At 46.8% G+C, this 57,855-nt stretch overlaps 3 protein-coding genes and 1 pseudogene across 6 annotated transcripts; all 4 read left to right on the top strand.

Moving 5' to 3' along the window:
• Positions 1–19,180: 19,180 nt before the first annotated feature.
• On the top strand, positions 19,181–29,281 carry TREML2 (triggering receptor expressed on myeloid cells like 2). Of its 3 annotated transcripts, none has more exons than XM_088795742.1 (5): positions 19,181–20,040; positions 22,012–22,332; positions 25,837–26,041; positions 27,012–27,118; positions 27,419–29,281. In XM_088795742.1, exons 1-5 carry the CDS (start codon positions 19,839–19,841, stop codon positions 27,604–27,606), a joined length of 1,023 nt encoding a protein of 340 aa, XP_088651868.1. In that variant the 5' UTR covers positions 19,181–19,838; the 3' UTR covers positions 27,607–29,281. The 3 variants fall into 3 exon arrangements, with proteins under 3 accessions (XP_088651868.1, XP_088651867.1, XP_088651866.1); XM_088795741.1 differs by having other exon boundaries at positions 19,182–20,040; positions 25,810–26,041; XM_088795740.1 differs by having other exon boundaries at positions 19,184–20,040; positions 25,630–26,041.
• A 1,864-nt stretch (positions 29,282–31,145) lies between these two features.
• LOC148758828 (uncharacterized) lies at positions 31,146–38,038 on the top strand (annotated as a pseudogene).
• A 6,958-nt stretch (positions 38,039–44,996) lies between these two features.
• Positions 44,997–50,006, top strand: TREM2 (triggering receptor expressed on myeloid cells 2). The gene is made up of 5 exons (XM_088795745.1): positions 44,997–45,282; positions 46,816–47,166; positions 48,588–48,678; positions 49,392–49,585; positions 49,663–50,006. Exons 1-5 carry the CDS (start codon positions 45,210–45,212, stop codon positions 49,677–49,679), a joined length of 726 nt encoding a protein of 241 aa, XP_088651871.1. The 5' UTR covers positions 44,997–45,209; the 3' UTR covers positions 49,680–50,006.
• Positions 49,674–57,217, top strand: TREML1 (triggering receptor expressed on myeloid cells like 1). Of its 2 annotated transcripts, none has more exons than XM_088795743.1 (7): positions 49,674–49,802; positions 50,046–52,532; positions 52,724–53,056; positions 55,137–55,260; positions 55,555–55,733; positions 56,234–56,286; positions 56,641–57,217. In XM_088795743.1, exons 2-7 carry the CDS (start codon positions 52,490–52,492, stop codon positions 56,950–56,952), a joined length of 1,044 nt encoding a protein of 347 aa, XP_088651869.1. In that variant the 5' UTR covers positions 49,674–49,802; positions 50,046–52,489; the 3' UTR covers positions 56,953–57,217. The 2 variants fall into 2 exon arrangements, with proteins under 2 accessions (XP_088651869.1, XP_088651870.1); XM_088795744.1 differs by having other exon boundaries at positions 55,648–55,733.
• Positions 57,218–57,855: the final 638 nt, after the last annotated feature.

A 57,855-nucleotide genomic window follows, 5' to 3' on the forward strand; every position in this document is an offset into this window, starting at 1 on the left:
CCATGGCAGTCACATAGGGAAAATAGTTCCATTTTAGCACCCTGTAAGCCAAAGTTTTCAAAATCTCATAAAATCAGAAATGATTACTTTTGAGAGCAATGATTACTTTTTAGATAGGGGCTAGTCTTCAATGACCAGGCTTCTCTTTAGGACTCGAAGGGAAGCACTTGTTTCATTCTATCTCCTTTGCTTACCTGGTGGTCTAGACATGTCCCCATCTCAGGCGTGGACCACTTTACTGAGTTAATCTCTGTGAAAGTCAGATGTCCTTGCCCAGTTCCCAGAGCCTAAATCTTCTCATTTATGTTAGGAGGCAAACCTACTTACTGGATAGATGAGGTCAATTGCAAACAAAGAATGTGAATGTAAGTATTTTTGCTCTTGCTTTTTAAAAAAAATCGAAGATCTTCAAGTGCCCTAAACTGAGCTGACATACTCCTTATTCCATAGGACACAGGGAAGTATTCCATGGGAATACCTTGCCATTCATTTGGTTTAATGTGGCTTTTTTTCCCACCTATATCCGCTAGCTGCACTTCCTACCCTCCCCCACTCAAATATCCCCTTAATATATTTAATGTATATACTTGCAAGCTACTTTCCATGTGTGTACTTACATTTGTGTAGATCCTTGAAAATACATAGAATTCCTTTTTCTCCACAGCCTCTCCAACATTTGTTACTATTTGTCTTGTTAATGATCACCATTCTGACTGGGGTGAGGTGATATCTCATTGTGGTTTTGATTTGCATTTCTCTGATGATTAGTGATGTTGAGCATTTTTTCATATGTCTATTTGCCATTTGTATGTCCTCTTTGGAGAAATGTCTCTTCAAGTCCTCTGCCTATTTTTCAATTGGGTTGTTTGTTTGTTTGTTGTTGAGTTGCATGAGTTCCTTGTATATTCTGGATACTAGCCCCTTAGCAACAAAAGAACAAGACAAACAAATGAGAAACAGAAACTCATAGACACAGACAATGGTTTGGTGGTTGCCAGAGGGTAAGGGGAGTGGGGGGTGGGGGGTGGGAGATGAGGGTAAGGGGGATCAAATATATGGTGATGGAAGGAGAACTGACTCTGGGTGATGAACACACAATGGGATTTATAGATGATGTAATACAGAATTGTACACCTGAAATCTATGTAATTTTACTAATAATTGTCACCCCAATAAATTTAATAAAAAAAAAGAAAATACATAGAATTGATTCATGTGCTTTATTTTACACTAATTTCGTTCTATTATATAAAAATATGCACTTGCTTGGAAAATTGCATTGTTTCTAGCACATTCTTGTTTGTGTTCTCTGATTCTGATTGGATGAGAGCTGTTTTATATATAATTCTATACATTGTAAGTAATTCATAAACATGTAAATTCTGTTTTGTCTTCTTTCCTCTGCTGTGGGAGGGACACAAGCCCCCAAACTGGTTTAACTTCCTTTGTAATTCATTTCAACACTCATTTACTCCATATAAATTTATGCTTCTTGACTTCTTTTTCTAACCAGTTCTAACATCTACCTGGTTCACTCACTGAGTACAAGGTAAATAAAATAGTTAATGTGTTTATTTTATCTGTATGAGAATCATGATTTAATCTTTTTGGAAAAGTGTAAGTCAATTTATAAATTTTTACTCAATATTGTGCTTCTGAGACTGTCCTTACTATGTGTAAATCTAAATGGTTGATTTTTTTTTTTTTTTTTTTTTTTTTTTTTTTGCTATGTAGGATTCCACATAATGTAAGTGTTGGATTTTACTTTTCCATTTCCCTAGTGATGGATACCCAAGTTGCTTCAACAGCTTACCACAAAAACACAAACAAGCAAAACCCCAGAAAAACAAAAAACAGAACTTGAAAATAAACAGCCCCATTCATGTTCCTGGAGGACCCATAGAAGACATTTTCTAGAGTACATACCCAGTTGGCCTCCAGCCAGATAGACTAAGGGTTTAGAAACATACCCACACATGTACAATTGCCTGATTTCCACAAAGGTGCCTCTGTGATGGAGTGGGAATGGTTGATGATGACGATCAATTGTATAGCAACACAGAAAAAACAAAAGGCTTTACCCTTCTTTCACACCATACACAAAATTAATTCAAAATAGGCCATAGACCTAAATATGAAAGGTATAAGCAATATAGCTTCTAGAAGAAAACACAAAAAATATGACCTTGGCGTAGACAAGTATTTCCTAAACAGGACACAAAAAACAGTAATATATACGCACAACAGGGTGTGTATTGAAGGGTGGGACACAGAGTGTAGAATGGTCACATATTTATTCTACATAGACATTTCAGATTGTTCTCCAGAATGCTGGGTCATTCTTTCTGTCAGGGCTTGAGGATCCACTCTTTCTCACATTCTCACCAACGCTGCATCTTACCCAACTTTCTAGTTCCTGCCAATCTGATGAGTACAAAGTGACACCTCAGTGTTTTAAAATTGGTATTTCTCTGATAACTAATGAGGTCAATTATCTATAGATGAGCTTATTAGGTATTTGATTTTTACTGCTCTGTATCATCGTTTCTGACCATTTTTCTGTTGGATTTTCTTTCTTCTGCTTGCTGACTTTCAATAACCCCTTGGTTTGTATAGATATTAATCCATAGTCAGTTTTAGACATTGTATGTCTAAATGTCGGTCTTTCTTCTATTACTTGTCGAGCCCACACAGGCCAAGCCGCTTTTAGATTTAGACAGTTTATTTCTTTCATAGACAGCAAAAGGAAGATTAGCCAAAGCTACTAACTTCCTGTGGTTTGTTTCACACCCCAAAATAAAAAGGGCCAGATAACTGCAAGGTGAATTTTGTGACATCTCACTGCCGAGGAGTCCATTTGTGACTGCGCTCTGCATCTCTGTTCTGAGGGGATTGGACAGAAAGCCTCTCCCTTCATCAGAACGCAGAAGGTGATGAGAAACTGTCTTCCAGCGGAGATCAGGGGGTGAGTGGGAGATATTCGCACAGGCCTCCCAGCCTCTCATTCTCTGCCATGAGTCAGATGACCTGTCATTTCAGCCTTTGCTGTGTGGCTTCTGTGGAGGTATGCAAGGTGGCCCGAGTGTCACTGTGGAGGTGTTCCCCGACACTGCTTTTCTCCACAATACCCTTTGTTTGAATATACATTTTTATTTTGTGAACCGAAACCACCGATAACCACATTCTGTCTTGACCCTGAGACCTGAAACCACATCTTACTGTCTGTATCAGCATGGCATTTCTATCCCACTGTACTGGTTAGTATTTATTTTTCTGGGAGTTTTCTTGCTGAGGCGAGGCATATGGTTTGATTGTTCCTCATAATAACTTCCTGGAAGACCCATCAACTCTTCAGTGGAAAGCATCAAGAGATAGTTTGCACACTAAGATTCTTTAATCCCTGCTTTAAAAATCTTCATTTTGCTGTTTCTACCAATCCTGGATTAGTATCTTGCGATCCTTCTGTAATTCCAATCCAGCCACTCCTTGGAACACCTGCCTTAAACCAAACCTCTCAATAAATTCTGACTTTGCCTCCCTCTAAGACGCTCCTACAGCTCTTCCCAGGTGGGGTTCTCCCTGACCCCTAGAAACAATAAACTCAGCTTCTTCTTATCAGGTTGTGTTGGTGACATTTGGGAAGCCAGCATTGGACACTGTAATTAAATCCCTCCATTTTACCCTCATAACTTATGATTTGGGGTCTTATTTAAGATGTCCTTCCCAATCTGAAGCACAATCATAGTATGAATACTGTCTTTTAGACAATGTACAAAGATATTCTCACATATTATCTTCTATTAACTTTACAGTTTTGACGTTCACAAACACAACCCAATAAAGAAATCTGCCCCCTGTTCAAGTTTCTCTCAGCCATCTAGAGCTGTGTCATCTAATACTCTAGCCACTAACCACATGTGACTCTATACATTTAAAATTAAATGGAAAATGAAAATTCAATTCCTCTTTCACACCTGCTACACGATGCTCTACAACCACACATGGTTAGTGGCCAATGTGTTGGAAGGAAGGTATGGGACATTTCCATCACTGCAGGAAATTCTGTTCGACAGCAGTGATTTCTAGATTTTTGTTTCAACACAACTAGTCGGCTATCAAAGCTTTCAGTTCCTTGTTATAAATTTAACTTCTTAGAATACAGATGAAAACTTTCTATAAAAAGTTGTGTTAGTTTTGGTAAGTTGTATGTTTCAATTAATTTGTCCATTTTATCTAAGCTGTCAAATTAATAGGTATAAAGAGCTTCAACATCCTTGTAATATATACAGGGATCTATAGAAATGTCTTTTTATCATTTTTCTTTTCTTTTTTTCTTAATCAGTCTAGCTAAAGTTTAACAAATGTGTTTTTTTCAAAGACCTTTAGCTTTGTTAGCTTTCTCTGTTACTTGTCTTCTATTTCATTAATTTGGACTCATTTTTTAATTTCCTTTTTTACATACTTTCATTTGAAATTTGCTCTTCTTTTCAAGCTTCTTCATGTGGAAGCTTAGAGCCCTGATTGTAAACCTTTCTACTCTTATTTCCCCCCAGCTTTATTGAGATGTAATTAACATATAACATTGTGTAGGTTTAAGGTGTACAATGTGTTAATTTGATACATCTAAATATTTCAAAATGATTACTGCCATAGCATTTGCTAACACTTCCATCCCATCACATAATAACCATTTTTTTGTGTGGTGAGAACATGTAAGATTTACTCTCTTAGCAACTTTCAAGTATATAATACAGTATTATTAGCGATAAGCACCATACTGTACATTAGATCCTCAGAACTGTTAACCCTATAACTGGAAATTTGTACCCTTTGACCAGTATCTCCCCATTTTCCACACCCCACCCCACCCCCAGCCCCTGTTAACCATCATTCTCTGTTTCTCTGAGTGGCTTTTTGATATTCCACATATAAGTGATATCATATCGTTTTTGTCTCTCTCTGCCAGACCTATTAAACTTAGCATAATACCTTCAAGGAAACCTTTCTACTTTTCTAATATAAGCATTTAAACCTTATCTTTCTGTAGAAGGCCAGCTGTATCTAGATCCTGGAAATTGTTATAGTGTCTTTAAGTTCAAAATATATTTTAATTTTTCCCATGATTTCTTCTTTCACCCATGGGTTTATTTGGAAATAAATGTGTCAATTAATTCCCATTGATTTAAGTGTATTATAGATATTGTACTCCTTTTGATTTATAATTTAATTCCATTTTAGTCATAGAACATACCCTATATGACATCAATAGTTTAAAATTTGAGTTGTATGTACAGTATGACCCAGGATATATCATAAAATATGCACTTGCAAAGAATGTGTATTTTTCAGTTATTAGGTGCATAAATGTTAATTAGGTGAAACTGATTGATAGTTTTGTTTAAATATTTTATATCTTTACTGATTTTTCTTTGTCTACATGTTTTGCCCATTATCAATAAAGGAGTGTGAAACACTTCCAACTATGCTTATGGATTTGTTATTCTAGCAGGGAGACACTGTAAACCAAGAATTACCAGGGATGCCAAAAAACTGTACACATTTTAAGAGATGTTATCTATGTATTACTTTTCAAAGTTTAATTGAATTATGGTAGCAATGTGTAGTATGGTGTTTGCTCAAAAGATGGCGTTAATCAAATGAATGCTAGTGTCATTCATTGTAGTACAATTTTAACACAGTTTTTCTCCTTTCTTAAAATGTGTATACATTTTTTTGGTACCCTCTGTATATATCTAGCACAACTATCCCTAAAATGAAGGAAAAGTTAAAAGAGAGCTGAGGGAATTCTGAGCTAGCACACTCGCCCTATAAGAAATACTAAAGAGAGTCCATTGGGCTGAAATGAAAGGACAGTATACAATAATTCAAATCCACATGAAGAAATAAAGAATGTTAGAAAGGTACCCACATAAGTAAATATAAAAGGCAGTCTAATGCATTTCTGGTCAAGATCGTGGAGTAGGTAAATGCTGTACTTGCCTCCTCTCATGACCACATTGAAATTACAACTAAACTACAGAACAACCATCATTGAGAATCATTTGAAGTTTAGCTGAACAGAAGCCCTACCTCTAAGGACACTGAAGAAGCCATCTCAAGACTGGTAGGAGGGGCAGAGACGTGGAATGGGCTAGTCCCAAACCCGTGTATGGCATTTAAAAATCAGGAGGAATATCTCAGCTGCAGCGGTCCCCCCTGAGGAGTGAGGGGTCCCATCCCCATACCAAGCTCCCCAGCCCAGGGTTACAGTGCTGGGAAGAGAAGTCCAGATGGCCAGGTGGACCCAAGCAGGGCACAGGCTGCAGCTGAAGTTGGCCTGCCTGCAGCAGAATTACTGACTGTGAAAACCAGTGGAGATTGTGGCTGAATAGGACAGAGGGCTGCGGGAGTCCCAGGCCTGCTCATGGACTTACTCGGTGATGGACTCACTTGCTCTGAGCTCCAGCTCTGTGGCAGCAGCTCAAAACATACCAGGGACATATGGGGGGGGGGGGAGAACTAAATTGTCTGGTTTAAGGGAGAGGGTTGAAGGGGCAGCTTTCTCCCAGACAGACGTGCTGGTCGAACCTATTATTTCCTTGTTGAGCCCTCTCCCACTCCTGGAGGGCAGTCAGGCAGCTGACGTAGCTGAGTCTCCATCAACCTGGCTAACGTTCTTGGTCTCACCCTGGTGATTCTCTGAGGCCTTGCCTGACCCAACTTGCAGGCCCACCCAAGTCACTTCCAGGGGCTTTTCCATACAAACTGCTTGTCGTGGCTCATTCTACAGACTTTCCTAAAATCTCTCAAAGATTCACAAAACCCAAACAAGTAGCATATAGCCTCAACATGCCCTGTACCTTAGGCTGAGCAGCTCCAAGCCCAGCACCAATGGCAGCCAGCTTCAATCCATGGCTTGACCTCTCCCAGGCATCTCCAAGCCCAGTTCAAGTGGTTGCCCATCTGCGATTGCTTTGTGGCTCATGCCAGGTGGCCCTAGGCAGGATACAGGCTGTGGTTGAAATTGGCCTGCAATGGGGACCCTCCCAGGAGGCCCCAGGGCCAGCACACCTGGCGGCCAGCTTTGGACCTAGCGAGAGCACCACCCAGCTGCCTCCATGGGTGACACACCCAAAGGGCAGACTGGACAGGCACCAGAGCCCTGCTAAAGCTAATACTGCTCCATAGGGTCAGCCCCTGTACAAGAGCTCCTCCACTGTAGTCACCAGTAGTTCTCACAACCTATCAATCAGCCTAAGGGTCAATCCCTCCCATTGATGTGTAAACAGCAACCAAGGCTCAACTACAACAGGAGGGCACACACAAACCACGCAAGGGACACACTTAGAGCATTCAGCTCAGGTGACCAGGAATACTGCATCACTGTCCCCCACAGGAAACCTACTATATAAGGCCACTATACTAAGACTGAGAGACATAGCAGCTCTACCTAATACATAGAAACAAACACAGGGAGTCAGTCAAAATGGAGAGACAAGAAACATGTCCCAAATGAAAAAAACAGAACAAAGCTCCAAAAAAAGAGCTAAACAAAATAGGGACAAACAAGCTACATGACACAAAGTTTAAAACATTGGTTATAAAGATGCTCAGTGAACTTAGGGGAAGAATAAATGAACTCAGTGAGAACTTTAACAAAGAGATAGGAAACATAAAAATAGAAATAGAAAATATAAAAATAGAACCAGTCAGAAATGAAGAATGCAATCACTGAAATAAAGAATAAATTAGAGGGAAACAACAGTAGAGTAGATGAAGCAGAGGATTGAATCAGTGATTTAGAAGTTAAAGTAGCAGAAAACACCCACTCAGAACAGCATAAAGAAAAAGAATCCAAACAAGTGAGAACAGTTTAAGGGGCCTCTAGGACAGCATCAAGAGTACCAATATTTGCATCACTGGGGTACCAGAAGGAGAAGAGAGACAGCAAGGAATTGGAAACTTATTTGAAGAAATAATGACAAAAAACATCCTTAACCTGACAAGCCCAGGAAGCTAAGAGAGTCCCCAACAAGATGAACCCAAAGAGGCCCACACCAAGAAACATCATACTTGAAATGCCAAAGGTTAAAAACAAAGAGAGAATCTTAAAAGTAGCAAGAGAAAAGCAGTTAGTTACAAGGGATCTCCCATAAGATTGTCAACTGTCAACTGAAACTTTGCGGCCCAGAAGGGATTCGCAGGAAATAGTCAATGTGATGAAAAGCAATGACTTATAACCAAGATTACTCTACCCAGGAAAGCTATCACTTACCGTATCTTCCAGAAAAAAAGACCTAGCCGGACAATAAGCTCTAATGCATCTTTTGGAGCAAAAATTAATGTAAGACCCAGTCTTATTTTACTATAATATAAGACCTGGTCATATAATATAAAATATAATATAATATAATATAATATAATATAATATAATATAATATAATATAATATAATAATATAATACCAGTCTTATATTAATTTTTGCTCCAAAAGACGCATTAGAGCTGATTGTCCGGCTAGGTCTTATATTCGGGGAAACATAGTAGAATCAAAGGACAGATAAAGAGCTTCCCAGACAAGAAAAGGTAAAGGAGTTCATAATCACCAAACCAGCACAAGAAATGTTAGTGGTAATTCTTGAAGAAAAAGAAGAAGGAGAGGGAGGAGAAGGGGGAGGGGGACAGGGAAGTGGAGGAGAAAGAGGAGGAGGATCAAAATTATGAATAATGAAATGTCAATAACTACAAATCTATCAACAATTACTTAAAATGTAAATGGATTAAATGCTCCAATCAAAAGACAGTGTGATGTAATGGGGTGGCCGGTTAGCTCAGTTGGTTAGAGCGCAGTGGTCTTAACAACAAGGTTGCTGGTTCGATCCCCACATGGGCCACTGTGAGCTGCGCCCTCCACAACTAGATTGAAACAACTACTTGACTTGGAGCTGATGGGTCCTGGAAAAACACACTTAAATAAATAAAAAAGTTAAAAAAATATAATGTGATGAATGGATAAGAAAACAAGACCCTTACATATGCTGCCCATAAAAGATTCATTTCAGATAGAAAGATAAACACAGATTGAAAGTAAAGAAATGGAAAAAGATATTTCATGAAAACGGAAACAAACAAAAAAGTTGGGGTAGCATTATTTATACCAGCCAAAATAGATGTTAGAACAAGTGCTATAACAAGAGACAAAGAAGGACCCAGTAATACCACTTCTGGGTATTTATCTGAAAAAACTTAAAACAATACTTCAAAGGGACATATCCATCCATATGTTCATTGCAGCATTATTTACAATAGCCGAGATATTAAGGTAACCTGGATGTCTATCAGTAGGTAAATGGATAAGGAAGAGGTGGTACATATGTACAATGGAATATTACTCAACTATAAAAAAGTAATGAAATCTTGCCATCTGCAACAACATGGATGGACCTAGAAGGTATTGTGCTGAGTGCAGTAAGTCAGACAGAGAAAGAAAAATATCATACAATTTCACTTATATGTGGAATCTAAAGAACAAAACAGAAATAGGCTCATAGATACAGAGAACATTTTGATGGATGCCAGCTGGGAAAAGGGTTAAAGCGGGTGGGTGAAAACTGGGAATGTATTAAGAAGTACAAATTGGTAGTTACAAAATAGTCAGGGGGATGTAAAGTGTAGCATAAAGAATATAGTCAATAACATGGTAATAAGTATGTATGGTGTCAGATGGGTTCTAGATTTATCAGGTTGATCACTTCATAAGTTACATTAATGTCCAATCATTATGTTGTATACCTGAAACTAATATAATTTTGCATGTCAACTGTAATTGAAAAATAAAAGTTATTTAAAAAAGACAGTCTAAATGTATTGTTTCGTTTATAACTCCTCTCCTATGTGATTAAAAGACAACTGCATATAGCAATAACTATAAAACTGTTTGATGGGCTTATAATATTAAAATATATAATTTATATGGCAATAATGGCAAAAGGGAGGGGGGAAGGAAATGAAGCTATAGTGGAACAAAAATTCTTAAGATGTCAGATGAAATCTGTAGGACAACTATTAAAATTTGTATTATTATTATTATTATTATTGGGGAATATAGGAGAACAGTGTGCTTTTCCAAGATGTCAAGTCATTGTTTTTTTTCAATCTAGTTGTAGGGGGCGCAGCTCAGCTCCAAGCCAAGTCGGTGTTTACAATCTAGTTGTGGAGGGCACAGCTCACTGGCCCATGTGGGACTTGAACCGGCGACCTTGGTGTTCTGAGCACCTCGCTCCATCCACTGACCCAACCAGCCACCCAGCGACTCAGCTCCAAGCTCAAGCCCTTGCTTCTCACTGAACCATGTAGGAATCGAACTGGCGACCTTGGTGGTATGAGCATCGCGCTGTAACCACTAAGCATACCAGTAGCTCCACATTTTTTAATAATGGGAAAAAACAATAAGGGCATTAATATGGTACACAATAAGAATCTATTGAACACAATCGAAGACAGTAATGGAAGAATAGAGGAACAAAAATTACATAAGACACATAGAAAAGGAATAACTAAATGGAAGACATGGATTATAATTTATCAGTAATTACATCAAATATAAATGTATTAAATACTTCAATCAAAAAGTAGAGCTTGGAAGAATACAAAGAAACATGAACCAACTATATGCTATTTAGAAGAGACACATTTAGATTCAAAGACACAAATAGATTGCATATAAAAGGATGGGAAAATATACAATGCAAACAGTAACCAAGAGACAGCTCTCATGGCTACACCAATATCGGACAAAATAAATTCTAATATAAAAATTGTTATTAAAAATAGAAAAAATTTTTATAATGACAAGAGAGTCAATCCATCAGGAATATATATATATATATATATATATATATATATATATATATATATATATATATGAATTATAAACTGAGTCCCAAAATACATGAAGCAAAAATTGACAGAAATGAAGGGGGAAATAAATAATTAAACAGTATTAATTGGAGATTTCATATCCCGCTTTCAATGATTGATAGAACACCTAGGAAGAAGATCAACAATGAAATAGGAGATTTGAATAACACTATAAGCCACTAGACCTAACCAACATCTATATTACACTTCCCCACCAAAATAGCAGACTACAGACTATTTTCAATTGCATGTGGTACACGGCAGATCATATACTAGGCTATGGAATAAGCCTCAATAAGTTTAAAAGGTTTGAAATCATATAAAGTATGTTTTCTAACCATAGTGGAATTAAATTAGAAATCAATAACAATAGTAAAATTAGGAAATTTACAAATATGTGGAAATTAAACAACACATACTTAAATGACCAATGGGTCAAAAAAGAAATCACAAGAAATATTAGAAAATATTTTGAGATGGATTCAAACAAAAATACAATATAGTAAAACTTGTAGGATGCAGCTAATTCAGTACTTAGAAAGAAATTTATGGCTGAAAATGCCTATATTATGAGAAGAAGAAAGATTGCAAATCAATTATGTAAGCTTCCATTTTAAGCAACTAGAAGAAGGAAGTGAGAACTAAACTCAAATCAAGCAGAAGGAAGGAAATAATAGAGATTAGATAGGAAGTAAATGAAATAGAAAATTAAAAAAAAACACAAAAAAACAATTGAGAGCATCAATGAAACCAAAAGTTGGTTGTTTGAAAAGATCAACTACATTGACAAGCCTTTAGTTAGACTGGTCAAAAAAAGAGAGCAGACTCAAATTACTAAAATCAGGAATGAAGGAGAGGTGGGCATTACTGTTGACCTTAGAGAAATGAAAAGGATTATAAGGGCATACTATGCCAAGAAATTGTCTAACTTAGATGAAATGGACAACTTCATAGGAAGACACAAACTACTGAAATTGATTAAAGAAAAAACAGAAAATCTGAATATACCTATAACAATAAAGAGATTGAATTAGTAATAAAAAGAACTTCCCACAAAGAAAACCCCAGGTCTTGATGTCTTCACTGGTGAATTCTATAAAATATTAAAGAACAATTAATATGAATTCTTTACAAATTCTTTCAAAATAATAGAAAAGGAGAGAACACATTCCAATTCTTTCTATGAAGCCAATATTACCCTGATAACAAAATCAGACAAAGACATCACAGCAAAAAGAAAACTACAGACCAATATCTATTATTAATACACATGTAAAAAACCATCAACAAAATACTAGTAAACTAAATCTAGCAAAATATAAAAAAGGACTATCTGTCATGCTATTGGGATTTATCCCAGTAATGCAGGGTTAGTTCAACAGATGAAAATCATTGTAACACGCCATACAAACAGAATAAAAGAGAAAAACCACACGATCATCTCAATAGATGAAAAACTGCAATTGACAAATCCAACATCTTATCATGATAAACACGCACACACACACACTTAACAAGTAAGAAATAGAAACTTTTTTTTAAACCCAATAAAAGGCATCTATGAAAATCCTACAGCTAATATATTTAATAATGAAAGACTGAAAGCTTTATTCCTGAGATCAGGAATAAAAACATAATGTATACTCTTGCCCCTTCTATTCAACATAGTACTGCAGGTTCTTGCTAGGGTAATTAGGCAAGAAAAAGAAATAAAGTCATCTAGATTGGAAAAGAAGCAGTAAAACTATTTCTATTCGCAGATGAGATTATCTTCTATATAGAAAATCCTAAAGAATACATACACACACACACACACACACACACACAATTCAAACTAATAAATTCAGCAAGATTGCAAGATACAGGTCAATATACACAAATTGAACTATATTTCTATACATTAGCAATGAACAATCTGAAAATGAAATTAAGAAAGCAATTCGATTTACAATAGCATTAAAAGGAATAAAATAGGAATAAAATTCATGATAGACATGCAAGACTTGTACACTGAAAACTATAAAAGATTGTTAAAAGAAATTAAAGACCTAAATAAATCAATATCATGTTTATGGATTAGAACATTTAATATTGTTAACATGGCAATAGTTTCCAAATTGATCTACAGATTCAACACAATCCCTATCAAAATCCTAGGCGGCTCTTTTCAGAAACTGACAAGCTGATCCTAAAATTTATATAGAAATGCAAAGGACCCAGAATAGCCAAAACAAACTTGAAAAAGAACAACAAAGTTGGAGAACTCATACTTCCTGATTTCAAAGTTTATTACAAAACTACAGTAATCAAAACAGTGTGGTACTTGTTTTTGTCTGACTTATATCACTTAACATAATGTTCTCTAGGTCCATCCATATTCTTGCAAATGGTAATATTTCCTTTTCTTTATGGCTGCGTAATACTCCATTGCATAAATATACCACAGTTTCTTAATCCAGTCGTCTATCAATGGGCATTTCAGTTGTTTCCATGTCTTGGCTATTGTATATAGTGCTGCAAATACCATATGATCTCACTCATATGTGACATCTAAAGAAAAGAATAAATGAATGAACTAATCAGAAACAGTCTCAGAAACATAGAGAAAAAACTGAGGGTTGCTGGATGGGAGGGGGGTGGGGATAAGGGGGAAGGTGAGGGGATTAGAAAGCACAGTCGGTAACCACAAGATTACCACAAGGATATGAAAGTTAATTTGGGGAATGTAATCAATAATGTTGTAAAGATTTTGTAGAGTATTCGATGGACACTTGTCTCATTAGGGAGACCACCTCAGGGATGATGTAGATGCCTGATCACTACACTGTACACCTGAAGCTGAAGCTGAACAATAATGAATGTCAACTACAATTATATATGTATATATATATATATATATATATATATATATATATATATATATATATATATTTACAAGAAGCAGAGTACAAGAGTACAGCATTAGGAATAGAGACAGTGGAAATGTAATAGCTGTGTGTGATGTCAGAGGGATAGTGGATGGGGGCAGGGGGGTTGTCACTGTGTGAGGGATATAAATGATAAATGTCTAACTATTACATTGTTTTGTGCACCTGAAACTAAACAAACAAACAAACCAGTGTGGTACTGTCTTAAAGCTAGACATGCAGACCAAGGGAATAGAATTGAGAGTCTGGAAATAAACCCTAACCTTTATGGTCAATTGATTTTGACAGTGATGTGAAAATAATTCAATGGGGAAGAATTATCATTTCAACAAATGGTTTTAAAAGATTGAAATGACTGCATATCCACCACACAAAAGAATGAAGTTGGATTCATATCTCATCATACATAAAAATTAACTCAAAATGGATCATAGACTTAAATGTAATAGCTAAAACTATAAAAAATTTAGAAGAAAACATAAGAGTAAATCTTTGTGACCTTGGGTTAAACAATAGTTTTTAAAATATGACATTAAAAGTATTAAGTGACAAAAGAATACAACTAGATAAATTGGATTTCATCAAAATTTAAAACTTTTGTACTGAAAAATGATACCATCATGAAAGTGAAAAAGCAATCCACAGAATCAGAGAATATATTTGCAAATCATATGCCTCATATCTAGAATATATAACAAACCCTTATAATTCAATAATAAAAATAAACAATAGTTTCTGGTTCCAGAACAAGATGGGGTAGATTCACTTTTTTCTGCTCCTCTCTTCTAAATACAACTAAATATCCTGTAAATTACTCAATGAATAATGATAAAAGGATCCTAAAAGCTGGGTAGAGGAGGCAGCTGGCTAGAGACCTCAGGACTTGTGATACAACAACATGGTCACTTCCCTGAGTTTTCTTTTTATTCCTCCATTTCCCTGAACTGGGTGTTGGCGAGAACACTGTGTGGGCTGATCCACTAGCAGCAGTGCCAGTTGCAAGGCTCTGGGCCATCTCCACATCTACCCCACAAGTAGGGCACTGACAAACATTTCCAGGTACCGTTAGTGGCAGTAACAACAAAGCCCTTTGAAACCATAAAGAGTATGTTCTCCAACCATATGGTATTAAATTAGAAATCAATCATCGAAGGAAGTTTGGGGACTAAAAAAATAAATACAATAACCAAAATAAAAAGCTTACTGAACGGACTCCATCATAGAGTGAAAATGACAGGATAGAACTAGTAAACTTGAAGACGGATCAATAGAATTTATTCAATTTGAACAACAGAGAAAAAACAGACTGAAAACAACGAGCAGTGCCTCAGTGATCTGTGGGACAATAACAAAAGGACTGACAATTACATCATCGCAGAACCAGGAGGAGAGGAAAAAGAGTATGAACTGAAAAGGTATTTGAGGAAATAATGATAAAAAGAACCCCAATTTGGCAAAAGATATAAACCTACAGATCCAGAAAGCTGAGTAATCTCCAAAAAGGAATGAACTCAAAGAAACACACACCAAGACATATCATAAGTAAACTTCTGAAAACTAAAGACAAAGAAAAAAACCCTTAAAAACAGCCAGACAGAAATGATGCATTATCTATAAAGGAACACCAATTCGAATTACAGAAACTTTAATTTTGAAACCACGGAGGTCACAATAAAGTGACACATTTTTCAAGTGTTACAAAGGCAAATAACCCACCTGAAAATTAGGCAAAGAATTTGAATAGACATTTATCCAAGGAAGGTACACAAATCCCAAGTACATACATGAAAAGATGCTCAAAAAACCAGTCATTAGGTAAATACAAATCAAAACCACAGTGAGATAGTACTTCATACCCACTAGGATGGCTATCATAAAAAAAGACAGACAAGTAACAAGTATTATAGAGACTGTAAAGAAACTAGAACTCTCATACATTGCTGGTGAGTATGTAAAATGGTGCAGTCATGTTGGAAAACTATCTGTCAGTTATTCAAAATGGGTAAGTATAGAATTGCCATATGATCCAGCAATTCTACTCATGGTTATATATCCAAGAGAAATGAAAACATATGTCCACACAAAAACTTGTACACAAATGTTTATAGTAGCATTGTTCATAACAGGCAAACAATGGAAACAAACAAAATGCCCATCAACCAATGAATGGATAAACCAAACACATATGCGTACAATGGTATATACTACTTAGCTATTTGAAGGAATGAGGTACTGATATAATTTGTTGCAGCAAGTACTGTACAACATGGACAAACCTTGAAAACATGATACTAAATGAAAGAAGCCAGTTGCAAAGGACCATATAGTGCATGACTATGTTTTTTTGAAATGTCCAGAATGGACAAGTCTATAAAGATAGAAAGTAGATTAGTGGTGGCCTGGGGCAGCAGTAGGAGGAGAAGAGGTAGGAAAGGGGAGTGTGATAAATGGAAAAATGGCTTCCCCAAAAGATATCCATGTCCTAATCCTGGGACCTATGAATGTTACCTCATACGGGAAAAGTGGGTCTTTGCAGATGTGATTAAGTTAAGGGTTTTGAAATGGGGAGATTATTCTGGACTATTTGCCCAGGCAGGAAATGCAATTACATGTATCCTTATAAGAGGGAGGCGGAGGGAGATTTGAACACCCAAAGGAGAAGGTGATGTGACGATGGAACAGAGTCTGGAGATGTTGGCCTTAAAGGGCAGAGTGACAAAGTCACAAGCCAAGAAATGCTGGCAGTCACCTTAAGCTGGAAGAAGCAAGAGATGCTTCCTCCCTTGAGTTTCCTGCCGCCCTGCCGGTACCTTGATCTTGGTCCAGAGATACTATTTCCAACTTCTGGCTTCCAGAACTGTGAGAGAATAAATGTCTGTGTGTGAAGCCACCAAGTTTGAAGTAATAGGAAACTAATACAGGGTGTGACTACTAATGTGTATGGAGTTTCATTTTTGGGTGGTGAACATGTTGTAAAGTTGGATCGTGGTGATGGTTGTACAACTCAGTGAACATACTAAAAACTACTGAAGTATACACTTTAAATGAGCCCATTTTATATTATGTGAATTATATCTCAAAAAGGCTGTTAAGCAAATCTTTCTGACCTTGAATTAAGCAAAGATTTCTTAGATATGACACAAAAAGTACGATAAACAATGACATATTAAACTTCATCAAAATTAAAAACTTTTGCTCATGAAAGATACTAAGAAAATAAAAAAGCAAACCACAGATTGGGAAAAATATTTGCAAAACACCTATGTAATTAAAGAATACATCAGAATATATAAAGAGCTTTCAAACTTCAATATTAAGAAAACAAATAAAAAATGAGGAAAATATTTGAACAAATGTTACCTTAAAGAAATATATTGAGGATGAATAAGCATAATAAAAGGTACTCAATATCATTAGAGAAACGCAAAATAAAACCACAATGAACACACCTAGAAAGGGGGAAAGAACCAACACTGACAATATCAAAATGCTAGCAAGAATAGGGAACTACTGGAAAACTGCTGGTAAAATGCAAAATGGCACAGCCACATTGGAAAACAATTTGTCCAATTCCTTTGAAATTAAATATAATCTGACCATACAACCCAGCAACCCCACTCTAGGTATCTACCCAAGTGACATGTAAACCTATGTTCATACAAAAACCTGTGTACAAACATTTGTAGTAGTATTATCTGGAATAACCGAAAACTGGACGCCAACCTGACTGTCCCCCAACTGGGATAAGTAGGGTGGTTCGTCCATACAATGGGATCCTACTTTGCAATAAAAAGGAACAAACTACTGATACACCCAACACACATTATCGCTAATGCATTATACTAAGAAATAAGCTGTATTATATCATTCCTTTATATAACATTCTGGAAAGGGCAAAACTGTAGAGGGGAAATAAACCAGATTAGTGTTTGCTAGGAACTGAGAGTGGGGCTGACTGAGGGGAGACGACTAGCAGGGGACATGGGGAAACTTTAGGGGGTAATGGAATGCTTCTAACCATAATGATGGTGGTGGGTACAAATGCCTATGGGTTTGTTAAACTCCCAGAGCTTTCCACTGAAAATAATGAATTTTCCTCTGTGTAAATCAGACCTTACTTTTTAAATGGAAATAGAAAGACACAGAAAACTATAATGCTGTATTAAGTTACTTTGTACAAAACGCCTAATGTATACACATTTTTAGCGATTTTGACAAATTCTTCCAAATATCCCTCAAGAAACGTTGAATCCAGTTTATACCTCCTCTCTGAGAGGAACTGAGAATGTTTGGGTTCTTACACCCTCATCAGCTATCACAGTGATGGCACTTTTCACAATGCCTCACTCTGTGCAGGGGCACATAGCAGTGTGGATTGCACGTGAAGTCCCCCAAGGGGGACATTCCATCTCCTGAAGCCATTTACTGTGTTGACTGAGGAAAGGAAGGAAGGAAGATACCTTGTGTGTTGAGAGGTGAGATAGCCTCTGAACTCAGGGATCTGAGGGAGAAATTTGGAAAAGGAGAAGTGGATAAGGAAAGCATAGTAGGTCTTCTGGGAGTTGAGAGGTCTGGAGTGACAACTGAATGTCATTCTTGTACCTCCCAACACCTAACACCATGCATGGCACAGAAGATTGTAAGAAGGGACAAATGAACAAATGAATAAGTTAAGAGACTTTTGGGGTCAACAAAGATAAAACTTCCTTGGTTTGGGACTTGGGGGTTCCAACTCCATTTAAGATGGTGGCCATGCAACTTGAGAACTTTTTATTCTGAGTCCCATCAAAGGCGGAGAAAGTTGACATAGGTGAGTAGGGGGAGCACACATGGTCATGGGGCTCCAATTAGGTCCCCACACCCGAAAGGAGCAGATGACACAGCTCCTGGTTGTCAGCAGTGTATCCTGATTCTCGGCCCTGGGGACTAAGTGAAGGGTGGGGTCTAGGGCCAAATGCTGGGTCATTTCAGCTGGAGCCCGGCGGCTGTATAGGCGAGATAGGCTTGCAGGGGAGGAAGTGGAGTGGGCATGCCTATGAGCTGGCTGAGAGCCAGACCTAGAGGAAGAGGGGTTGGGGGTGTGGTTTCTGGAGAAGAGGTGGGGGAGGGGAACAACAGTGTTGCTTTAGGAAGCCTGCAAGAGGGAGCGGGAGTATCGAGAGAGCTGGTGGGTAAGTCGGCAGGACAGTAGGACAGGTAGCGAGAAGGATAAAGATAAGGAGACATGTTAGTATTGAAAAGGAGAAGCAGCGTGTGTGTGTGTGTGTGTGTGTGTGTGTGTGTGTGTGTGTGTGCCGCCACATGTGAGAGCACAGGGGCTCCTCCCTGAACCCAAACCTTATGCTCTGAGTTTTACAATTTGCATCATTTTTACCCCTGCCACTCAAACCATGACGAAAGTACGTTTGCATTTGAGCACGTGGGGCGGTTATTTGAACATGGGTGTGAGCATGAGTGACAGTTCTGACCTGCCCAGCCATAAGTCGACAGAGAGAGAGAGAGAGAGAGAGAGAGAGAGAGAGAGAGAGAGAGAGCCAAAGTGAATGCATTTGATGAGGGATAAATGAATGAATGTGAGTTTATAAGAAACTCCTTGTGAGCGTGTGTTTGTGAAAAATGTATTCAAGATGCCTCGCCCAGCCGTATAGACCCTACTCCTGGGCCTCTGAACCCACAGGATTCCAGGGAAGTCAGTACCTGAGGTTCTGGAAACTTCACACCAGTCCCTAGATGGATTCCCTCTCTCAGAATAGGAGGCACGCCCATTGTACTAGTTTCCAGGAGGCAATCCAGAGAGCGTCTGGCTCACAGAATCTTCTGACCCTGCGAGTCCTCCCTGGGCTGGGGGCCCAGACTAGGTGGAGCAGCCACACCTGCCTGAAGTTTCGAGGAAGAGGGCGGAAACTGCAAGCGGCACCGCCCTCTCCTAGGTTCAGTGGGCTCCTGCGGTCTGCTGGTTACAGTGGGTCCCGTGACTTCCTCACTTCCCTAAATGGGCAACTTCACTTTCAGAAGCCCAGGTCCTTCCCTGGCAGACGTAAGTAGCCAACCCTGCAGGGCCTGGGGCCCGAACCTTGGATCCCAGGGGTGTCTTGGCCCCCTACTGGCCTGTGACTGTCTCCAACTGGATGGAGCCATGGGTCCCACATTCCTACTGCTGCTGCTGTTGCTGTGGCTCAAAGGCTGCATCTCAGGTGAGAAGGGGGGTGGGCTGGCTAGGGGGGACCGAAAGACCTTTTCCTAGACCTTCCCTCCCCGCTTTTTCTTGCCCAATGATCTTGTTTAATATTTTATGGAGTTGGAGGGGAGGGAGAAGGAGGTTGGGCTAACCTAGGGTCCTTACCAGAGACCAATGAGAAGTTTCCATCCTAATACCTGGCCCCAGGCAAAGCTAACCCAGATCCTACAAACTAAGGTAAAGCTCTGGACCCTCTCTGCATGCAGCCTCTTATCTACCAGTCTTCCTCGGGACCTCTGTCCAGGGACGCTCAAGTTCCTCACACAAAAAGCCTTCTTCCCTTGACCTCTATTAAAAACCCTGCTTGGTTGTTACGGGAATCATTGTATCATGTGTGTGCCCTTTGCACTCACCTTTTCTCAGCATGCTGATGCCACTACCCCGGTCTTGAGGGGGAGCAATCCCTGAAGGCCTCTCCCACCTTACAGCTGCTGAAGTTCCTGGAGGGGGGCCTCACCCAATCCTGCCTTCCTTGCTACCATGGCAACCGAGTTACCACTTCCTGCTCAGTTCTGGCCATGGTGGGGGTTGGCCAAACCCACTCCTCATCACCTGTGAGAGGGGTGGAAGGTGGACGCAAGTGAACACAGTACCCTGGAGACTATTTCCAAGGTCACCTCACCCATGCCCCTCCCCCAGAGAGGGCAGAAGAGTGTCTCCTGTGCTGACCTGTCCTGGGGTCTCCCAGACCTCCCATCCACCAAATAATTGAGTTGGATCATTCTGTTTAGTGATGCTCAGAGAGGGTGTTATCTTACTCCAAGCCTTAACTGTAGTGAGCTGGGTTAGAAACTGAGGCAGATGCCGGGCCGTTGGTTATCACAGTTTTGAGCTGCAGTGGAAAAGTCTGGAGCAACGTGCATTTGGGAAAAGGAATCAAACAGTGAGCACCTGTAGTATTCAAGGCACTGTCCTGGGGCATGGTTCTCATAGCCAACCTGAGACGTATGAAGAAACATGTGTGTTAAGTGGTCTGCTCATGTGGTTAGTCAGTGATAGATCCAGAGTTTTAACCCATGTTTATTTAGACTCCAATCTGTGGGCTCACTATTCTGGCCTAATGGGGAGTAACTTGTGCGTATGTGTTTGTTTGCAGAAGGCTCTGGGGTCCCACCCCAGCTTTCTCCCTCTCCCTGTCCCCTGATTCACCACCTCTGACCTACTCCCTCCCCACCAGACCATGGATTATGCAGTGTACAGACCACATCTTATTCCTAGGCATAGAGTGCAATGTGTTGCAAATGAACAGTGACTAATTGTAGAATTCTTTGGCTTGCACTGGGTTGGGAGTTTATGTGCAATTTGGGGCATATTTAATCTATGCAACTAGGATATTTTAAAATTAAACACCACCTAGAATGAACTAAGACAACTTGCTGTTTAATAGATATCTATGTGAACCTATTTGTGAAATAGATAACTACTCTTATTTTTTTCAAAAACTAAGACTGGATTTTCCTATCCACCTAAGTGGTTTGTGCTCTGGAATTTCATAGCTTAATGACTTGGATTTGTGTCTGTGCATCTGTCTCACTACGAGCAAGTCCTGGGTCTTTCCCACAAGACTTTGAAGATGGGGCTTTTTTAGCACTTTCCCATCAGGCTAAAAAAATACTGTGAAGAAAGGGGCTGGTCTGATGAGCCTCCCTGACTGTCAGGCCTTTCCTCCATTAGACTGGAGGCTCCCTGAGGGCTATGCCTTTGTCTCCACCATCAGATTGGGAATGCCCTGAGGATGAGGTCTGTGCCTGCCCCCTCAGACTGGGGGAAGGTCCCTCCTAGTAGGGCTGTGTTTCTCCCTCAGACTGAGCCCCTTGACAGCAGGGCAATCTCCACCTTTTGTCCCTTCACCATGAGCTTCAAGCTGCAAGATGCCTTCTTCCTCCTCTTTTGCCACACCTTACTCAACAAGCTGTGTTCTCCCCAGGTGCCCCTGTCGAGAGTGTGTACTCCAAAGTGCAGCATTTTGAAGGGGAGACTCTGTCTGTGCAGTGCTCCTACAAGAGCCGTAAAAACCGCGTGGAGGGTAAGGTTTGGTGCAAAATCAGGAAGAAGAAGTGTGAGACGGGGTTTGCCCGGGTCTGGGCACAGGGGCCGCGCTACGTGCTGCAGGACGACACCCAGGCGAAGGTGGTGAACATCACCATGGCGGACCTCAGGCTCCAGGACTCGGGCCGGTACTGGTGCATGCGCAACAGCTCGGGGACCCTCTACCCTATGACGGGCTTCCAGCTGGAAGTGTCTCCAGGTGAGCAGGCCTGCTGGGGCCCCGGGATGGTGGTGTGTCTCCTCCCTGCCCTGCACTCCACTAACGTCAGATATAATAAGAATAATAATCCACCAGTGGGCATGTTGCACAGTAGAGTTTTCACCGTTCTTTTATAGACAGCTTCATGAACATCATTGCCACCATTTTATAAGTGGTATCTCGAAAGCCGTGCGTGCCTCTGACCTTGTCCAAGTTCACAGAGCTAGCAAGTGGCAGAGATGAGATTCAAACTCAGGACTCTCTGTGCCTTGTTTTATTCAGTCATCTATGCCATATATATTCACTGAGCCCAGATTATGTGCCGGCCACTATTCTAGGCTCTGAGGGCACAGTGCTGAGCAGAAACAGACAGTTTGGCCTTATGGGAGATGATAAGCAGTAGTACATCTTCAGACAGATAATTGCAGATACCAATAAATGCTCTTAAGAAAATAAAACAGTGTGGTAAACTAGAGAGTGATTAAGTGGTAGGAGGAACTGCCAAAGAACAGGGGTTCAGAGAAGACCTCCTTGAGCAAGTGACATTGAACAGAGCCCTGAATGATGAGAGTTTTCTAACCCTGTGGAAATGTGGGTGCTTCAGATGGCATTCTAGGTGGGGAGAGCTGCAGGTGCAAAGGCCCTGAGGTGAGGTGCTAGGCCTGTATCAGGCAGTCCTGTGTGGCTGGTCCATACTGAGTGTGGGGTACAAGGATGGGAGAAGGTTGGAGGGTCACACAGCAACCCTACAGTCCATGATATGGAGTTTGAATTTTATTCCTAGTGTAATAGGGAGCTAGTGGAGAGCCGACAGGGGTGTGTTGTGGCTTATCTTCAAGATAATAATGGCTGCTGTGTGGCTGGATTGTGGAAAGGTAAGAACATGGCAGAGAGACCACTGAGGGCGTCCTGGCTGGAAACGACAGTGTCTTGGGGTCGAGTGTGGGCCCTGGAGGTGGAAAGACATGGAGTGGCTCAAATCTATGACAGTCAGACTTCCTGCCCACCCTGTATGATTTTGAGGTAAGACAGGATTTGCTCATGTGGGAGGTGAGCAAAAGTGAGAAATCAAGGATGACTCCAAGGTGTCCTGTTTCATCAGCAAGGTGGATGGATGGTGGTTCTGTTTATTGGATAGGGGAGCTCCGACAGGAGCTAGTTTGAAGGAGAGAAATGAAGAAATCTATTGTGTCACGTTGAGTTTAAGATACTTTAGAACCTCAAGTGGAGAAATGAAGCAGGCAGTTGATGTATCAGCCTGGAGCTCAGGTGAGAGGTGAGAGCTAGGGATGTATTTGAAAGTATCTTCGTAAAGACAGTTTAAAGTTGAAGGGATTAGAGAAATCTATAGACAGAAAGTAGATTAGTGGGTGCCTAGGGCTGAAGGGAAGGAAAAGGTAATAGGGAGGTAATAGCTAAACGGTAAGTGGTTTCTTTTTGAGATGAAAATATTCTCTAAAATTGACTGTGATAATGGTTGATAAACTCTCATCATTCAGGGCTCTGCTCAATGCCACTTGCTCAAGGAGGTCTTCTCCGAGTATTCTAAAAACCATTGAATTTGACACTATAAATGGGTGTGTTATATGGGATGTAAATTAGATTATATCTCAATGTAGTTCTTAAAAAATCAAGGAGCTATGAAAGCTCTCCCTTGAGTGTAAAAAAAGAGGAGGGCCAAGGTCCTCCCACATTTATAGATAGGAAATGGTGAAGGGCCAGTGAAAGAGCCTGAAAAAAGTAGCCAATGATTATGAAATTCATTATCAACCTTTTCTTGTTCCCCTTATCCAATTGCATCCCCATCTTCTGCGGGGTCTGACCTAGGCAACTGCTGTGTCTAAGATGTGGAACCAAATCTCATTCCTCCACTCTGTTGTTCGGATTTAGACCAGGGAAATAGCTGTAACCAGTGTATTGACATCTTCATTTGTAGGACTACAAATATGAAATGGTTAGCATATCCCTCTATTCTATTATGTCAAATCTTACCTTCCATCTCTTAATGACAATATGGGGGAAATTTCAGCTTTGCAGACCTTTTCAGTTATAAGGAAATAAAAAATCCTCAGCCCAATTAAAAGCTCAAATCTTCTAGCAATATGTGCTCTCTTCTACTCCCCCTTGCGCCCCTTGAAGACCAGGTTTCATGGAACAAGGCACCTGAAGTGGAGAAGGGGGGTAGCCTGCTCCCTACCTCCCCTTCCTCCATCTCAGGAGGTGGGGAAGAGGAGTTGCCTCTCGGTCACCTTTTCCTCGTCCTCCCCCTTCCAACTTCTTGGTGTACTGTGCAGTCATGAAGAAGAAGGAAATGGTTGTGTGACTTCCCTGACCCTTGTAGGAGTTCTCTTTCTGTTGGATGCCACCCCTTTTCTGCCCAACCTTTTGAGATCCTCTATGAGGTGGGTGTCCAAACCCTGGCTCTCCCAAAGCACCTATTTGTGAGTTCTCTGAAGTGTCTCCCCACTGCTGAGTAGGAGATCAGGCTCCCGGTCAGCCTCTTCCCCTATGCCCACCCACACCAGTGCCGCTTGTTCTGGGTTCCCTTGCCCAGAAAAACAGGCACCTTCCATGGTGGCCACCTGGCCCTGAGGAAGGCGTCACTTCCATGCACAATCCCAGAATGCAGCAGCTTCCCCGCCAACCCTAATCACTCTCCAATTTTCTTGTTCCCTGCAGAGAAAGACCCAACACTGCCCCCCTTAGGTTGGACCTCACAACCACAACTCCCTTCTCCCTCACCATTCATACACCAGACTTTTTCTAGAAAATGAGATAGCAAAGGGCTCGTTTGATGGACAAGGGTAGCAGGACCAGTTTGGGTGCCTCTTAGAAACCCCCCAGGGAAGCTGTCTGACCAAGTTGCTTGTGGCGTTCTTTGGAATCTGGGCCTTTGCTCTCCTCCTCATCTCTGGACCCCAGTCACTAATTATGGAGCAACCGGAAAAGTCCCTGCTCAGCACCAGAGTGGAGAAATCTCTTTGACCCACAGGAACATGGAGGGTCTGGAATTGACAAGAGAGAGATGGGGATGGGGTGGGCATGTCCTCTGGGCCCAGGAGGCCTGGCAGGGGAGGCTGCAGAAATTGTGAAGGTTTTTTCCTTCTTTACTTCTCTCTGATATCACCCTCTGAACAAACGCACACCAGCAGAGCAGAATCCTGGGTCCAAGGTCAAGGAGGGGAGAGGAGCACAGGCCCCACCCCCGCAGCCAGACAGCCGATTCGGTTGCCAAGATCTGCTTCGGCATCGAGGCCCCCAACTCGGTCTAACATTCCTCCCTCTCTGGTCCCTCAGCCCCCACAACCAAAAGCAACACTCCTCTTACCCAGCTGACCAGCATCCTCAAGAGCGGAATGGTCGTCACCACGGGCCAAGCCCCTCCCTCAGGCTCTGATGCCCCTTTTACCACCGGTGTGACAGTGTTCACACCTGGGGTCCTCACCCTTGCCAGACTCTTGCCCTCCACTGCCTCAGGGACCATCAGCCTGGCCTCCTTGACAGGCTACAGCTTCACCAGCCCCTCCAGCCCAGAGCCCAGAAGGACCACAGGGCTCCAGACTGTGACTGCATCTCCCAGCAATGCCAGAGCCTCCTCTGCTGGCCCAGCATCTGTCTTCACCAAGGATGGGCACCTGCTCACCAGACCGCCCACCACGCGATTGTGCCGTACCAGCAGATCTCCCCTCGACAAATTACCCCCTATCAGGTACCTGTGGGACTTGGGGTTGAATGAGACCTTACCAGCCATGGCAACAATTCTTGGTGCCTGAACAGACGTCAAGGTGCAAATGTTACAGCAGACCTTCCCCGTTCACCCCCCAGGAAGTCAGTCTGGCCTGTTGCTGAATAAGAGGTGGGAGACTGGAAGCTGGGATGGAGACGTGACATAAAGGATGGCATGGAAATGAGGGCAGGGGTGGAGAGGAGAGGGTCGGGACAGGACTAGGTGGTGGCTTGCCCAGTAGAAAGTAGGAAACGGAGGACACTCTGATTTGGGTTCCCCCAGAAGCAGACTCTGAGATCAGGATTCATGTGGTACTGGGAACACTGGGGAGAGCAGGGCATGGAAGGCAGCTGACAGAGGACTTAACCAGGCTGTTGTGGCAGCAAGAGCTCAGTCCCACTGGGGAAACTGGGGTCCAGTGTCAAGCAGCCACTGGAGGGGTAAGGGAGCTGGCGTATTTATATTTCCACTCCTGGTGTCATCGGTAGAGGGTTGCCTGCCGTGTGTGGCGTGGAGGGCACCAGTGACAACAGAAAGTCCTTATGTACAAAAAATATTTAAATGAAGGTGCTGACAATGGGGGTACATGGGAGTGATACAAGCAAGAGATACAGGTAGGGCCCCTACAGCATGTGTTACAGATGAGGAAGGTAGGAAGACGCCTCCTCAGTCACTGTAAGAAGAATAAGAATCTTGGTCTCTCCCATCTCAAATGGGCGTCTCTTAGACTTCTTGTCCTCAATGATGAGCAGGTTTGGGGGAATAAAGAGGAGAGGTGCTCCCCTCCACGTGGGGACTTCCTCCCCTGAACTCTGAGCGCCTCACTTCCCTCCCCCACAGTTGGGTCCCCAAAGAAGAGAGGCCATCACTCCCTGCAGGGGCTGTCAGGGTTTGCAGAAAAACATGGGTGGGGGGGGACCTGGTGCTCAACTCCTACTCTGTCCCATCTCAGGCGCCAGGATTCTAATCCCATTGTGCTCGTGGGCGTACTGACCTTCCTCTCAGTGCCTGTGGTGCTGATCCTGGTCTATGGGTTCTGGAAGAAGAGACACATGAGAAGTGAGTAGAGCCCATCCTCCCGTATTCCCAAGGGCAGAGTACGGGGTCTTGACACACTTTCCAAAGTGTCTGACTGCAGTAGGTCCCCAGGCAGTGTGTCTTTGCCTGTGCCCAGTCCGGAGGACCATGAGGCCCCCAGGTGAGGGAGGAGGGTGGGCAGGCAGGGACAGGACAGCATAATCCTCTGGGGCTGACCTGGTAGGAAGTGGAGGGCAGAGCCAGAAGGGGTTGGCCTAGGCCGGAGCTTGGGGGATGGGGAGCAGGGGCCTTGTCCTTCATCTGTCTTTCTGGTCCTCACAGGCTACAGCGTGTGCAGGGATTCTGCTAGACCCTGGAAGGACCCACCTGGACGGTCGGAGTCCCCATGGAAACCTGCTTGGTTTAAGGCCACGTATGGAGTGGGGGAGCTTCTCCCAGAGGGGCCCCAGGAGGCCAGAGGAGGAGTGAAGTTGGGGACCTATCTGGATTGGAGCCAGGGTGGGGGGTGAGGACTTGTGCAGAGCTGAACTCCGGCGTTTCCAGAACCAGAGGCTGCACTTTACACACAGTCCCCCTGGGCTGCCAGGAACCTGGGGCGGGACCCAGAGTGGAGGACACCAGGCAGTGAGCCCTGGGGGAAGCCAACAAGAGATTCTGCTTAGAACCACAGGCCCCCAGCCCCCCACTGGATGACAGAGAAGCCGCGATGATGCTGTTTTCAGACAGAGAGCCTCAGCTCCCTTTGGCCTCAAACCCCTTACTACTACGATGACGGGAGCAGGGGTGGGGGTGGACCGCTGCCCTCTCTTCACCAGAACCCTGTGTCCTCAGCTTCCTTTTGCCTTCTCCAAGCTTCTCCATGCACTTGGAGAAGAAAGGGTCCCAGAGGCAGCCCATGTCCCAGTGGCCTGCCCTGGAGGAGAAGAAGGAACAGTAACTAAGAATTGGGGGTCCGCAGAGGCATCGGCAGCAGGGGACCCCAGAGCTGTCCGAGCCCTCACCCCTCTGGGCCATGCATCCTCTGACCAGCTGCTGGATGTCTGTCCCCTGCCCTTGGCACTTACTGGTCCCTCAAGTCCTGGGAGCCAGCAAGCCCACACTCTCAGTGCTGCCCCCTGCTGGCTGGCCGCTCCTGGGAAAGCTGTGACAGAGCCGCTGAGAGCCCCTCTCAGGGGCAGGACCACCTTTCCCCAGACTGGGGTGCAGAAGCTGAACTCAGGGCTCTCTCCCCCAGTTTCAACACCTGAGCTCCAGGTCTGAGCTCCTGGAGGGGACTGAGGGCCCTCAGAGTCCACTGAAGGGAGGACCAGGGCTCACAGAAAGTGGGGAATCACCATCCCCACCCCCACCTCCAGGGAAAAAGAGGAGCCACTTATGACACAGCAAAGACAACTCAGCTGACCACCACCTGGAGAACTGCCTGGTGGGGGCCGGATGGGGAAGATGGAGACAAGGAGCCTGGGGAGTCTGCCCCTGCCTCACAGGCTCATGGTTCAGACTGGGCCTCTATGCGGTAAAGGCTGGAGGATACGGGCTGGATTCCTCCCCTGGAAGGGAGCTCCACCAGCCTGGAGTCACTGGAATAAGCACCTGGGGACAGATGTGGCATTTCCACTCTCGGCCCTGAGTCAGGGACCTTCCAGGGGGGAGAGCAAACATCACAGTCAGGAGGGTGACACAGCTGGAGCCATGGTGGGGCCACTCCAGGATGCATATGGGGAGAGAGGAAGGGGAGGGGTAATCGCAGGGGACAGCAGGGAGGAGGCACCTCTTCCCTGTGTCCAGGAGAGGGCACTAGAGGGGAGATTCAGACAGAGGAACTAACTGGCCTGGTGCCAGGACACACACACGCGCACACACACACACACACACACACACACACACACACACCTGTCCTTATCAGGAGGGGGTGGCCACCAGCTGGTGTGTAACTAAGAGGGGGTCTTAACTCACCTGGGAGAAACAGCTCACTTCCATCCACCCTGACGGCACTGCCTCCTTGGAGAGCAAGTGTCTGGTGGGAGAGCGTGACAGAGGACTCAGGACTGAGACTTGGGTGCCATTGTCCCCGTGTGACCCTGTGCAACTCACTGACCCTACCGGGCCTCAGTTTTCCTCTTGTGAAAGGGGACACTAATTCCTACCTCAAGACTTGTCAGAATAAAACAAAAGAACATGAACCTTATACAACTGAGTAAGTGCCTTGTGATTGTTGGTCCTTTGCAAGTTCAAATATTGTTTGTCACGTTCTACTTTTAAGACCTTCAGACTCTTAGTTCTCTGTTTTGTCCTAGACTGTAAAGGGATAGGGTGGATGGAGGGGGATATGGTCCCTAGGTAGTGGGTGCTGGCCCCAGGCAGAGGCCTTGTCTGTGCCCCGGTGTCAGGCGGGTCGCTGACATCAGGGTGACCACCGTCCTTTTTGCCCAGGATGAGGGGCTCCTGAGCCCAGGCAGACCTCCATGTGCTGCCCATTCGTGGGGCCTGGTCCCACATGAACCATGGATGGTAAGGAACAACATGGCACTGAGGACGTGCTGCCCCCGCTGCCCCAGCATCTTGGGGCCTGGGTGGCCTCTTTGGGACTTCAGGCCTCTGGGACATTTGCCTCCAAACCCTGGCCTCTCACTTCCCCCGTCTTCTTCTTACCCTTGTCCCCAGAGCTCCAGGGGGAACCCAGATCCCAGCAGATCCAGGGCAGGGAGGTACAGGGCAGGCGAGGTTTCCAGACAGGCTGGGGCTGAGGCCGCCTTTTGTGGGTGAGACAAGCAAGCTCCCAGAACAACAGGCTGAGCAGAGTACACCTCTGAAGAGCTTCCTGTCTGACGGAGGAAAAGGACAAAGAAAACCAGACTCCCAGGAATGTTTTGGATGTTCTTCACTGCTCAGGCAGACCTGACCCCTCCTCCTGTGAGGCCAGCAAGCAAGGCTGAGGCTCAGGTCTCCCAGACGGCTGTAAAATGTGGTTTAAACTGAGTTGTGGACGCTCCGCCATGCCGCCCAGCCCCTCTGTCTGGGCTGATGGACTCCTCACCCGGTGCTGGGAGCAGTGAAGGTGGAAGGACTCTGAAGGGCAGACCCCCTGCCAGGGCAGCCCACCCCCCCTGACTGTGACACAGGGGACCTGGTATCCCCTGCCTCCTTGGTAAGTCCTGAAGGGCAGTCTGTCTTTAGAACACCTCAGACTGTGGCCTGAGCTTCCTGTTGGCCGAGGGTGGCCCGCCCTCTCCTGCCCTCCTGCGTTCTGCCCTTGTCTTTCCCCCCAGCCTGGTCCCCAAGCGCTTTAAACACTGTGCTAATCTCCATCTCAGAGTTTGCTCCCCACAGACCCAAACCCAGCCTGCCACATTGCGCGTTTACAGGCTTTTCTCTTCTCCATTGTTTGTCTATTAACTATAAACAGCCTGTGACAATTGTTTGTCTGTAGCTCATCTAATGACAAACCAGTTTTTAAATGTGTTTGATTAGTGTGGTCTTCCAACAAATGCCCATGGAGTGCTATTGGCAAGCTGGGAGCTGGGGACACAGGGGTGACCTTGGGGCAGAGACTCCCTTTCTTCTCCTCCCTGTGTCTCCCCTCATTCTGAACCTATCTCCTCCTCCCTCTCCCGTCTGGTGGTCGGCTTTGCTCTCTCCCACCCTTGCCGGGGAACTTCCCTGCACTTCCATTCCTGGCAATGACCCTCCATCTCCTTTTCCTGTTCCCCTCCAGTCCCCACAGAACTTCGCAATTCCCGGGCAGGCCTGGGCAGGAAGCCTCTGACCACCGGGGACCTCCAGAGGGTCCCCTAACTCTGTCACTCACCTGCAGCCCCTGCTTTTCTTGGGTAGGGAGGAGAAAGTTGAGGCTGGGAAGGAAGTAGTAGGACAGAGGTGAGAGAGAGGGAGGAGAAATCGGTTCTTATTTCATTTCACCACAGTTTCCTCCTGGGCTTTCACAGCTTTCCCCACCCCAGTGGGAGGGAAACAGCCTGATGGGGAAGGAACTGGGCACAAGAGGGCCCAGCAGTAGATACAGAGCACCCTGGAGCCTCCATCCAGGCCCAGATTCAGCACATGCAGGCAGAGGGTCCCGCCTACAGGCCAAGGCCTCGCCCTCCTCCCAGTTCCCCCATGTCCCACCTTTGCCCTCCTCATCTCTTCTTCCCAGACAGGCTGGGGGGCTGCACTGAATCCTGTCCAGCTCTGGCTCCCTCTTCTCAGGGGCTTCCTTGCTCCACCCAGCCCAGGGCCCGGGAGGCCGCACACCTGCTGCCACTTGTCCTGCTGGGGCTCCTGGCCTCAGGTGAGGGGCAGGGGAGGAGGGCAGAGGGAACAGGGCAAGAGGAGATGGGATGGCTAGGTGAGGTGGGCGTGAGCAGACTACACAGAGGACAGGGCAAGGGGCAGGGTGGTGCTATGGCCAGAGGCCATCGCTGGGGCACATTCTGAGTGTAGATATAGAGAAGGGACTTCCTGAGGAGGGAGTCCAATTTCACAGGTCTGCAGTGGCAACTGGGGGCTCCCTGCCTTGAGGGTTTATTCTCAGGCTCCTGGGAACAGCAGCTCGAGTTGCTGCATAAACTGGAAGGTGAAACAGTCTCCATGAGAGGCTGGTACCCGCTCTGGCAAGGTTTGAAGACAAAAGCCTAGTGCAGAAAAGCATCAGCTCGTCCTTGTACCACATTAGTCACCCACCCCAGGCTCCTGGCAGTGCCCAGGCAGCCTCCATACTGTGTCCACGATGACCTCAGATTGGGCTACTTCACCATCACCATGGCTGAGCTCAGGGTGAAGGACTCGGGTTCTATTGGTGTGGAACCTACGAATCTTCCAGGGTCTCTGTTCTCAGAACCATCCGTCTGGTGGGATCTCAGGGTGAGTTCTTTCCCTTCTTATGTTTGCTTCTCAGACTCCCTGAATCACAAGATGTTAGAACTGGAAAGGACCCTAAAAATCCTTTCCTTCAGCCCCCTCAAAGCTGACAGCTGGGGCCCCTTGCTGAAGGTCACCAGCTGGTCAAGGGCAGAACCAGTACCAGAACTCAGATCTGTTGGCTTCGGGTCGGTTCTTCCTTCCCCATCACATCCATCTCTCTGAACACTTTTGTTGCTGCTGACAGGACACTGTTGATTTGTAATGATCATCCAGCTTCCTCAAGTTTGAACAAGACGGGTTTATAGGTAATTTCCAGGGCATCCCTTCCCCTGACCTTAATCCCCGACCTTCTCTCAAAGGGCTGTGCTGGAGATGGGTCACAGGTAACTGGGGCTCAAAAAATGTAGACAGACAGGAGACAGCCAGTGAGGGAGGCAGACATGAGGCTTTGGGGGTGAGGCTGGGAGGTGTAGTGGCCGCGAGCTCAGAGGGGCTGCGTCCTCACCCTGGACTTGCCCCTACTACTTGAGAGACCTTAAACCTCAGAGTGGGGAGCTTGAGATTACGCCTAACCCTGAGGCCCCCGGTTATGCCTCCTGAAAACTTCAGCATTATAAAGCCCCCTGCATTTCTCTGTGATGGTCAGGCGTTGAATGACACCTTCCCAGGCCCTCGCCCTGCTGCCACGCCTGCCCAGCTTTTGCTCAGTCGGATGCCCGGTGAACCCAGATCAGCTGCTCCGTCATTCACAAGCCTTGCTTCATTGCTTGCTCCGTGTAGGGCTCGGGTCTGTGCTCTGGAAGGAGAATCCAAAACCTGAACCCCCATCTTTGCTGGAGGAGCCCACAGTCCAGCCAAGAAGACAGATGCATCAATAAAGGGTTATGATGCAAGGCGGTTGGAGACTCCTTGAAAGGAAGGACCAGGTTGCTGGAGAAGACCAGGGGTATGGATTCTCCTGGAGGGCTTCCCAGAGGAGGTGACACCACATGGGCCTGATTAGAAGAGCAGGAATTTATCGAGGGGAGACAATAAAGTTGGGAGTGGGGGGAGGGAGGCGTTCCAGGTTGAAAGAGCATGACATGTTCAAGAATAAGGAAACTAGAAAAGATTATAGAATATATCCAATATACAAGTGACCTAACCTAAAGCCGCTTGCCGTGTGGCACTTCACTGCGAAGGAAATCCAACACAATTCAGGGACGCACCTGCATTCATTGTAGGGCATGTGTTGCTTCTTAGAGTCTTCACCTGATTCAGGGCCAGGTGTGGGCTTCTCCTACCCAGGGTTGAGGGCTAAAAGTGGGGAGCCCTGGAGTGTGGGGCAAATACATGGGGGCTCACCTCACTGTCGTCTTTTGCAGCTTTAACCCTGCCCACCACCAGGAGTGCCAGGAGGACACAGCCTGGACCTCTGACACCAGCCCTGTCATTGACAGGTACTGTCTATCTCCCTCCCCTGTCCTCTTAGATCTCCATTTCCTCCCATCCACGGCCGACTGTGCCATATGCCTTCAACTGCCACATTCCCATGGACACCTGGCTCTCAGGGGATGAAATGGGAGTCCGACAGTTTGATTCAGGTCACTTCACCTCTTCGAGCCTTAGTTTTGTCATCTGCACAATGGGGCCAGTAACATTCCCACCTTACATTAGGGTTTCTTACCTTTGGCACTATTGACATTTTGAGCCAGATAATTCTGTGTCATGAGGGGCTGTCCTGAGCATGGTTAGATATTTAGCAGCATCCCTGGGTCACTAGATAGCAATATCACAAGCCTCCCGCAGACGCCCAGTTGTGGCAACCAAAAATATGTCTCCAGACAGTGCCACGTTTGCCTCGGGGGACACAAAGCGCCCAGGACCAGGCCCATGAGCAGGGCTGCTTCTTTGTCCTCTTCCCCACTCCCAGTGCCTCTCCATCTTTCAGGGGAGCTACCCCAGAGTCACAGGGGTCTAGAGAAAGGGCACACACTGTAGTCACTACAGCCCACGGCCTGATTTTTTCTCTACTCTGCCTGATGGTTTCCAGTCCCCAGCCCCTGGGACTGGCCTGATAGCTGTTTTCCTTCCTGCCTGTGTTCTCCCCTCCCTCTGTCACTGTGGATGGTGAACCCTGTTCTCCTGCAAACCACTATTCCTTCTTCACGGCATTCCGCCAGAAATCAGATGGTGCTGGGCAGCAAGCTGTGTGGTGGTGTCCCTATCGCCGTTGCCCTGCCCCCGTGACCTCTGACCTCCCAGACACCTTTCCCAGAAGGCTGCCATGTTGTAAGAAAGTCTACTTTTGTGTTCTTCCTTTGACTTACGACAGGACCTATTAAAACGTGTTTATTATGTGTAGAGTTGTTTGTCTGATGACACCAGTATTCTCTAATTGCTAACTGGATCTCACAGGGAAGGGCTAATGGTAGGGAGCTGAGACCAAGACTGGTTAAAGGAAGGATGCAGGAGAGGTGAGCACAGATCCCAAAACAGGGGCCCAGAAGACCAAGTAAGGGACAGCAGCCAGAAAGGGGAAAGGAGCAAAGTCTAAAGACCTGAAGCTGAAGCTGAAGAATAATGAACGTCAACTACAATTTTATATATATATATATATATATATATATATATATATATATATATATATATATTTACAAGAAGCGGAGTACAGCATTAGGAATAGAGACAGTGGAAATGTAATGGCTGTATGTGATGTCAGAGGGGTAGTGGATGGGGGAGGGGGTTGTCACTGTGTGAGGGATATACATGGTAAATGTCTGACTATTACATTGTTCTGTGCACTTGAAACTAATTTAAAAAGTTTAAAAAAATAAATAAAAAAAATAAAGACATCGTCAGCATTCCCACTTTACTGAGAGGGAGACAAGCCCAGAGATGGAATGACATGGCAAAACTGCACAGCCTATGGGGCAGAGCCCTTGACCCTGGGGCTGCTTCCTGGCCAGCTCAGCAGGAGGGGAGCATCTGTCCTGACAACAGGCCTGGGAGGGCGAGGGTGGGGGGATGGTTTCGTGGCAGAAGGTTGGCTCTGACTTTCCTTACCTGGCTGGTCCTTATTGCAAAGCCCCCAGGCCACTGGAAGAGCATCTCCAGCGTGACGGTGGCCCTTCTGCTGTGGATGCTCACCCTACTCGTGATCCCGTATCTCAGGAAAGCCGAGGAACAGCCAAGACAGGTAAACCCGTCCCTGGCTCTGAGCAGACCACCAAATGCTTAGCCACACTAAGGTGCCTTCCGGCCATGGGGACAGGCTTCTCATGCCCATTGTGCCAACAAATAAATGGCGGCCGAGAGAGGAAGCAGCCAGGATTCCCTGGGCTCTGGAGCCTCCCACTTTGCCAGAGCGGCAGGCAGGCTGGGTGGTGCGAGGACAGACCAGTTCTCTTCCGAGGCTCAAGGTCAGCTAAGCCAAGGCAATTCGACTCAGCTGCAATTTGCCTAAAACTGGGTATTCTCGTATCCATATGGGATCCTATATTTCATCATCTTTTTATAGTTTCAGATATTTTAAAACAAATTTATCTGAAGACCTTTCTGGTTACGGATATTGTTTTTTGATTGTTGCTGCCATGTTTAAATTTTGTCTTCCTATAAGCACTTGAAGGTCTTTTTAATCTTGCAAGGTCTAAGTTTTTAGCATTACTCCCGTGGCAAATCTACAGCATTTTGTGTAAGATTTATCAGATTAGTGCATTTTGATGATTCCTACTTTGTTTTCTGTTGCTTGGCTTGTTCAGCACGTATGTGCTGTGTGTTTGTTAAGTATATCACTCAGTGATGTGTCTGTTGACAAGAGTGAAATATAGAAACAAGCCAGAATTATATTAGACCTCATTGATTTTCATTTTTCAAGCTATAAAATTCCTCAAGTAGTACTGCATTGTAAAATTTTATATACATATTTTTCACACTGTGTAAAGTCAATTTAGTGGATCACAATGGTATTTTTATAAAACAAAACAGAAAAACAAAATGTCAAAATTCCTTGCACATTGGAAGGATAATTTTTCATTGAACTTCTACTTTAGGAGAACATGTGTGTAATAAGAGTCATGTTTTTCATTGAGGTCCCCAGCCCCCCAAATTTGAAACTTCATCAGCAAACACCAGGGGTGCCCCAAAAATGTATACACATGACTTGTATTCATCTTTTGCTCCTGGTATATATTGAGTATTACAATTTTAAAACAGTTTTTTCCTTTCTTAAAATGTGTATACGTTTTTTTGGTACCCTCTGTAGGTTACACTTAAATGTGATATTTAAATTTGGAACTTTCAGCGGCCTGGAATTAAGTTTACTGGCGTGATGTGGACAGGCCACAGGCAGCCACTTTGGTTTGCTCTCCAGCACTTCCGTCCACTCCCCATACAATAATCTGTGCCGTCTGGGATCTCCCCACGCGAGACGGTGTTTCCTGAGCAGCCCAGACTCTCCCGCATCAGCATCCTTCTGGCCAGCCAGGACCTCCAGTCCTTGTCCGAATTTCCATGGGAATGTGGGGTAGGGAGAGGTTGCTCCTCCAGCCCTCACTGTTTTCTTCACAGGAAGGGACCAATCCCACCACATCTGACATGTTCGCCCACAAGGACGAGACCGCTGTGTGTAAGAAGAAAGGACCCCTCACCAGGACAGAGGGAATCTCAGCTTTCCTGGGTAACTCTGTTGTCATTTATGTTGTTCTTTTTTAACTTCCTGGCTTGTGTGTACGCACAGCTTCTATTTACTTTGAACCTGGACTCACTCATGACTGCTGAGGCCCCTAATGCCTCACCTGTGTGTGTCCTTTACCCCATATTTCCCAATGCAAACCCCTTAGGGAGCGGGAGAAGCTGCCTGACCAAGCTGTTCACCTCGACCCCTGTGGGAGACAGCTTTTCCTGCTGATTTAGCTTGTGGATTGTGAACCAGCCTGTGGCTTGGCCACCATAGGTCCAATCAGCTGCGGAAAAGGGTATTGTATAGCCCAGAAAGTGCTCCCTAGAGTGCTCTCTCATCAGGAGCTGGGGACAGAGCCGTTTCCCTTGGGCAGGTCTGTCTTATTAAAGATCTGACACTCTTGAAATCACAGAATTGGGAAGATCTAACGTCATCTGGTCCAACCCTCTGTAAGGCTGGAATCAACTTTACAAAAGACATTCTGCTCTTCTAGCTCAATGCTACTCAAACTGGAGTGTGCACAAAAGTCCCCTGGGCCCCACCCCCTGAGACTTTGCTTTAATAGACCTGGGATGGAGCCTGAGATTGTGCATTTTTAACAGGCTCCCGGGGGTGCTGGAGCTGCTGGCCTGTGGACTGTGCTCTGTGTAGCCTTCCTTACCTTGAAATGTGTTTGGTGATGGTGCCCCGGCCTGCAGCCATTCCTAGAGGCTCTGCAGGATCCATGTCCTGTCATACACCATATCCCTGTCACTGTCCTCTGCCCGGCTCTGGGCACCCAGGGGGCCACTGAGCACTCCCAGCTGGGATCTGACAATGGACTCTGTCTTCTTTGATTCCCAGGGCTCCGATCAGCAGATGGGCTCTGGCAAGGACACTGGGGACAGCCACGATGCCACACTTACCTGCCTGAACCACCTCAGCCCTGAGAACTCCTTCTACGTCCATACCCACCCCCATCCGAAGCCCATACCTGACCCATTTCTGCCAACATCACTAAAAACAGACCTCAGCCCTCCAAGCCGGCTGCTCTGGAGGAAGAGCCCAGGATTGGACTGCAGAATTCACTGGGCAGGGAGGCACAGGGCTGCCCTCCCCGTGGTGGGGGGACTTCACTGTGGCAGAGCCAGTCCCAAACCAGCAAGGGTCATCCCTTCCTGCAGAGGAGGTGAGGAAGGGGGAGGAGCAGAAGGAACGTCCTTATCAACCCAGAAAGGAGTCCATCGAGTCTGAGGACTGCAATGGGCAGGCTGTGGGGACCATAAAGGAGGTTTCTGGACACCTGGCCGCTCCCCTCTGCAGCGTCGGGAGGGAGTGCTACTAGGACCGAGTCAACTAGATAGGGTCTGGGACCCAGAGCCTCTGAGCAGCCCAATCTTCACCTCCCTCTCTGACCCTCCCTTCCTGACCCGGGACTATGACATCCTGACAGATTGTGCAAGTTCTTCTGTTGGTGACTGTCTCAACAGACGGGAGCTGCGTCTATTCACTGGCCTCTCAGGGCCTCTAAGCCAGGCTGAAAAGCTCTATTTCCCCTGTCAGCACCTCTTCTCCTTCTCGGCCTGGCCTCCTGATTCTAACGTCTTCTCATGAATAACCCTGCCAGGATGTAGGCAGTGCCAGCAGCTCAGGGGTCTCCCCTAATCCTTGGATGTGACAGGCAGGGCGGGGCGAGGGAGCTCCCTTCCCCTGGTGGCCACGCAGCTTAGGCTCCTCCATCTGCCACGGAAACCACTTTCCCTCCGCTAACTGTATCTCAGCAAACAGAGCGGGTGAGGGAGGCCTCCTCCTTCACTGAAGTCCCTTTCACATGGCCCTTCTGGAGACAGGGCCCCTTTTTTATTATGTGCCCCCCAAGGAGTGGCTCTGAACTCTGGAACTCCAGGCCATGTGGGCAGGAGGGTTATATCCTGCCACGTCATGGGGAGGATGGCTTGGCATTGCCGAGTCATCACTTCCCAAGGAAGCTGTTAAAGGTCATCCAATCCAACTGCCAATGGGATGCCAGAACCCCTCTGTGAAATTCCAGTGAGTTATGCACTCTCTGCATCAGTCTCTCTGAGGACTGGGAACTCGCTGCCTCCTGCTCAGGCCTCTTGTTTGTGAGTGTTTCTGTTAGATGGTACTTGGCTTGCCTTCAGTCACAATGGGACATCCTTCTTGCCCACAGGACAGGACTTGAGGGTTGGGCTGTGATGGCCAGAAGGGGAGAAAGGGGTTGGAGAGGAGAAGGGTAGGCGGTTTGAGGCCTGGTAGGCTGGTGTGGGAGGAAGAGGTCTTTTCTCTGGAGGAAGGTGGGCTAAGTGCCTGCCACTTGTGACATCTCTGCTGCCATCATCCACCTCCCAGGTTCCCAGCGTTGAAGATGTGGCTCTGTCCCAGTCTGTGGCTCCCTGGGGGCACAATCATGCAGACTTATAGGACCAGGCCCTGGGGTTGAGGGAGGCAGGAGCAAGGAGGGTGCTCTGAGCATCACCTTGGCCTCTCAGGCCTCTGTCCTGCCCAACCTGCCTCAGTCCTGCCACCCAGACCCGACAGCTACAGGCAGGGCAGCTGCTGCACCCTGAGCTCCCATGTGACTGGACCTTGTTCTGAGAAAGTCATTGGCATTGACAGATGGCCTCATTTGATCTCTTGTCCTTTGACAGTTCCAGACTCTAGGCGGTACCTCTACTTTTAGTCTGTATTTTAGTCTAGTACCCACGGAGGAAGCTCCTCTTCACCAGGGTCTTCCCGACTTGGGTTTGCTGTCTGCATTGCTCTGGCTGCAGCAACAAGAGCCATCGCAGGGGTCAGGTTCCTCATGAACTGTCAAAACCCAAAGGTTGGACTTAGACTAGAGCTCCTGGAGTTATTTTCATTAGATAAGTACTTATGGGTGCCTGCTGACTGCCAGGCGCTTCTCATGGTTGGGGATACAGAGATTAATTCTAGTAAGCCAGCATTTATGGAGTGCTTCTTCTGGGCTATGTGCCTCTGCATGCATTAGTGGCTCAAACATCCCGATAAAGGAAGTACTTTCTCCCATTTTACAGATGGAGAAATTGAAGCACAGAGAGGTTAGATAATTTCCCAAAGTTATACATCTAGTAAATGGTGGATCCTAGATCCTGACATTTTAACCACAATGATTGTAGGTCTCTGTTCCTGTAAGGATCTTATTGGTGTGTGTGCGTGTGTGTGTGTGTGTGTACACACATGTACACAATGGATAGATGCATGAAAAAATAATGACAATACAAAGCAATCATAGCTACAGCTTGAGGAATGCTAAAGGTGCCAGGGGAGGACAGGGTGAGGGGCATGACTATTTCTGATAGAAACCTCCAGAAGCTGACAGAAGATAGTAGGAGTGTGGCTGACTTGGCTGGAGAGACAAGGGGAGAGATTCCCAATTAACCAGTGGCCCCAGATAAGTCCCTATGCTTGTGTCTCAGCCCTGTGATGCATCAGGTGCAGTGCCTGGGGCCCTGCCTCTCAGCTCCTGAGTTCCTGACCAGATCTTCCCTTCGGACCTGCCATCTTGCATCACTCTTGGTCCTAACAGCTGCTGCGTGACTGGCCTGATGTCTGCCGGCCTGCGCCCTAATCCAATCCCAGTACATGCACACGTATGCATGTACACACACACACACACACACACACACACACACACACTCACACTCACTTCCTGGGAGATGTTCTGCCCTGAGAAGAGGAGTCACTGGCCCGGGACAGGATCTGAAATCCTCAACTTAGAAAATGTGAGATGGTAAAAATGGGGGAATTGCCTCAGCTGGAAGTGCCAGAGACTGACAGTACAAATACAAAAAGAGAGAGGTGGAAGAAGGTCGAGTCTGCAAGGGATCAGAGGTGAGAGAGAGGTTGGGATTTGAAGGCAGGGGATTGGATCGAGGAAGGTGAGATCAAGTAAAAGCTGAACAAGACCAAAGAGGGAACTGGGAAAGGGAAGTCTTAAGTGGCTGCTCATCAGAAAATGACATTTATGGGCTCTGATGTTTGAGTTTGATAGCCAGGAGCCAGTGGACACCACCAAATAGTCTCTCAGGCCCAGTTCTCAGGCAGGGCTGGGCAGGGGATTTCTCCGATTGGGCTGGTGGTGTGTCCTGATAGTTCTGAGTTGTTCCCGCTTTGAGAGGCCTGTTCCCATTCCAGCTGTTCCAGTTGCACTCTTCCCCCCACCCGACCCCCCCAAGTCCAAAGCAGGCTTAGGTGCTGGCCATGGTCCTGACCAGACTCTGCTACTTCTCTAGCTGCTCAGGTTGGCTAGACTGGGGATGAGAGGATAACAGAGGATCTGAAAAAGGGTGAGGATGCTCGCACATGATAGACTTGATTTATTCCTAGGGAAGAAGGAGGGGGGTGGATAGATGTTTGTGTTTGAGGAGGGTAATGATTTGGAACAGCTGCTAGTCAGCGTCATATCCAGGCACGCCGGGCCCCCCAGAGACCTGAGCCCTCTAGCACTGTGACTGGCACATACGTGGAGGTTGAATCCATGCACAAGTGAGAGATCATGTTCAAGTGTAATGATAGAGGGAAAACGATCTCTGTGTCCACGTGTGAGGTGGCAGGTGTCTTGGAACTCATACTTAGCAAAGAGAAAGGTAGCACCCTATGCTTGGGAGGAGGGGGTGGTGGTCCACAAATGTTCCTGAGCTCAGATATGAGGGTCAGGGGATTGCACCACAAATTACACGAGCTAAAATATGAGAACATTTGATGTGCACGTGCTGTGAGGAATGATTAAGATTTCTTGGTGCCTACCATTTGAAATAAGGCTAAAAGAAGACAAGAGACCCTTTCTTCAGGTAGAAAGGAAGCAAAAAGTATGGGTCAGAATGGAGCAGAAATGGGCCAGCAAGTAAGGGAAAGATTCATGGGACTTCTGAGTTCTGTTTCTGCCTAAGAGATAGAAAGCTAGAAATAGTTAAATTAGCACCAAGATCATGAAATACTTAGGTAGAAATTTAACAAAATATGTGCAAGATTTGTATGGTGAAAACTATTAAACATTGGTGAGAGAAACCATACAAGAAATAAATAAATGGAGCGCTAACCTGTGTCCGTGGATTGGAAGACTTAATAGTGTTAAGAGGTTTAGTTCCCCCCAAACTGTGCTATAGAGCCAATATAATCCCAAGCAAAAGCCCCACAGGCTTTCTTTTTGGTGGAGGTTGGGGGTGGGGGAGATTGGCAAGCTGATGCTAAAATTTACATGGCAAAGCAAAGTAACCAGCACAGCCAAAAACATTGTGAAAAAGAACAACATAGGTGGATTCCCCACACCCCTGATTTAAAGACTTGTAGTAAAACCACAATCAATAGTCAAGATGGTGTGATATGGGTGAAGGATAAACACATAGATCAATGCAACAGAATGGGCAGTCGACAAATAGATCTACATATCAACTGATTTGTGACAAAGATACTAAGGCAATTCAATGGAGAAAGGATGTCCTTCCATCAACAAATGAGGCTGGTATAACTAACTGGACACCTATAGACAAAGAATAAAATAAAGAACCGCAAATCATATTTTGTACCACATACAAAAATTAACTTGAAATGGATCATAGACCAAAATGAAAAACCGAAAACTATAAATCTTTTAACAGAAAACGTAGGAGAAAATCTTTGTGACTTGGAGGTAGGCACAACTATCTCAGTAGAACACAAAAAACACAAATTATAAATGAAAACTTAATAAATTGGACTCTATCGGCATTAAAATCTTCTATCCTTTGGAGGACACTATTAAGAAAGTGATAAAACAAGCTACAGACTAGAAAAAATACTTGCAGATCACATATCTGATAAAAGACTTGTATCCAGAATATATAAAGAATTCTCACAATTCAGTAATAATGATGATAATAAACAATAAAAAATGGTCAAAAGATTTGAATTACTACTTCACCAAAGAAGATCTGACAAATAAACAGTGAAAGGTGTTCAATTTCATTAGTCATTAGGAGAATACCAATTAAAACCATAATGAGATATTACCATAAACCTATTAAAATGGCTTAAAAAGAAACCCAACAATATCAAATCTTGACAAGGATGCAAAAATGGTACAAGTACTTTTCAAAAATAGTGTGGCAGCTTTTACAAGGTTAAACATATACTTACCATATAACCTAGAATTCCCACTGCTAGGATTTTATCTGAGGGAAATGATAACATGTCCATACAAAATATATGTACATGAATGCTTATTGTGGCTTTATTCATAATGATGTAGGTGATGTTGGATCTGCTGGCAGTTTCTGGGTGTGGACCCGGATCGTGTCTCGTGAAGCCGAAGAATGGAAACATGGACCAGGGAGAGGCAAAAAGTTTTAAAAAGAGGATAGTTTATTAGAGGCAGGAAAAGAGGTTGCAGCTCCTGAGAGGGAGGGGGTCCCGAATGGGGGGTGCCCATGACTGAGGCAAAAGCTCTTACTTTTATACCTTCCCTTGCCTGCTTGGGGAAGGTGAGAGGTTTAGAGAAGGGAACTGTTTGAAGAAGGGAACTGGCACCTTCTAATGAAATTTGTCTACCAGGTTTGCTCTGCTTGCCCATCCTAAAGGAATTAGCAAAGTAACCCACTCTTATCTATCAGATCTGCTCCATTTGTCAGGCCAAAATGAATTTTATGATTAACCTCAAGGCCTTGTTACATTATGTCCTGGAGTGAAGGAGTGATTTCAAAACCTGGTTTTAGGATATGGCTGTCTTAGTTTATTCCACCAGGGACCTCCCTGTCTACGTAGGGACATGCTAGCTCTCCTGTATCAATAACTGTCCCAAACTGGAAACAACTCAAATGTTCATCTGCTGATGAATGGATAAACTACCTGTGATTGAGCCACACAAAGAAATACTGTTCAGCATTAAAAAGGAATGAATTACTGAGAAGCACGGCTTCATGCATGTTTAATGCATTACGATAAGTGAAAAAAGCCGGACTCAAAGGGCTACGTACCATAACATTCCATGCATATGACATTGTAGGAAGGGCAGGGTGCTGTAGGAACAGAAGTCAGGTCAGTAATTGCCAGGGCTTGGATTGGAGAGGAAGGGATTCGCTAAAAGGGGCACAAGGGAACTTTTTTTGGCTGATAAAAAGGTTCTATATTTTTTATTGTGGCAGTTATTACATAGATTTGTGAGTCTGTCAAAATTCATAGGACAGGACACCCTAAGGAGGTAAAATTTTGAGTATTTAAATTACGTGCCAATAGTCCTGACTTGAAAGACCAAAGAAGGATACATATAGGTGGCCTCAGACCCCTCATTCCCTAGGCCCTTAGCTCAAGGCCAGGCACTTGGCTGACTAGTGAAGGACTATCTGATGTTCTTCATTAACCCCCATCTCCACACACATTCCCTGTCTGTATGGTAGATGCGCAGTAAATATGGGTAAATAAATGAAGGAAAGAACACATCAGTGAGTGCTTGCAGGAAACCGAAGTCTCCTGATGATCTGTTGGCCCCGGAGGGTTCCTCCAGCCTCCCTGCTCCTTCCGCCAGCACAACTCACTCCCTTGTCCTTGGAAATTGCTTCACCGTCCTCACCCCATCCTGACTCACTGGCCATTTTACACCTTTTGCCTTTGCACATATAGGTCCCTCCTGTGCCTGGATCACCCTTCATAGTTTCCGTGCTTATGGAAAAAGCACCCCACCCCAGATCTCCAGGAAATGTCCCGTCCCGTCTTGCCCCAAAGGATGGTGGCGGAGTTCCCGGGGGATGTGCGCACAAAATAATGGCTATGTGAACGTGTGCACACAGGAAGTGCCCAGCTGAGCAAAGGAGGCTAAGCTTGGCCAGGAGATTCCGGGTAGCAGAGAAAATTCTCTTTCTCGCAGACGGCCCATTTGCCCTTTCCTGTGCAAGTAGGATAATGGTACTAGTTCATGGTACTGTGTGTCTGGCCCTGTTCTAAAGCACATTCCCTGTAGAAATCTATGTTATCTTCCCAACAACCCAATACACGGTCATTATTCCCATTTCACAGGTTCAGAAATGAAGACACAGGGAGGTTATGGATGTGTGGCTGTACACACAGGAGGTGAGGAAGGAGGGAGTTGGAGCCACGGAGTCTGGCTCCACAGCCGTGTTCTTCACTGTGGCCACAGTACAGGGGTGCTGGCCCGGAGCAAAAGACTAGAAGGGGTTGGGTGAGGGTCCAGTCTTCTACGGCAGCAGCTGTTCTCCCTCCCTCGCAAGGCTGGAACCACTAAATGAGCAGGCATTGCAGCTGGAGGAGGGTCTGTCCACTGCTGGGAGGACAGTGATCCCTGGGCGAGGCTCTGTCACTTTGGACCCTGACCAGCCCCGGCCATGTGGGGTCACGCTGGCGGGCACGGATGGTGGGCTGGCCTCTCGGAGGTCTGAGCTGCTCAGCCTCCTGCTGCCAGGCTGCAGCAGCTGGCTCCTCCTCTCCTCTCTTCCCCCACCCCACTAACCCTCGTTGAATCATAAAGCCAGACCCCAGTCCTGACTCTTACTCAATCCCCAGGAGCCAGTTCCTGTGGGCAGCGCCTGACAAGCCCGACTTTTTCCTTTCTTCAGTTCAAGGGAAAGACGAGGTCTTGCACAAGACATGCTGTGTCTGCCTTCCACAGGGAAGGGCCACATGGAGCTTCTCCGGCTGTTCATCCTGCTCTCTGTCACAGGTAGGAGGACCTCCCTCCAGCTCCGATGCCTGCTTTCCCTCCCCTTCCCTGAGTGTATGGCGGGGTGGTGGCTGGGGGAGCTCTGGGCTGAGCTCTGAAGGAAGTCGAAGTCTTCACGTATTCTACAGCCCTTTCTTCCCACCCCGTTCCCATCCTTCATGCTCTCGCTCCCTCCCCACTATCAGGACCCTCTGTCAGAGTCCACGCATGTGCAGAAATAAGGGCTGGTGGAGTCTGGGCATGAGGAAAGGAAGGAGTTATGATGGTGGCATCTCAGGCAGTTGCTAGTAGCTGGGGGAAGTTTTGGGGGGCACTGGTGAAAGCCCCTAAAATTACGAATCACTTAAGCATAAGACTAACCTCAGAGGAGTGGGAGGGTGGGAGGGAGGAAAGAACACGGGAAACAGAATCTGCATCTTTTGGGTGCCCCTTCCCATGCTCTGAAGGTCCTCTTGTTGTCAGCCCTGGATGGGACGTGAGGGGGGCTGAATATTTCTGTCATTGAGCTGGGGGAATTGATACCTCAGATTCTTGTACACAACTGCCTTTTCTCATTGGCAGAAGGTTGCCTCTTGCTCCTGCAGAGCAATAAGCAAACCTGGGTGAGAGGAAACCATCCTAATAGAGCCTTGTGCCTGCAATTTCTTAGCTGGGATGGAGTGGGGGGAGATGCGGGGGGGGGGCCTGCCTAGAGGCAAAGGGATGGATGGGGTGACATGTGGAAGGGCCACTGCACATCAGGTCTTTCTGGTTCCAAAAAACAGGTCACCAGCTCCCCAATTCTATCTTTCAAGTTTCTGTCATCATATGGTTGAAGATGGGATGAAGGAAGGAGGCGCAATAGAGGGGAAGTTGAAGCAGAGGGCTGTGGCCCTTGCAACCCTTTCCCTGGCAGTAGACGGGTGCTCTAAGCCCATCTCCCTCACTGCAAGGAGGGCCAAAATAGCAGCCTCATGTCTCCCCCAAAATAGCTTTGGGCCAAGTCCCTCCTGAAAGGGGAACAAAGCCACAGAAACAGGGAAGCTGGAAGCCAAAGGTCAGAAAGAGGAGAATGCAGAACCAGTACCAGCGTGGGCAGTGGCAGAGGAAGCAAGCATGGCCAGGGCAGGGAGTGGGTGCCCAGGACCCTGTGGACCAAGTGCCAGGCCTGGGAGGCCCACTGGCCCTTCTCTCTTGAGATGGAGAGGGGAAGGGAGAGGTCTTGGTCCCATGTGATAGGGAGAAGATGTGTGAAATACAACTGGAGGGAACTTTAAGGCCAAGTGCTTTTGGAAAAAGGCCCAGAGAGGGTCAATTACTTCTTCAATGATGTCCAGAGGTTCAATGATGATAGAGCCAGACCCAGGACCCCGGTTTCCTGGTTCCCAATTTCCTATCAACACATGCCTGTGTTGTGCCACCTTCTTCCACCTTCTATAAGAAGCTGAGTTTCTTAAGGGCAGGATTTCTGTCTCTTTTGTTTGCTGTCCACAATAGGTGTTCAATAAATATTTGGTAAGTGAATGAAGGAGTGAATGAATCTCTCTTCCCTAGAGCTGTCTCGAGCCCACAATACCACAGTGTTCCAGGTCCAGGCAGGCCAGTCCCTGCGGGTTTCCTGCCCCTATGATTCCTTGAAGCACTGGGGAAGACGCAAAGCCTGGTGCCGCCAGCTGGGTGAAGAGGGCCCATGCCAGCGGGTGGTCAGCACCCACAGCTCGTGGCTGCTGTCCTTCCTGAAGAGGCAGAATGGGAGCACGGCCATCGCAGATGATGCCCTTGGGGGCACACTCACCATCACACTGCGGAATCTTCAAGTCCACGACGCTGGGCTCTACCAGTGTCAGAGCCTCCATGGCAGCGAGGCTGACACGCTCAGGAAGGTCCTAGTGCAGGTGCTGGCTGGTGAGTGGGTGGCTGACGGCACTCGGCCAGCCCTTGGGCCGGGGCTCATGTCTTTGGTGTCTGTTGCACAGGACCACCCTCTGGGCTTTCGGGGACCCTAGGAATACCCACAGAACAGCTCTTGTCCCCCCACTGAGGGCCACCATGGATAGTTACGCGGGGTGCGTACTGGACAAGGGAGCCGCAATCCTGTCCTGTCTCTTCTGTCCAGGCTTTGCTCTCTGGGGCAGGACTGTATCACTTACAGGAAGGGGACTGTTCTCTAACTTGCACCAGGCCCTTTAGGATCTTGCTGTGGTCCTGCTTCCCTAAACAGCTTTATCCACTTGGCATCGGTTAGGGTGTGAACTTCGTAGGTGGTCCCTAAGTAGGAGGAGGAGGTTCGTTTCCTCCCTCACCCAACCACTCAAGGGACCTACCAACATAAATTAAGCACCAATCGGATACAGAAAAACAACCCTGGAAAGGAACATTGCTTGGGAGCACCCTGGGCAATGTGCTTCATCTCTCTGGGACCCTCATCTTTAACTGGAGGCAGTGGTGTCAGGGTTCCTGCGAGGCTCACGTGAGATGACAGAGTTAAACCTGCTCGGGGGAAAGTGACAGGCTCACCCCATCTCCTGTGGCTGAACCGAGTGGCATCCTTATTCCAGGCTTGGCGAGGTGAGACAGGGTGGTGGTGGTGAGCTTGGTAGGCAGGATGTCCTCCAGGAAAGCCTCTGCCTGGGTCTCCAGAACATTGTGTCCCAAAGGAGAAGAAATCTGGGGTTACTATCTCTTTTCTGACTCTCTCCTTTCCCAGCTCCGACCCCCAACATGGCCTGTTATCGTGGAAATGAGGGTCTAGCTAGTATTTGTCTAAGGTGGGGGCTTAGGGGCGACTGCCTGCCATGGACCCCAAACCACACTTCCACCGGTTTTCTGAGTAGGGGGTGAGGAGACACAAAATTAAGCCCTATCAGGGCCTAAGGCTCAGCCAGCTCCCAAAAGGGAGGCAGGAAAATAATAATAATAATAATAATAATAATAATAATAATAATAACAACAACAACAACAACAACATTCATAGCTGGTGTAGACTGCTTGGCAGTACACAGAGGACACTCAAATACACCATCGTTCCATTTGACCTTCCCAAAGATCCTGTGAGCTGGGAGGACGGGAGACGCATCACTGAGCTCCTGGGGAGGTGAGAGGCACTACACAGGTTGCTCCCACTGGCTCTGCAGTGCTAGCCTTAAGCAGATGCTCCTAATTGTTCCACCTTACAGGGGAGGAAACTGAAGCTCAGGAAGCTTACCCACTTGATCCACACAGGGCAGGAGCCCGGAGGGCCACATGCCACCCAGAGAGGTTCTCCCCACCTTGCACGCTGCCTCAAGGGGGCTGGGCTAGAAGCTCACAGGCGCTGTCTCCCACAGACTCCCCTGATCTCCAGGACTCTGATGATGTCTGGGTCCCCGAGGGGTCCCGGAGCCTTGAGGACGTCCAGGTGGAGCACAGCATCTCCAGGTACAGTGACAGGTCTTTCCTAAGATCCCTGCAGAACCCAGGCATGGGGTGGCAGCTGTGGGTCCAAGGCAGTTGGAGCACGGAAGGGCTTAGATACGATCTTGTCCAAACAAGCCAGGGTGTGTTGGTAGGACTGTGCCAGTTGCTCAAATGTTGAAATACTTTCATAATGGTTTCTAAATTGCTGCGGCTCCAAGACTTGGGAATGGTCAGCCTCCTGCCCCTCCCCCGGCAGCCCTCGGACATCTCCACAATTCAGCAACAGTGAAAGTTTTAGTGCTTTAGTACAACACTGAGATCCCCAGATCTTTGTACCTTTGGGGGCCAGAATCCGTTTTGATTGGTTCATGCCTACTTACTTGTGTCAAACATTGTTGCTATAACCATGAAGCACACGTGACCCCCCCACATACACACACGCACGCACATGCACACGTACACGTGCCATTCCATACCATCATGTAAGGCAGAAACCGCTTAGTGAGGGAAGGGGAATGTTTAAATGCACTCAGTGGGCAGGTCCATGCCTAGGATTCGGGTCTCCTGTCTACAGATTTCCTAAGCCCCACAAACTGAATCCCATGGATGGTGCTGGGTGAGGGGTTTCCTGAGCCCCTGGAAGCTCCCAGTGTCTCCCTATTCCCTCACGGAGGCCAGATCCCAGTCTGCAGGACACCTCCAGGCCTCCCACATGCTCTCCTTGTTTTTCCAAGGAGCATCTCGGCAGAGGAGATCTCTTTTCCACCCACTTCCATCCTTTTCCTCCTGGCCTGCATCTTTCTCAGCAAGCTGCTGGCAGCCAGTGCCCTCTGGACGGCGGCCTGGCATGGGCAGAAACGGCGGACACCCTTGGCCAGTGGGCCGGACTGTGGCCCTGACCCAGGTTACCAGCTCCAACCCCTGACAGGTGAGCTTGGAGAGCACAGCAGTGGCTGGGGGAGGACAGGCCAGAGAAGGGCTATGTAAGCATCTGATCTGTTGCAGGTCTGAGAGACACCTGAGAGGAGAGGGCTCTACAAGGAGGACAGGCCCTGGAGAGGTCTGCAGGGACCATCCCAGCCTGCACACTGGCTCCTCGGCCACCAAGACTCCTGGTTCTGCTTTGGCAAAAGGCCACTCTGCCTGTACGCTGCTTCCCCTGGCCCTCAGAAGCAAGGGTGTTTTGTGTGTGTGTGTGTGTGTGTGTGTGTGTGTGTGTGCATGCGCGTGCACGTGTGTGTTTGTGCGTGCATGCATGAGCCTGGGAGGTGGGAAGGACATCTACCATCTTCTAGACATTGGGCATTAAACAGTCTCACAAATAAATCCAAGACTTTTGTTTAACTGGATGGTTTGGGGTATCACAGAGGTCTTCTCTTTTGTTACAGGGCTAGGAGAGTCCATTTGGATGAGGAGAAAAGGTCTGGCTCCTTGGGACCTAGGTTCATAGGATACCACATCTTCCTTCCCATTCTCACAGGCTCCAAACTGGCCAATCTTTTTGTTCTTCTCTCTCCCTTACCTAGATCGAATTACCAAGTCCTGCCCCCTCCTCTGGAATTTCTCTCGCATCCAGTCTTCATCTGCTCTCCTCCTCTTGCCTCCTGTCCATGGGTTTCCTAAGATCATTGCTGGCCTCTCTACCCCAGGCCTCCCTCCTCTCCTTCACCCCCTCATCACAAGTCCGTCCAATTCCGGATGACTCATCCGTTCATCTCCCTAAACGTTTGCTTTCATCACGTTACTTCCCCTCCAGAGAAAATGACAAGCACTTGACTTATAGAGGGCAGCACACCAGAACTGGGAACTACCAATCCAAGCCCTTCATTGTACAGAAGGGAAACTGAGGCTCACAAGAGAAAAGATTTACCCAAGGTCCCCAATAGACCCTGGAAATCCAAATTTCACTTGGTATTCAAGGTGCCCTGCCCTCTAGTTCAATCCTACTCATTTATTCAACAGATATTTCCTGGGCCAGGGCTGTTCTAGGCATTGGAGACACAACAGTGAACAGCACAGGCAAAGATTTCTGCCCATGCAGAGCCACGTTCTAATGGGAGGAGAGAGGAAACAGACAATAAATAAGTTAGTCAGATGGTCAGGAGTATGTGGGAATGCAGAAGGGACAGGGACGATGCAATTCTAAAGGACAGTCAGGAACTAGCGCTTGGGGAACACTTGACGTCAGGAAGTGACCCATGAACATATCAGGGGAGAGTATTTGCTCAGAGGGAACAGCCAGGGCAGCTCAGATAACGTCATCTCTCTAGTCAGCACACACATACCACCCAGGCCAAGAGCGGGGGAAACTGGAGAGACTTTTCCAGGGTGGGCTGCCAGGAACAGGAGGAAACGAGTCGGCCCCATCCTCGGGCAGAAGCCCTTCTGACCACGGTCACACGTGGTTGCGTGGCCCACTCCCCAAACAGGCTGCTTCACTGGTCCCATCTGTGTTCCCCTGGCCTTCTGAGTCAGCAGTATGTGAAACAAGCACGCTGGAGCTTTCCTGTCCTGGGAGCCTGGCCTTGTCTCTTTCCTGCTCTGCCATGTCGGAGACATCCACCTGGCGACTCGGATCGTCATTGGGGTTCCCTGCCTTGGACTCTCTGAAAATAAGGGGTCAGATTCTTTGGTTTCAAGCTTCAGCTTTGCCTCCTACTAAGAAACTGTCAGCAAGTCCCTTAACCCCTCTGAGCTTCAGGGTCCTCTCCTGTTAAAAGGCAAAACAAAACAAAGCCACCTTCTCCTGCCACCTTCTCCTTGGAGGGAGGGGCAAGATGTAAGCAAATCTCTCTGGAGCTGATATCCTGTCTCCAGCTTCTCAGGCATGCTTGCCATTCAGTCACCCTGGGGCAAAGCTTGGTCAGTGCGCTTTGCTCAGAAGGCCCAGATGAAGCACAAATGCAAAAATCTTCATGAAGAATGGTCTCCCAACAGAGAGGATAGTGTATTCTGGAAACAAAAATAATGTGCTATACATAAGAAGTGCTTGGAGAATAAGAAATCTAAATTAAACACTAAAGAATAAAAGTAGAAAAGACAATAATAGAAGGGATAGAAGAGAAAGATGAGGAGATCTTCTAGAAATCAGATCTAAGTGGACAAAGAAGATGGCAAATAAGAGAGAAAAGATACGAAAATGAGATGAATACATGAGGTTTAATTTCCAACCAACTACTGAGTTCCAGAAAAACAGAGAGCGAAAGAAGAAAATGGAGAATTATCAAAGAAACAATGCACTTCCCAGAACTTAAGAACATGGGTCCACATTGAAAGGGTCTAGAGAGCACCCAGTGAAATAAATGAAGACAGGCCAGGTCCACCATCGGGAGGGACCCCCTGGTGTGAGGCTGTTCCCCAGGAGAAGGACAGTCCCCTGAAAGCTTGGGGGGGGTCACTCGCACAGAATTTAGAATCAGAATGGCCGTGGACCGTGGGTAGGACGCTATACCCCACTCCTGCACAGCGTGACACCCTTGTAGTCTATATTTGGAAGATCCCGAAGCTCATCTTTCCTCTTTCTCGAATGCTCTGCCATTGCTGCGATCCTCCTCCCATCTTTCTTCCTTAGCTGGGCCCCAGCCCTGCCTTTCCGGGGCCTTCTCACACTGCCTTGCCCACCCCGCCCTCAGTGTCCGTTCCCGAGCACTGAGCCAACCAGGGTTTGGAAGAGCTCCTATCCCCACCCATGGAGGGCCCGCAGTGTCTGCCTCCCACCCCACGGCCACCGACAGCCCCATGTGACTGTCGGAGGCAGATGTTTCCTGCCCCCAGGGGAAGGCTGTGTCAGTGCCCAGACAAGTCCCAGAGTTGACATCTCCCTTGCCCAGCCATGGGTCCCAACCTGTTCCTGCTGCTGCTCCTCGGACTAGCAGGTAAGTGTCAGAGGAGCTGAACTTTGGGCCCCATATGCTCAGTTCCGCGCCTAGAAATAATGTACATTTTTGTGGCAACAATAACATGTGGAGGCCCTAGAAGGTGGACCTCTGGGTCCCTGTGCCAGTGTGGGGGCGGGGAGGTGCCACCAACTCCTGCCTAACATTCCCATGTTCCTTTCCTTCCCTAGGCCAGGGCTCAGCTGACAGCTTCCCCGAGGTGCTGCAGGCAACAGTCGGGGGCTCCATCCAGGTGCAGTGTCTCTACCGACTCCAGGACATCAGGGCTCGGAAGGTGTGGTGCCGGTTCATGCCAGAGGGGTGCCAGCCCTTGGTGTCCTCAGCTGTGGATCGCAGAGCCCCAGGGCACAGCCGCGCCTTTCTCACTGACCTGGGGAGCGGCCTGCTCCAGGTGGACATGATTGCCTTGCGGGAGGACGATGCCGGGGAGTATGGCTGCGTGGTGGAGGGACCCACTGGACCCCAGACGTTGCACAGAATTGCTCTGGACATCCTCTCTGCAGGTGAGTTATCCGGGGCTGGCCACCGCCCCTCTGACAGGCCTTCCTCGCCCCCACCTTCTGCTCTTGGGTCCTTGGGGGGTGTGAGCCTCTGGGGGAGAGACTTTGGCAGCAGATATCCTTTCGACAGTTCTGCAGGGAACGGAAACCAAACCGGCTGAGAAGTCTGAGATAAAAGAGCCAAGCACAGCCCCCTGCCCCCTCCTGGACAAGCAGGTCTCCCCGTAGGAAGGCCTACCCTCTTTCCTCACCCGTGGCTTTGGCCTCCTGGTCCTGCATTTCCAACTTACTTGATGCTGTTTTTTTCCTTAGAAATGTAAACTAAGTTTTAATTTGGCCATATCAACTTAAATTACTTTTTTACGTCGTCCAGTTTTTTTAATCCTGTAATAATGGGTTTGATGGCCTAAAAATTACTGTGTCGTATCTTATTTCATCTTATAAGCCTTCACTGAGCATCTAATATGTGCCTCATCTACAGGCAGGGTACATGCAATACACCTGAATTACTTCAACTCATTCAGTTTTAAAAATGAGAAAAGTGTCATTAATATTTAAGCCAACATTCTCAACCCTAATTTCAATATAGGAAGCACTTTATTTTTACAGATTTCATTCATACAGCCTACAACTTTCTAATGTCTCAGCATGAATTAACAGAACATTTTTAAGTATTAAAAAAATCCCCCCCCCCCCAAAAAAAAATAAGATGTTTTAAAAAAAAATGTGCTGAAGGGAAAACGGTTAGCTAGCTGCTGAAGCAGAGGCTGCTACTAACTTTCTCTTACGGATGCTGACATTTTTTCATTTTCAGGTCTTCGTTTTCCCAAGTAATTCGTGCCCAATCCCCAACTAATGAGATCAAGAAAGGCATTTTACCTTCTCTTGTTTTTTTTCCCATCTGTTCATTAAGAGGATGGACTACGTTGTCATGAGAAACCCTCTCATCTCAAGTTCACGATCACCGTTTTATATTATAAACATACTCCTGCTAATCCTCGTCATCTTTGCCCTTCTCATCCCCTGGCACTCTATGGTCTAGAAACTCAAGGTTATCATTCCTTCCATGGCAAATTATGACAAGACCAGAAGCACTGGGAGAGGGGCTGAGAGAAAGGCACCTGCAATTGTGCAGGTGTGGGGGACCCCAATATCTATAGAGGATGGATGCTCAGTACATGGTGTCCAGGAAGGATGGGGCAAGATGTTAGTTTCAGAGAGGTTCATCCATGGTGGCTTAAGAGGCACCAGGAGGGCAGAACATACGCAGCAAGGTGGGGGCCACAGCATCTCCTGTTCCTGATGTAGTGTGTGTGGGGTGGGGAAGAGGAGTGGTGAATCTCACAAGAACAGGTCAAGGCCTCCACTCCAGAGGGTCTAGAAAGATAGGCCACGTTTCCAAGAATGATCCTCAGGCCCAGAGAAGCCAACCCTGAGTGCCACAGCCATAAGTCGAGCATACTGTAGGGATGACAGAAGCCTTGTCACAAAACTGTCTCAGGGTCCGAGCAAGACTCTCAGCAAGGGGGTCAGCTGGCATGTGTCACATTAGGGCTGACCCTGGAGTTCCTTAGATCCTGAGGGCAGAGCTCAGGATGGGGCTCAGCCAGCCTGCCGGGGGGCCACACCGTGATGGGTATGTGGAAAGGCCCAGCAGGCTGTGCTGAGGCCCCTTTAGAAACCAACAGATGAGCGCCAGGAGCAAGGTCAGCAGTGAGGATGAGAGTGGAGAATGTATTCCAGGGTGAGGAGCTGGGCACAGATGCCCCAGGAGGTGCAGTATGAGCAACCTGGTAAGACCACAGGGACATGGGGGAGCAGATGGTGAAGGAGAAATGCAGGGGGCAGGGGGTGGAGCTGGTGGTAGAGGGGAGCCTGGGTGTGTTCACAACCAGGTAGAGTGCTGTTCTCTGGCCCCCAGAATGAGAGGCCCTTAAAGAGTACCCCAAATCCTCCTTCTTTCTGTCTCTTACTAGAGACCTCTTCTTTCTCAGAACCCCTCTCCCATCACTCAGACCTCAACAGGCCCTCGAACCCTGCCCACAATGGGTATGCGCTCATTAAACGTCTCCTTCTGACTCAGCCCCTGGCCTGAAAGAGGAAGAGGAGGAAGATGAGATCTACAAGGTTGGCAGTCTGGCCAGCGACCCTTCCTCAGACCTTGCCGGCAGTGCCAGCCCTCTGGAACCCAGCAAGGACGACAAGAGGTACCGACAAGGACTGTACCTGGGTGGCTGGAGAAAGGGTGGTGGTGAAGATATGGCTTGTTTAAAGCCCCAGACTAAATCAAAGAGAAACCTTACGATTCCTCCCTTCCCCGGGGGACTTCGGATCAGGCAGGTAGACAGACAGACTTCTCCATCCCCATTGAGCAATGATCCCTTCCTCCCAGTGGGCCTGCAGCCAGGATACCCTCATAATGTGTCTCCTTTCTGTCCTGCCTGAGCCTGCCTTCCTCATTCCATTCCAAAAATCTCTTTCTCCCAACCATGGCTCACAAGAGCTGCACCCCTGTGCCACTGCTCTGGGATTCCTGGCAAGCAGCTCCCGACTGGGTTCAGGGCCAAGCTCTTCTGTCCCTTTGTGTCCCTCAGCCTCCCCTTGATCTGGGGCGCTGTGGTCCTGCTGGGCCTGCTGGTGGCTGCGCTGGTGCTATTTGCTGTGATGGCCAAAAGGAAAGGTAAGTAGCTGTCCATCTCCCTAACCTAGCACGGCTCCACTGTTCCGACGTCAGCCAGTCTTGCAATCCAGGCCAAGAATAGGTCAGCCCCCCTACAGAGGGGCTTGTCTGGGCATTAGCTAGGGCCCCCAGATCCTAGAATTCCCATGGCTGAGGGGCTGAGGGGAGGAAGGAGATTCAGTGGGAGCAGGCCTGGGGAAACACAGGAACTGGAAACAGTGGGGGTGTGGGATTGGGGACAGGGGACTGGAAGAAGTGGGGAAAGGGCTTCAAGAGCTAGGATTAATGTCAAGGCAGTTTTGGAAGAGAGCTGGGAAAGCAGTAAGTGGCCGGGGAGAGTCAGGGCAGGCTGGGCTGGGAAGACGGAGGTGAGAAAGGTTCAGTGATGGGCGTGGGGAAGATGAATCTGGACTTGGAAATAGGTTTTTGAAGGGAGGAGGGGGCGTGGGCTCTGAGCCAGCACAGAAAGCAAACTGTGTGGCTGTCCTCTGTCCTGCCAGCAAACAGGCTCGGTGTTTGTGGCCGATCCCAGAGCAGTGGAATTTCACACACGGTAAGAAGCCACTGCGGGCTCCCCGCCAAATTCCCCAGACCCTCTGCCTGCCATGCTCACTGAGAAGTCCCAGGTAGATGGGGTGGAGAAAAGACGGGGCCCATTGAGGGTCCAAACTATCTTCCTAAGTGCTGTAAACTTGGCACCAATTTTCTCTCACCTTCCCACCTTGGTATCCCACCTTCCCAGATTTGGGGAAAAACTTGGGGCTTGAAAATCTTCAACAAGTCCTCTTGCCCACTGACATACTCAGGATTCCAGAGGCAGATCCGGTGTGGTCCTGGGCTTCCCACCAAAGGGAACTGGGGCCATGGAAGGGGTTCTCTTGGCCTGATTTTCTGGTGTTTGTTACAGGTGCCCTCCTCAGTGCTCCACACCACCAGTGACTCTGGACCGGCTGCAGATGTGCCGTCGGGCGTACCATACGTGAGGCTCGACTCGCCACCTTCCTTTGACAATACCACCTACAGCAGCCTACCTGAGCCCCCATCAGGGAGAACCCCAGCCCCAGCCCCGTCCTCATTGCCCCCTCTGCCTTCTAAGGTCCTGATTTCTTCCAACCCGGTGACATATGCTACAGTCATCTTCCCTGGAGGGGACAAAGGTGGAGGGGCCTCCCGGAAGCCAGCCCTAGATGCTGCTAATAGCCAGACTCTGCCTAGCTGAGCTGCACACCACACTGTGCACCCACAGAGACCGCCCCTGGGGCTCCTTCTGTGCACCCACTCACCCCGTCAGCCCAGGCCCTAGATCCTTAGCACATCAGAGCAATTAGGTGGCTTTAGGATCTAATTTATGTCTTGACTTTCTGACCTAAAAAGGGATGATTGGGTGTGACTGAGGTATCTTGGGGGAGCCTTCCCACCCCCCCACCCCATGCTGGTTCCTCTGCCATTACACCACTGAGTGAAATAAACTCTAAATGATGATATATGAGTCCTTGATGGTTGAGAGGAAAGTGAGGGGCCTGTGTTTGACTATTCAAACTGGTCTAGAGTTTGTACTGTATTATTTCCTGCCCATCTTGCCAGTGGGGAAGTGGTTTCATTCCCTGGTCCAAATACTGCAATGCAGTTTGATTCCAGGAGAACCAAGGAGGCTTCTTCAAAAGTATTTCCTGCCTTTCTCATGATCACTGAAAGGTTAGATTCACTTCCTTGAGTCTAGAAATTTCTTCTGCTTTCTGCTCTACACCTTGTAAACAAATGACATCCTCTGATGTGACAACATATGATGGAAGGAAGAGGATAATTATTAGTTGAAGGAGATTCAGGACAGATGGGGTATGAAAGACGGGGCTGAAAAAAAACAAACAGGAGTAAGGATGGAAACTGAAATACACAACAAGACAATTCCTGGGCTGAACAAAGGATTTTGAAGCACCAGGAGAAAAAAGATCTTTGCAGACATCAGTTTTACCAGAGTTGGCTCTCTCTCAACTAAGTGGCCATCTGGTAGCACAATTCCCTTTGGCCTGAACTCTGGAGCTTGGGAGGAGCCCATGAAGAAAAGGCATGGGAGTTAGGCGGAGAGGAATGGGTGGTAAGGGTGTGGCCATGGTTAAGTGTT

The sequence above is a fragment of the Rhinolophus sinicus genome, chromosome 2 (genome assembly GCF_057876585.1).
Source record: "Rhinolophus sinicus isolate RSI-liver-muscle chromosome 2, RSI-T2T, whole genome shotgun sequence".
Taxonomy (NCBI): Eukaryota; Metazoa; Chordata; class Mammalia; order Chiroptera; family Rhinolophidae; genus Rhinolophus; species Rhinolophus sinicus.

Excerpts from the sequence above, each read along its gene's own strand:
- TREM2 (XM_088795745.1), top strand. The coding sequence starts at position 45,210 with ATGCTGTGTCTGCCTTCCACAGGGAAGGGCCACATGGAGCTTCTCCGG. Across the intron at positions 47,167-48,587 it reads CCTAGTGCAGGTGCTGGCTG|ACTCCCCTGATCTCCAGGAC; the intron begins GTGAGTGGGTGG and ends TGTCTCCCACAG. Across the intron at positions 48,679-49,391 it reads GTGGAGCACAGCATCTCCAG|GAGCATCTCGGCAGAGGAGA; the intron begins GTACAGTGACAG and ends TGTTTTTCCAAG.
- TREML2 (XM_088795740.1), top strand. The coding sequence starts at position 19,839 with ATGGGCAACTTCACTTTCAGAAGCCCAGGTCCTTCCCTGGCAGACGTA. Across the intron at positions 22,333-25,629 it reads CCAGCTGGAAGTGTCTCCAG|CCCCCACAACCAAAAGCAAC; the intron begins GTGAGCAGGCCT and ends CTGGTCCCTCAG. Across the intron at positions 27,119-27,418 it reads GAAGAAGAGACACATGAGAA|GCTACAGCGTGTGCAGGGAT; the intron begins GTGAGTAGAGCC and ends TGGTCCTCACAG.
- TREML1 (XM_088795743.1), top strand. The coding sequence starts at position 52,490 with ATGGGTCCCAACCTGTTCCTGCTGCTGCTCCTCGGACTAGCAG. Across the intron at positions 55,734-56,233 it reads TGTGATGGCCAAAAGGAAAG|CAAACAGGCTCGGTGTTTGT; the intron begins GTAAGTAGCTGT and ends CTGTCCTGCCAG. Across the intron at positions 56,287-56,640 it reads GCAGTGGAATTTCACACACG|GTGCCCTCCTCAGTGCTCCA; the intron begins GTAAGAAGCCAC and ends TGTTTGTTACAG.